This window comes from Raphanus sativus, chromosome 5 (assembly GCF_000801105.2).
Source record: "Raphanus sativus cultivar WK10039 chromosome 5, ASM80110v3, whole genome shotgun sequence".
Taxonomy (NCBI): Eukaryota; Viridiplantae; Streptophyta; class Magnoliopsida; order Brassicales; family Brassicaceae; genus Raphanus; species Raphanus sativus.
The window spans coordinates 17,311,092-17,383,180 of NC_079515.1; the positions used below are offsets into that span (position 1 = coordinate 17,311,092).

General features: G+C 33.8%; 7 protein-coding genes across 8 annotated transcripts in view; 4 read left to right on the plus strand and 3 right to left on the minus strand.

Moving 5' to 3' along the window:
• LOC108858386 (putative F-box protein At1g64540) overlaps nucleotides 1–1,221 on the plus strand; it is a 1,419-nt gene extending 198 nt beyond the window's left edge. Inside the window, exons 1-2 of the mRNA XM_018632320.2 lie at nucleotides 1–736; nucleotides 823–1,221. The exon at nucleotides 1–736 is cut by the window's left edge and continues 198 nt beyond it. Of these exons, the coding sequence (XP_018487822.1) occupies nucleotides 86–736; nucleotides 823–1,143 (972 nt within the window). The 5' untranslated portion in view covers nucleotides 1–85 and the 3' untranslated portion in view covers nucleotides 1,144–1,221. The remainder of the gene's footprint in view (nucleotides 737–822) is intronic.
• Nucleotides 1,222–3,604: 2,383 nt separating this feature from the next.
• LOC108805245 (glycine--tRNA ligase, mitochondrial 1) lies at nucleotides 3,605–6,938 on the minus strand. Its single transcript, XM_018577240.2, has 9 exons — nucleotides 6,393–6,938; nucleotides 5,670–6,052; nucleotides 5,462–5,579; nucleotides 5,151–5,345; nucleotides 4,838–5,062; nucleotides 4,696–4,755; nucleotides 4,535–4,615; nucleotides 4,047–4,452; nucleotides 3,605–3,962 (listed from the first exon to the last, which is right to left on the minus strand). The coding sequence occupies exons 1-9, from the start codon at nucleotides 6,876–6,878 to the stop codon at nucleotides 3,724–3,726; spliced, it is 2,193 nt and encodes a 730-aa protein (XP_018432742.1). The 5' UTR covers nucleotides 6,879–6,938; the 3' UTR covers nucleotides 3,605–3,723.
• A 12,051-nt stretch (nucleotides 6,939–18,989) lies between these two features.
• LOC108857616 (chlorophyll a-b binding protein 2, chloroplastic-like) lies at nucleotides 18,990–20,022 on the minus strand. The gene has a single exon (XM_018631616.2). The coding sequence runs from the start codon at nucleotides 19,949–19,951 to the stop codon at nucleotides 19,160–19,162; it is 792 nt and encodes a 263-aa protein (XP_018487118.1). The 5' UTR covers nucleotides 19,952–20,022; the 3' UTR covers nucleotides 18,990–19,159.
• Nucleotides 20,023–22,236: 2,214 nt separating this feature from the next.
• LOC108856872 (chlorophyll a-b binding protein 2, chloroplastic) lies at nucleotides 22,237–23,229 on the plus strand. Its single transcript, XM_018630770.2, has one exon. It carries the CDS (start codon nucleotides 22,312–22,314, stop codon nucleotides 23,113–23,115), a length of 804 nt encoding a protein of 267 aa, XP_018486272.1. The 5' UTR covers nucleotides 22,237–22,311; the 3' UTR covers nucleotides 23,116–23,229.
• Nucleotides 23,230–23,495: 266 nt separating this feature from the next.
• Nucleotides 23,496–30,248, minus strand: LOC108858388 (DNA-directed RNA polymerase I subunit 2). Its single transcript, XM_018632323.2, has 27 exons — nucleotides 29,922–30,248; nucleotides 29,727–29,812; nucleotides 29,506–29,643; nucleotides 29,229–29,305; nucleotides 29,052–29,115; nucleotides 28,854–28,924; nucleotides 28,665–28,742; nucleotides 28,541–28,586; nucleotides 28,257–28,437; nucleotides 28,125–28,177; nucleotides 27,868–27,941; nucleotides 27,657–27,774; nucleotides 27,450–27,537; nucleotides 27,168–27,283; nucleotides 26,944–27,071; nucleotides 26,780–26,859; nucleotides 26,330–26,571; nucleotides 26,093–26,248; nucleotides 25,853–26,017; nucleotides 25,700–25,774; nucleotides 25,516–25,619; nucleotides 25,375–25,450; nucleotides 25,082–25,207; nucleotides 24,871–25,002; nucleotides 24,574–24,786; nucleotides 24,238–24,492; nucleotides 23,496–24,145 (listed from the first exon to the last, which is right to left on the minus strand). The coding sequence occupies exons 1-27, from the start codon at nucleotides 30,097–30,099 to the stop codon at nucleotides 23,708–23,710; spliced, it is 3,558 nt and encodes a 1,185-aa protein (XP_018487825.2). The 5' UTR covers nucleotides 30,100–30,248; the 3' UTR covers nucleotides 23,496–23,707.
• A 9,093-nt stretch (nucleotides 30,249–39,341) lies between these two features.
• LOC108858389 (uncharacterized) lies at nucleotides 39,342–40,445 on the plus strand. Its single transcript, XM_018632324.1, has one exon. The coding sequence runs from the start codon at nucleotides 39,342–39,344 to the stop codon at nucleotides 40,443–40,445; it is 1,104 nt and encodes a 367-aa protein (XP_018487826.1).
• Nucleotides 40,446–57,260: 16,815 nt separating this feature from the next.
• Nucleotides 57,261–59,787, plus strand: LOC108860118 (transcription factor bHLH144). Of its 2 annotated transcripts, XM_057010418.1 has the most exons (5): nucleotides 57,261–57,471; nucleotides 57,599–57,649; nucleotides 58,025–58,188; nucleotides 58,349–58,519; nucleotides 58,627–59,787. In XM_057010418.1, exon 5 carries the CDS (start codon nucleotides 58,821–58,823, stop codon nucleotides 59,547–59,549), a length of 729 nt encoding a protein of 242 aa, XP_056866398.1. In that variant the 5' UTR covers nucleotides 57,261–57,471; nucleotides 57,599–57,649; nucleotides 58,025–58,188; nucleotides 58,349–58,519; nucleotides 58,627–58,820; the 3' UTR covers nucleotides 59,550–59,787. The 2 variants fall into 2 exon arrangements, with proteins under 2 accessions (XP_056866398.1, XP_056866397.1); XM_057010417.1 differs by lacking the exon at nucleotides 57,599–57,649.
• Nucleotides 59,788–72,089: the final 12,302 nt, after the last annotated feature.

Genomic DNA, 72,089 nt, shown 5'->3' on the forward strand with positions numbered 1-72,089 from the left:
AGTTTTTGTTCCAAAGCAAGACACTGACTAAGCTTACGCTATATCCCATGGATGTGTTGTTGATTTTGTTCCTGAGAGGATTAAGATGTTTACGAAAGATGATGGTCCTGCGATTTTCCCTGCACTCAAATCGCTTTTTATAGGCGACATTGTGATTAGTACCACCAATTATGTTAACCTCATCACTATGTGCCCTGTGCTGGAAGAATTGTTCATCCGTAACGACGGAGATAACCCGCCAAGTTGGATTAGATTTTTGGATAGTTATTCGTTGAAGCGACTTGTGATTCATTACCATGTTCCTAAATATAGAGAGGTTTATGAAGATAAAGTTATGGTCATTGCAACTAATCTTACTTACTTCGAATATTCTGGTTATGTCTCCAGATATTATATTTTGTCGAAGATGCCCTCGCTTGTGGAAGCTAAACTAGATCTTCGACTGTGGGAGTCAACCATCTGTTATGATGATGATTATGAGGATGGATACCTTTCAGTGAATGGTTTTAATGTTATCTTTGGTAATACTACCTTTCTCCTTGATGATATAAGCCGCAACGTTAAGACCCTTCACTTGTCTCCTCATTCTCTTGAGGCTATTCTTTTCTGTTGTGAGTACATCCGTGTTTTCGAAAATCTCCTTACTTTATCATTCGAAAGTGACAAGGATAAAGGCTGGCATTTTGTTCCTCGTCTGCTCAAGAGGGCCCCTAATCTACAAACTTTAGTCATCAAGGTATCATCAGTTTCCCTTTTATTATTATTTTCTTGTGCTGCCGCCACCACACATATAGAATTTGATTTTTATATGTATGTTTTCAGGGTCTTATTCATCGAGTTACAGGTAGATGTGGAGACGTGTGCCCATGCCTCTTCCGTACAAAAAAGCACAATAATAAGGTGAAGGAGAGTGTGTCAAAAAAGTCTTGTTTACCGACACTTGGAGTGAAGGTGCTAGAGATCTCTGGTTATGGAGGAACTCGTAGAGAGATTCAACAAATGAGGCATTTCCTTGGGAACTTGAAATGTCTTGAACTTGTGAAAATTGGTGTTGTTCAGCATGTGGCAGACAATAAGTACTTGAGAAGGAACCTATTGTCTCTTCCCAGACTTTCATCCAAGTGCAACATCCAGTTCTTCTGAAGAAAAAAATTGAGAATCATCTCTACTCTGTATGTTGTTATTTAATTACTTTAATAAATGTTTTGCTAACGATTTGAACGGTATTTAAGTTTCTCATAATCTACTGTTTTTCTTTCTCTTCTTCATGAATGTGCTTGTTTAAGGACTTTTTTGACCAAAATGTTTTTGTGGTATTGGATTTTGTTTGAGAATGTGAAAGTTTGCCATATTTCTTGGCAAGATGTTTCTTTTTGGCTGCAAGTGGTTACCAACATAAGGTCTAACGGAAAGCATCAGACTCTGTAACCAGATATTTCAAAGATCCACAAGATAAAAGTTGGAAGTTTTTAACAGTGGAATCCAATAAAGTAATGAATCATTTGTTCCAAGGATTATTGCTTAGAACTAAAAATCTTAAAGTTCGATCTAAGCAAAATAACTACACAAATTGTCCAAGCTAAATATGTGTTAGTGTTATGTGAACTTATGAATTGTCTTATTACTCTAGATGTTGTCTTATGTTTTATGGGTTGAATTTATGTTGGATTTATGGATTTTTAGTCAGTGTGAAACTTATGAGTTGTATTATTGTTTTGGATATTGTTTTATGTGATAAACTATGTTGAAATTGTAGGTCTTATTCTTTTGTATCACTTTGGAGTTTTCCAGTCATGTAGACTTATATATTAGTTTACTTTTATAGAAGACTTGTACAAAAGTCAACTCGACAAAAAAACAGACTTCTTTAGTAGTCTTATGTATAAGAAGAATAACACTTAAGTCTGTACGATGCCTTGAAATTGTTATTTTTGTTGAATTCTCTAAAAGAAAACTAATACTGAAAAAAACTGATACAAAGGATGATTTTCTGATAGATAATCGAGCAGCAGATTTCTGAAAAGTCTTTTGTAAAAGAAAACTAATACTTAAATCAGCTGCAAGCAAATTAAATAAGTTTGTTACAGCCAAAAATCTAGTACAAAATCCTACTAAATCAGTCTAATACATTAATCTACTACTCACAACACAATAAAATATATCCGACGAATAAAGTCACCAAAAAAAGTTCATACTTCCTAGAATAGTATCTAAAAAGTGGATTGCAAACCTTACCCATAGACATCAAGATGCTTGTAAACAAGTTTTTATGTGTCGTTTATGTTGGTCGTGTCGAATATCTATGCCCATAGCTTCGTCATGATTTCTTTGATCTTCTTATCACAGAATCATGAGATGGAAATGTCATGTGAAATGTATTACATTCTATATACTTCAAGCAAAAACAGTACTCCACAATTACCACTTTGCTTGTTTTGTGGTACCCCATATTTTGAGACCCGCTCATGTGTAAAATTAACTGTTTCCAACTCCTTCTACACACCACGAGATAACATATGCATCATATACGGCAGCATGTGCACAATATGCTTCCCAGCCTTAGCAATTTCTTCATTCTTAGCAAAACCATCATCAATGTCCCAAATCATTATGTGTCTCCTCAGAATTGATGTCGAGCAAGCCACCCAATGATTGTTCTTAACAAATAATGGCGCATATATATCATCATCTTTCCAGTACCTATGTCTTATTTGATCTGCAATACGCTGGCTCTTTGCATGTGTACCTAGAATTCAAAGTCCGGCTCCGGCCTTTATAGGGATTTTCGGGGTTTTTGAGTTTTTCGAAAAATAATTTGTATTGTCATTTCTAGTGTTTTAATACATATGAATTTAAAAAAAAAACAGTTTCAACTTTTAATTTTAAATGTAAAGTGAATTTAAACTTTTCTTCTTTATCAAAATATTTTACTTTTTCGTATGCTTTAAAAATATATTATAAACTAACCAAATTTAATAAAATTTAAATAATCAAATATAAATTTAAACTAAACGTATAAGAGAACAAAATTTATGAAAAACATGATCAAACGTTTCAGTCTTTGTATGTTGAAAAAAACTATGTTATAAAGTAAGAGTTTTTTTTCTTTTCATTGAACACATTTTAAGTTATATTTATAAAAAAAAATATAACATTTGTTATGATTAAACAATAAAGCACATTAACAGCTTTTATATTTTATTAGAATCTGGATTAAAAATATAAAATATAAAAATAATATGTCAATAATAATAAAGATTATGATTGCAAAAATGATAATATCTAAAATAAAATACAAAATTTCGAGTTTTTATACCAATCCTAATTCAAACAAGTTTAAGACCAAAATATCCGATGCTCAAATAGACTAATTCCAAAAAACTCAAATTTTTGGACTTATAAAACTAAAACCAATCTCAATGACTTTTAAGACCAAACGACATGTCTAGATTTACTCCACAAGCTAAGAACATTATATTTATGTTGCTCTCTTTCCTCAGGAAAAGTCAAAGACTTCCTCCGAGACGGTATTCTCTCCTCATGCACCTCAGAGAGAATCGTCAACGTTTTTTTCCGCGGAAACCACAGAGGCAAAAAGGGAAAGTTCGAGGAGAAAACAGACATTATAAAAACATAGAAATGAGCAGGTCCAGTAAACGATTTTCACAAAACATAGGTTTAAAATTGTACTTTTAATTTTTCCATGATAAGTAGAGGAGCTAATCACTCCTGCTCGTCTGCAGCAGCAGAAGAGTGGTGAGGGAAGCTTGCCCACACGTCTTGCCATGTCATCTTCCCCTCCGCGACTGAGCTCACCACAGAGGCTGCCTCTTTCAAGCTAACTCGGACTTGGTCTTTGCTGTCTCTTTCTCTGATTGTCACCGATGCATCCGAGTCCACTGTTATTGCAAATGGCACTCCTAGCTCATCCGTTCTCGCATACCTTTTCCCTATCGATGTACCTGTTTTCATTCACACACACACACGCTCGGTTTTGCTCCATTTCAAGATTCTAAATAACTTCAAAACTGTTTTTTAACACGTACCAGTGATGTCAATCTTATGCGAGATGCCAACAGAAGTGAGTTCCTTGGAAATGACTTTGGTTGCTTCCTCGAATTGTTGGTTCTGAACCAGCGGGAAAACCGTGCACTTGATGGGAGCCACAAGAGGAGGGAACCGGAACACGTTCAGCTGTTCATCCCCTGCTTTGCTTGGTCTTGTGCTGAAACAGTGCTCGTACAGACAATATATGATCCGACCAATCCCGAAAGATGGTTCGATCACTGACGGTGTGAAAACACGCTGGTGCTCTTTCTTCTTCTCCTTTGAGATTGACACCATGTTCTTCTTGATGCTCACGTTTTTCCCGAGGGTACACACGTAGAACTCCACTTCCCCCTTGGATTCCAGGGTTGCCTTCATCTCCATAGCTTCTTTCTCGTTCATCGCCTAACAAAACAATACACAGAGCATGTTCTAGTTATATAAAACTCATACCATGAGACAAAGAAGCTTTATAGTAAAACAATACCTCCAAAGATTCAACAACATTCTTCTGATTTCCCTTGAATGCAAGGCCCAGTTCTTTCTTCACAGGATTGATCACAAGTTTCTGAACGCAAACAGAAACATATTAACAACAAAGTTATAAAGACAGTAACGAAAATGTTAAAACTCAGAATAAATAGATACCTCTACTTCTTTAGGCTCTGCATATTTCTCTTCAGCTACAAGAGCAACGCCACTTTTATCCTGAAATACAACAATGTATCCACAATCTGCATTAGCAAGTTTGAATAGCTGCCAAACGAAAACTAAAAGGTAAGTTCCATACCGAGTGAGCACGTAGGTCGTAAGCAGACCTATCTGCAATGCCAACACACTCAATCCATCCGTATGAACTCTCAATTTCAGCATCCCAACAATCTGCTGCATAGTGGGCCATTTCATTTGCAAGATGCTGGCGGAAACGCAGCCGTTCCTTGTCTATGCCAAGGCGGGTAAGGAAAAGATAAACTCTTCCAATGAAGTACCCTAGAGTTTCATTGTTCACAGTTCCCTATATTTTTAATTTGCAGACATCAATATAACAGATGATAAACATAAAGTTCTGTGTGCGAATGCATAGTAGGATTATAAATACAGACCTTGGCAACAGCTTCGCCAAGGCAAAGTTTTTTAGCAGCTTGGCCAGACATTTGTTCTTCTCTTGGAAACATGAGGAACTCCAACTTTGATACATCAGAGAATTTAGGATGGGACTTGTTCTCAGGATCAACAAAGTGCTCAATCTCTGCCAGAGTGAATTCACGAACTCTAAGAAGCCCTTGACGAGGAGATATCTGCGAGCAAGACACTACTTATTGGAAGCCAGACACAATTGAAAACAAAAAAGATTGACATAAACACATCCAATGTATCAAACAAGGTAGCTGAAACTCTTAATAATAATAATCACCTCATTTCTAAAGGCTTGACCAATTTGAGCAGCGGCAAAGGGAAGTTTTCTTCCATTGTAATAATACAAGTCCTTAAAATTCACAAATATGCCTTGCGCAGTCTCCGGACGCATGTAACTGAGACACGAAGAAGAGAACTGATTAAACAAGAAACAACTCCGGCAAGGAAAGAAGCTCAGGAAACGTTACAAAACAAAGAGCACTCACCCAGGAATCAAACCAGATGGACCAATGGATGTTTGAAACATCAAGTTAAAGGGATAAGGATCAGAAAGAGGGTTCTTAGTATCTGGAGCAGTGATCCCATACTCCTTGATCTTAGCACCAAGCTCTTCAGGGGAATAATCTTCCATAACAGCAAGAACATCCTTAAACTCAGCAGCTTTCTCAGCAGAGATGGTAAGATCTTTCTCCAGCTTCTCGGTGCAGTAGTCTTTCAGCAAGTGATCCGCACGGTAACACGTCCCTGTTTTCTCATCCTTGACCATAAGATCAGTGAACTTATCAACATGCCCAGACGCCTTGAGAACAACCTCCGGTGTCACACATGGACAATCAACTTCAAGCATGTTCTCCTCAAGAATGAAATGCTGTAAACAGATCAAAATCAACATCATAATAAAACCAAAATCAATTTCAATATTATTTATATTAATACTCTAAAAACTCAAAATTACAAATTATAAATTTGAATATATTAGTTGTTTTCTGGATATTTCGGATATGTTTGTTACATTCGTTATCATACGTTCGGATACAAACTAGAATTGGTTTTTAAGCAAATATCCAAACCGGTTAAACCCAAACCGATCCTAAATTAGAAAATACCGATCGATACCAAAATCTCTAACCGAATCGGATCCGATCAATCAATGCCTAGCCTAAGCGAAATCAATTTCTACTCTAACGAAACGTGAATCGAATCCTCACTTGACGCCAGAAGCTAAGAACATTGGACTTGACAGCGCAGCCAGGAGGACCGTAATCGAAGAGCCCAGACACACCGCGGTAGATCTTGAACGAAGGGATGTAGAACAAACGCCGCTCCAGAGTATTGACGACGGCTTGCCGGAACGCCTCGCGGTTAAGCGAACCGTTTCCGGAGCTGCTCATGGTTGACTGGAGCTGCTTCTCCACGGCGGATTTCTCGAGCTTGAGTTTGTTGAGGAGGTCGATGGCGGCGTCGATCTCGGGCTTCGCTGCGCGGGAGGCCTTGAGAGCGCGTACGGCGTTGCCCTGGGACTCGACGGAGGAGGATTTCTCCGAGAGAGATTGGCGGAGAGATTGTTCGGTAGCGTCCATCGTGGTGTGGAACGAGGAGGTAGATTCGCGACGGATCGAGTTGGCTTGAAATTGAGGGAGAAGATAGAAGAAGATTTGTCTGCGTGTTGAGCCAAGTGGAGAGAGAAAGCGCATTCGAATAAGCGTTGCTGGTGGTTCCACTCAACAGTAGCCTAGGGTTTAAGATAATGTGTAACCTTCGAGATGAGACAGTGGGTTTGGGCTCCACCGATTTTCATCATCATTAAAACGACGAAGTTGTACATACTTACTGAAGTAACCCCACAAAATCTCTCCACTACTGGTGTAACCGCAGCGGTTATGGTTGCGGTTTCGGAAGTTTGCGGGTGTGGAAGTAGTTACGGTTTTAAGAATTTTCTAGAGATTTGTACGACTGGTATGTTGGATAAGCTTCAAAGATGGCTTAGGAAACAAGTTATTCATAAAAGGAAGTTTGAATAACTAAAAAGGAAAAACTTGATTTAGATTTATGTTAAGTTTCTAGATCACATTGTAATAGGTTAAGCTAAGACCCTATATATAGAGATCTATATTGTAAGATGATCTCAAGAAGTTAAGAGTTTAATAAAACGAAGAAATTGTTTTATTAACAAACTTTGCATATCACACATTCGATCCTTAGGCGACTTTATTTGGTATCAGAGCTTAGGTTTTTGTGTGATTGTGAAATCGAGAAGCTGTATCCATGGCTGATACAAAAGCTTTAACAGAGATGAAGCCACTAGGAAGAAGAGAAGACTTTCCAAGTGCTGTAATCTGTCTGATGCTCAATACGATGAACTACACTGTTTGGACAAAGAGGATGAAGATTCTGTTAAAGGTTCACAAAGTTTGGGGTGCAGTAGATCCAGGCACTGACGACGAAAAAAGAAACGACCTCGCAACGGGACTTCTGTTCGGTTCAATACCTGAAGCAATGGTTTTACAAGCCGGAGAAGATGACTCCCCTAAAGTTATATGAGAAGCCATTAAAACTAGAAACCTTGGTGTTGAACGCGTTAAAGAAGCTCGTCTACTAACGCTGATGAATGAATTCGATCGATTAAGTATGGAAGACTCAGACAGTATAGATAACTTCACGAGCAAGTTAACAGAGCTTGCATCAAAAGCGTCCTCGTTGGGACAAAGCATTGATCAACCAAAGCTCGTGAAGAAACTTCTCAACAGTCTACCAATGAAATTCATTCACATGATGGCATCAATAGAGCAGATGCTTGATCTAAACAAAACCTCGTTTGAAGATATTATTGGAAGACTCAAAGCATATGAAGAACGAGTCAAAGGCAAAACTGCATATGATCAACAAAACAATATGTTGTTCTCAAGCACTGAAACATCAAGCGATCAGAACTCGAGAGGCAGAGGAAGAGGATCATATCGTGGTCGTGGTCAAGGAAACAGAGGTAGAGGACGAGGAAGAAGCAACACTGGCGAGGGGAACAAAGAGAAGAAAGACTACTCCCAGATCACATGCTTCAATTGTAAGAAGAAGGGACACTTTTTTTTTGTCACAGATGAAGAAGGGACACTTCAAATCCGTGTGTCCTGAGAAGAAAGAAGAGAAACAAGAGCTCAACAAGACAAAGACGGAGGTAGCAGAAGCTGCGTTATACATGCATCAAGTTGTGTATCTCAACGAAGAGAAAGTCTTACCGAATTCACTAGAGCCAAGCAAGAAAGAAGATGGTATATGGTATCTAGACAACGGTGCGAGCAATCACATGACTGGTGAAAAATATCAATCACATGACTGGTGAAAAATCTTAATTCTCAGAGCTCAACGAGAACATCAAAGGAAAAGTCAAGTTCGGAGATGGCTCGTATGTAGATATAAACGGCAAAGGATCTATTCTCTTTGAAGCCAAAACAGGGGAACAGAAGCTCCTAACCGACATATATTACATACCGAACTTGAAAAGTAACATACTAAGTCTGGGTCAAGCAACTGAACAAGGCTGTGACATAAGGATGAAAGAGGATTACCTCACCTTGAGAGATCCAAGCGGTAGACTTTTGGTGAAAGTTCAGAGAGCTTCTAATCGTCTATATAAGATATCACTCAAAGTCGGTAAACCTACTTGTCTACTCGCAAAGATCAAAGAGGAACCATGGAGATGGCACGCACGCCTTGGTCATATAAGCTTCAAGACAATAAGGGCCATGGCAACACATGATATGGTTCGTGGCTTACCTGAAATACATGAAGAGAAGCAGTTGTGTAACTCTTGTTTGGTCGGGAAGCAGACGCGTCACAGTTTTCCTGCAGCAACTGCATACAGATCTTCGGTTGCTCTCGAGCTGTTACACGCAGATTTGTGTGGTCCCATATCGCCGGCAACACAAGGTCACAACAACTATATCTTCGTCATAGTTGATGATTGTACGAGATATATGTGGTCTATTTTGTTGAGAGAAAAGAGTGAAGCCTTTGATAGATTCAAGAGTTTTAAAGCCCTTGTTGAGAGGGAAGCAAACAAGACAATCGGAACACTCCGTACGGACAGAGGAGGAGAGTTCACGTCAAAGGATTTCCAAGACTTCTGCAACAAACATGGCATCAAACGCCATTTAACAGCACTATATACTCCACAACAGAATGGAGTTGTGGAGAGAAGGAATCGTACTTTAATGGAGATGACTCGAAGCATGATGAAAGCTATGAAGGTACCGAACTACATGTGGGGAGAAGCCGTGCGACACGCAACATATGTGATCAATCGTGTTCCTACTAGAGCATTGAAGAATAAAACTCCATACGAAAGCTTGAAGGGAGGAAAGCCTAACGTAGGTCACATAAGAGTTTTTGGATGTGTTGCTCACGCGAAAGTAGATTCAGTTCATCTAAGGAAACTTGATGATCGTTCTCAAGCTCTTGTTCATCTCGGAATCGAACCCGGCACGAAAGCTTATCGACTTTATAATCCTACTTTCAGAAGGATAGTCGTAAGTCGGGACGTAATTTTTGACGAGAAAACTTGTTGGAATTGGAAGGGAGCTACTAAGGAAGGACAAGACGACTCTGGTATGTTTCGTATGACGTGGGGATTGACTGTAAACGAAGGGAATGGTCCGTTTATAGCCAGTACACAACAAGAAGAAACCGCGGATGCAGAAACAGAGCAGCAAGAAGACGAAACAGGTGTTACACACGCAGAATCAGATGTAACACGCAACGAAGAAGAAGAAGTTGATCAAAGCTCGACACAGGAAGTAAGGCGCTCAACTCGTCAAACAAGTAAACCTAGTTACCTAGATGACTACATTTTACTTGCTGAGATAGAATGTGAGCTGCTGCTTCATGTTATCAATGATGAGCCAAAGAATTTCCAAGAAGCAAAGGGAGATAAAAGATGGACGAAGGCATGTGAAGACGAGATCCATTCGATCAACATAAACAAGACATGGACGCTAACAGACAAGCCAGCTGGAGCAAAGATCATCGGTCTCAAGTGGATCTTCAAGATCAAAAGAAACGCTGATGGATCTATCAACAAGTTCAAAGCGAGACTCGTAGCTAAAGGTTACGTACAAGAACATGGTATCGATTTTGATGAAGTGTTTGCACCAGTGGCTCGATTAGAGACCATAAGACTCCTGATTGGGTTAGCTGCTGCGAATAAGTGGGAGATTCACCATATAGACGTCAAGACAGCATTCTTACATGGTGAGTTACACGAAGAAGTTTATGTGTCACAGCCTGAAGGGTTTGAAAAGAAGGGAGAAGAGCATAAGGTTTTCAAACTCTCCAAGGCCTTGTATGGATTGAAACAAGCTCCACGAGCTTGGAACATAAAGCTTGATCGAACTTTGAAGCAACTCAGCTTCAAGAGGTGTTTTCTAAAGAAAATTCGGTCTATCGAAAGGATGATAAAGAAAAGCTTCTTATCGTGGCTATCTACGTTGACGACTTGTTCATTACCGGAGACTCTGCAAAAAAAATCTCAGAGTTTAAGAAGAACATGTCAAAGAACTTTGAGATGTCTGATTTGGGTCTTCTAACATACTACCTCGGATTGGAAGTAAGACAAAGCTCAAAGTACATCATGATCAATCAAGAAGCGTATGCGAGGAGAGTATTGGAGGAAGCTGCAATGGACGACTGCAACTCGACATGTATACCCATGGAGTTCGGTCTGCAACTCTCAAAAGGCCTCGACGAACCCGAGATAGATGCTACACTTTATCGAAGAAGAATTGGCTGTCTCAGATATCTTATGCACTCAAGACCAGACATGTGTTACGCAGTGGGCATCTTGAGTAGATATATGCACTCACCAAGAATGTCTCACGGCAACGCACTGAAGCAAGTCCTAAGGTACTTAAAGGGAACAGTCGGGTACGGATTATCTTACGAGCAAGGTGGATCAATGAATCTCGTAGGATATAGTGACAGTAGTCACAACACGGATCCGGACGATGGAAGAAGTACGACAGGTCACTTGTTTTGTCTAGGAGAAACGCCAATCACTTGGTGCTCACAGAAGCAAGACACGGTGTCTTTAAGCTCGTGTGAAGCAGAGTATATGGCAGCAACGGAAGCAGCAAAGCAGGCGGTCTGGATACAAGATTTGATAAGTGAGATTACAGGAAAAGAGATGAAGAAGACGATGATATGAGTGGACAACAAGTCAGCTATCTCATTAGCCAAGAATCCCGTGTTTCACCGTAGGAGCAAGCACATTCACAAGAGGTTCCATTTCATTCGCGAATGAGTAGAGCAAGACGAGATTGATGTGGAACATGTTCCTGGAGAAAAACAGAAAGCGGACATCCTAACTAAAGCTTTAGCAAGAATCAAGTTCAAAGAGATGAGGGAGCTGGTTCAAGTTCAAGACTTAAGCAAAGATGGCTTGAAGCTTAGAAGAGAGAATGTTGGATAAGCTTCAAAGATAGCTTAGGAAACAAGTTATTCATAAAAAGAAGTTTGAATAACTAAAAAGGAAAAACTTGATTTAGATTTATGTTAAGTTTCTAGATCACATTGTAATAGGTTAAGCTAAGACCCTATATATAGAGATCTATATTGTAAGATGATCTCAAGAAGTTAAGAGTTTAATAAAACGAAGAAACTGTTTTATTAACAAGCTTTGCATATCACACATTCGATCCTTAGGCGACTTTATGGTACAGTTGTTAGAAATTATTGCGTTTGCGGGACTCTTATGACTGGTAAACTACCAAACGCAACATCGGTTAAATAATAATTTAACAATATTTACATTTTATGTAATTATAAAAATATTAAAAATTATAGTAATATGATAAATATAAAATTTATATTTATAAAATCATATTATAAATTTTTAAAAATTTATAGAAAACATTTTGGTTTTAAAATTTTATAATATAAATTGAAATATAATATGAATACATTTTACAATTTCTATTATTTCAATTTAAAATTTTATTGGATATTTTTAATATTATTTTTATTTATTATGTTGTTAAAGAAAAAAATTTACGCTCCCGCAACCGCCCGCAACCGCAAACGCTAGCTGGAACCAGCTTTTGATTTTAAGAGGTTCGGAACGGTTTGAAACGATTTGTAACGTTTTCTGTGATTGTCGAAATGCCAACAACTGTTATGAACCGCAAAAAGATGTGTTTGCAGGTCGTAGCGGGAAAACCAGTCAGTCCCTAAAAGCCCATTATAGCTAAAAGCACTAATTGTCGTCATCTATGGTTTAACCTTCGTTTCACATTCTTATTTGACAAAAAATGATATAAAAACTAGTCCACAAATGTTTGAACACTGATGTCAATTGTCAACTACTAATAATTTAAACCGTATTAATTTGAGTTCTAGTTGGTTCGTAGTTACGACCAACCTCTCCCTCACCTACTTGTAAGCAGTAAGGTCCACTGCTTTCGTTATGCGTATGCTTTCAGTGTTATTTTTTTAATTACTTTTGGTCTATATAGATTCTTAATATTGTTATACATCGCTTCATTTCATACGAAAGTAAATGTCTTTGGTTGATTACCGTTGGTGGTATGAATACATCTACAAGTTGGACATCTAGCCGATAAGGTTACATACAAACAGAGCCGGACCCACTTTATGTGTTGTGGGGTCAGCTGACACCACAACAATATGATAATAACCTCTTTTTGTATATAACATATTATGAAGTTCGATAGCGCAGTTGGTAAAATGCACTGTCTGAACCCGCAAATATCTGGGTTCGAAACCCACCAGTGACCATTTTATATTTTTGACCCCAGTCAAATATATTCCTGGGTTCGCCCCTGCATACAAACAAATATCGCCCCTACACATCATGGATTCCAATAACGTCAGTATCAACACCGCTCTCCTTCTCTTTTGCAACTTCTTTTTTCTTCACTTTTCATATTTCATAGATCTTGAGATGATGTCCAGGAAAAAAAAAAAGAGATGATGTCCAAGGGCAGATCCAGAAAAGAATTTAATATGAGGCACAATATATAATTTTTTGTATTAAATATAATATAACTATAGGTTTTACAAGATATTAGTCATTAATTTTCTTGGAATGAGTAAAATTTAGAAGAAACAAAATTTACAATTTTACATATTAATTTTCAATAATATCATAAATTATACATGCACATAGTAATTTCCTTATAAAACATATTACTTTTAGTTTTTGCATTTTTCTTATAAAATAAACTTAATAAAATAATTGTTAAAGTTAAATTTTAATAAATTATGGGTCTTTTGTTTTGAGAACAAAAATATTAAAAAGTTATTGAAATACAACAAGCTGACTATCATTTAAAAAAAAAACTTTCAAAAAAAAATAGCTTAACGTTTAAATTTATGGACTATTGTCTAGAGATTAAAATTAAGGAATGAAATTAGGTGTATTAATTTTTATAAATGATTAAAGAAAGTTAATTTAGTTATTTTATCACAAAATTATGATATCTATGAAAATAATCATCTTTATTAAAAAAATATTACAGTTACAAAAAAGAATAGTTTTAGGTAGTAAATCAAAATAAAATATTTTCTTACAAGAAAACAAAAAAAAATATTTTACAAAAAAAAGCCCAACACATGGGTTCGAAGTTAGGCTCGATGGGGCACAATTTAACCTCTGATACTAATTAGCTACACGATTTTTTTTTCCAACTATTGTAATATTATTAAGGTCGAGGCCCAACCTATAGAACCCAGCCTAAGCAAAACAAAACAGAAGAGCCATCAGGCCCGATTACAACAAGAGAGACCCGACATGAAGGGTAAAAACCTTGGGCCTAGCCCAAAACGAAAGGAAAAAAACGGTGACTCAGCAACGCGTGAGAAGTCTTCCCGTGACCATCCACGTGTCCACTCCATCCACCGCTCGAGACACGCGTCTCCTTTTCACCAGATCGAGGTCCAATCGCCGGAGAAAAGCTTCCGGCCGCCGACCTCCCGTATCGAACTCATCCAAATCGGAGAAACTTCATCTCCGTCCTCTTTGCCGACGAAACCCACCTCCAACGACTGTATTGGAGGTATAAGGTTGCATCGGTGCCTGACACCGAATGAAGACCGCCGCAAAAACGAAACGACGCCTCATCGGTCCACTACCCCAGCATGCGTCTGCAACGCATCCGTCTTCGTCTTCACCACCCTTTACATCGGAGAACATCATTCGATAGCAATCGAGACAGACAGCCTCCATCGAACAACACCTAAAGCCGGCCGTCATCACCATAAGAGAAGCGACGACGCCAGAGTCAAATACATTTTCACAAGAAATATATAGAAATCAGCCTGGGGCACGTGCCACATACCGTGCATATGTGGGTCCGCCTCTGTTAATGTCCATTCCGGATTTATGCCATCTGGCTACATCCGTTTCCACACTTTTTTGCGACATGATTCTCAATCTTTATTCCTTTTGGTAGCTTTTTGTTCCACTGGGGTGAGCACAGCTTTTTGTACAATGTTTTACTGTCATGATCTTGCTGGTGGCTCAAGTAAGATAAGTCTCAAGATCTACATCTATCAGTTTTAATAATTTTAGTTTTGTTATATTCTCCATAATTTAGGTTACGTATTTATTTGTCATGTTATCAATTTTAATTTGTGGTTTTATTTAATTTTTCATATTTTAAATAATTTTAGGTGTTAATTTTAGTTTTGCCTACTTTCTCCATAATTTTAGTTTTTTGTTTATTTGTCATATTTTATTATTTTTATAAACTTATTTTTTCATATTACATAATTTAAGTTGAGTCATTAGTTTCAATAAATAACTTTTCAAATTGTTAGTTTTCAAACATTTTAGTGATTATTCAATGAATATTTTCATTATATTCAAGGATAATTATTAATACAAGAACTATCAAATTTTAGCAATAATTTATAGTTTTTTCATCTTACGATTACATTACATTAAATTAATATTAAATTATTTTACTTTTTTATTTATTGATTAAAAATGAAGAAGTTTGCTTTTCTTTTATGTCACCGGATTATCTTACCAATCAAAAACTATGACTAAAAATAATACAATCTCTCACCGGTAAAAAATAAAAATATGAGTCCAGATTTTACTAGACATATATAATTTATACTTTTGTTTATAATTTTTTTTGGTTAAATTGAATTATGTTTTTAATTATTGTAGATTTTATCAATATGTGTCATTATGTAAATTTTATTGAAGAGGAAATTTATATAAAATGCAATTAATACTTTGATGAAAAGGGGTTTGATTTCATAAGCTTCACTGATAATTGATACTTATGGTTTATTTTGTAGATTTATAATTTATGTTATTTTAAAGTATTTATAATTTTATTAGGTTAGTATGATGATGATACATTTTACATGTGATATTGGGTAATAGAATAAAGAAAAGATTTTACAAGTACCAAACCATTATATATGTTGTGTTGTAATAAAAAGGTAAAATCTATCTTCTGAGTAATTTAATATTCTAAACTAATTAAATAATATATATTGAAATTAAAAATTATATTAAAATTTGAATTATTTGGATAATTAATCCGCACAAATGTGCAGACCGTCATCTAGTGTGATAGTAATTTTCATTTTTTAAAACAATTTTAAAAATTAATATTTGAATTTTTTTATTTAAAAGTATTTTTTAAAAAATGTGACATGTGTAAAAATATGATATAGTTCTCTCTCTCTCTCTCTCTCTAGGATTTATAAAAGATTTAGAAAACAAAAGTTTTCATTACAAAAATAATCTTTTACGGTTCTTTTTAAGATTTTGGAAAAGGAAAATTACTAATACATAATATTCTTACAATCATATATTTTTAAAAATATTTCATTACAATTTTCAGTTTTAAAAAATTATAAAATAACTATAATAATCTTTTTGAAATTTAATTTTTCTTTTTTACAAAAAAAAATATTTTGCTTTTAAAGATACTAAAGAAAGAGAATTATAGAAGATAAATATTAACTTTTAAAAACATATACCAAACAAAAACTTATTATAAAAACCTACAAGTACAATAAATTATTTATTAAAATTCATGAAGAAAAACTAACTATAAAATAAATAATATTCTTTATTTAAAAGATTAAACAAAATAAAATTGTAAAAGTACTCTTATTATTTTCTTATAAATAAATAACTTTCATTTTTCAATAGATAATTGTATGATACAAAATTATAACCAAAAATATCTACAAATATTTCATATATATTAAACTTATCTTATATTTAATAATTTTCTTAATCCATTATTTAATGATATAGTTCCATAATAACATTTTAATTAAAATTGAATTAGGAAAATACGATATAGTAAAAAAATTGTAATAATATGACGATGAAGTCTGAATTGGTATTGACCAATCATATATAAGATCACTTACACAGACAGTAATGATAATCTATCTTTATGAGCAAACACAAATATGTCAAATATTTTTAACAAAGTTGTTATACACTGATTTAAGATAAATAAAATTTCCTTATAAACAAAGTAATTACAAGATTAGATTTTTCTTATAAATATTTAAGTGATTTTCCTTATAAATATACAATTAGTAGATAGTTATTTTCCTTTTTAAAAAATCATAAACTTAAGAGATTTATATAATTTAATCTTATTATATAAAATTTGGTTCTTCAAAGTTGCTAATTAAAAAGATCTTGACACATGACAATAAATGTAATGTAATGACATGTCTTACGAAATTCATAAATATGTAATTATTTAATATTTGCTAGTAGTTTTCCTTTTTTGAATCCTAAAATATTATAAATCTATATGAAACTAATTTTCCTTTTTAATAAATTCTAATTTACCTTTTTAAAATCCTGAACAAAAAAGAATTATAAAAGAAAAACAGTAGTTTAAAAATCTTTTTTTTTTTTGTCATCCTAAGAATTTATAATCTTTAAAAAATTATAAAATCCTAATTTTTGAATGCTTACAAATATTATGAAATCCAAATTTTTAGATACATTTATAATATGTGAATGTTGTATTCCCCTTATTTTCTATTATTTTGATATCAATATATGTCTCTCTTTTTCATTCCCTTAATATAATGCCAAATTTTTTTGACACTACTATTCTTTGTATTATATTTTTTGGTAGCATTTTACTCTTATCTTATTCTCCGTGAATAGTCATAAGAAAATTAGGATGTTTTCATGTTTGGGTTTATATGTATTTATTCATACGGAAATCATATACATATTTGATATTTTTTCAGAGTTTGGTCACTAAATTTATTATTATTATTATTATTATTAACGCCCTAATTGATCTTTATATGTGTTAGGTATCAAATTTTATGCATTATTTTATTACATTTTCTGCTTTACTATGTTGTATTTTTCTTATAGTTCATTTTAGTTAAGGTGTTATAGTGGGAAGGTAGCATCAAGACACAATGAACACAAAAAATTAACTAAACTGAATTAGTTTAATAAAAAGTCTTTGTTGTTATTATAAAGTGAGAAGTAAATTATTTGAAAAAACAAGTTAATAAAAATACTAAATTAAGAGCATAAGAATGTGTATGATGTTCTCTTCGACTTGATTGACTCGATTCAACTTTCTAATTCACTTTATTTCACTCTAGTTCATATTATTGAAGTTGGGTTTGATTTAAATTTTTGGCTCTATATTTTTTTATCTAACCTTAAATACAAAGTTTCTAATAATTGCTTATGCACTATAGTTATAGAAACTTATATACCAACCAAAATTTACATGGAAACAACTTTTTATTCTTTAAATAAGTTTTACACAATATATATAAAAGTGCTCCATTTATGATAGAAAGTTTTCTAATTTTTATGTTTATCTTGAAATTGAAATATCAATCAAAACCCGTGCAACGCATGGATCCATACCTAGTTGTATATACAAAAGTTTAAGACATGTCAGTTTTTACATGTATTATATAATATGTGAATGTTAAATCGCGATGTCATCATATTATATTTTTAGCATAAATATTTTCTATTAATGAAAATAAAAATTATAAATTTATCAGTTTAGTATAATTTTTTATATTTAGTTCAATATAATAATTTTATTTTTTACATGAATTAGTATTATTATAAAATAGATAAAAATAAGATAAAATTTATTTTCATTTTATAAACGATAACTAAATATATATTATTATATAATAATAGTTCATTTTTAATTATGAAATTAGTTAGACTATTTACATAACATTTTTGAAAATTAGGATATTGTTAAAATATTTCTCAACAGATTTGTAAGAATTTTTTATATATTTTTTTTTAATATTTATTTTAAAATGAAAAGATATCACGATTAAAATAGTTACAAATTTTTATATTATTATCTTTAATGAAATACATGTTAATTTTTATATAAATACTTATGAAAATAAAATATGTGAATTTAACAATTTAATATAATTTTTATTAGCTCAATATAATAATTTTCTCTAATATGTGATTATGATTATATAATAGATAAAAATATGATATAAATTACCTTTTCATTTTATAAAATAAATTAATGTATAATAATATTTCAAAACTAATTATGTATATATATTTTTATTTAGAATGAAAGATATCAAAATATATTATGACTAAAGTAATTCAAAGATTCTATATATTAATAGTCTTATAAAATGTATTTAATAAAATTTATAAAGGATGGTCCAAATTAAAAAAAAAATCATAACATAAAAAAAGTCATAACTTCTATTTTAATAGATAAGATTAAAATAACCAAATTATATATTTAAGCTGATACAAATATAACTTGAGAGAAAAAATGAGTTATTTGATTAATGATAAAATCATACAGTCTTAACAAATTTTAAGTCTTAACCATCCATCACAAACACAAACCTTAACTCGTTCTCCTCTTACTCACTCTCACTCGAACTCAATGTACTGAATCAAATAACAAACAGATAGAAGAACTTTGGCTCATTTTCCAGGGACGAAGTTGGTGGCGAAGGCCCATGCGTTGTTGTTAACTGGATCAGCCAAATGGTCAGCAAGATTCTCCAAAGGTCCCTTACCAGTGACGATAGCTTGAACAAAGAATCCAAACATAGAGAACATAGCCAATCTTCCGTTCTTGATCTCCTTCACCTTCAACTCCGCGAAGGCCTCTGGGTCGGTAGATAAGCCCAATGGATCGAAGCTGCCACCTGGGTAGAGCAAGTCCTCGGCCTCTCCCAACGGCCCATCACCTGCGACTCTGTAACCTTCAACGGCTCCCATCAAGATCACCTGAGTGGCCCAAATAGCCAAAATGCTCTGAGCGTGAACCAAGCTTGGGTTTCCCAAGTAGTCGAGGCCTCCGTCGCTGAAGATCTGTGAACCGGCTTTGAACCAAACCGCCTCTCCGAACTTGACTCCGTTCCTGGCCAACAACTCCGGGAAGACACAACCTAGGGCACCGAGCATGGCCCACCTGCAGTGGATAACTTCTAGCTCACGGTTTCTTGCGAATGTCTCGGGATCGGCTGAGAGACCGGCGGTGTCCCATCCGTAGTCTCCTGGAAACTCTCCGGTAAGGTAGCTCGGTGGTTCGCCGGAGAATGGACCCAAGTACTTGACTCTCTCTCCGTACCATGGGCTGCCTGATGGACCCTTTGGCTTGGCGACAGTCTTCCTCATTGTCACACGGCCGCTTCCGAGGACTTCTGGAGAAAGGTTCACGGCCTTTCCGGCGAAGGCAGCGGAGGAGAGAGCCATTGTTGAGGCTGCCATTGATAATTCTTGTTTTTTTTTTTTGGTTTTTTTGGTGACTAACTTGTGAATGAGAGTGATTGAAAATGTTAGGATATGTTTCGATTAAATAGAATAATTGTGAGTAACGTTTGTTATCTGTGGAGTAATCTTTATATCTTTTCTCATTGGCTTTTGAGATTCTGGTTTTATCGTTTTGCTGGTCCTATGTGGCAGTATCTAGTCCACTAGCTTTTGCCTTGATTCTTTCATTGCTGCCAAAACATTTTGAAACCACAGATTGTGTGCGTCGTCGTATTCGTTAACGGTAACACCATCTTGTGACTAGCTTTTCAAAAGAACATTATGTAAAAGTAGAAGTAGAAGATGACATTCACCCACATCATGTTTTTCATGTTTCGATCAATATTTTCAGTAATGACTCCATCGATACCAGTTTACACAACCTACTCAGCCACTTTTAGTTTTATGGATAAGCCTTGATCAATCATTATATAATGTAATTTACGTGTTTCATGTATCAGTTTTACATTTACAGAGCTGTAAATGACACACACATGCACACACACACACAAACAGAATTAAAATCACTATCAATTAGGCCATGCATGCTGCAGACGTGAATTCACATACTTTTTAACGAGAGCGCACTTCTAAGCTTTAAGCCGACATACCAAAACTATATATGTTATATTGTACTATTTTCTCAGTCTACTGGGACCTCACACCGACAGACAGACATTCATTCATGCCCCAATGTCCCATATATACTAACGGAGATTTTAAATGAGAAAGCTTTTGTATTCATTTGATCTTGACTTCATTTTCTTCTTTCATAACTATGACAAAAAGAAACATGTTTTCGTTCTTTGCTAAACCAATAATACTCCAAGAACTCCAAACGTAATCTCAAGTTTCTTTGTTTTTGTTTCTTACCTACGTATGCATGATTATGTATTGTTAATTCATCTTAATTCAGTCGAGTTTCGGTTCCAGTAACTATCGTGGAGTTCATGCTTCAACAATGATGATCTGTATGCATGATTATAACTCCACATTGTTCAGATAAAATTTTCCAAAGAGAAAAAAAAAGAAGAAAAATATTCAAGTTACTATTGAACTAAGATGAGGATGTTTTCAAAAAGAGATGCGCTGTGGTTTATTCAATAAGTTACACCCACAAGCAAATGATGCAAAACTTACTACAAACTCCACGATTATCCACAAGATGAGAAAGTGTGTTTATGGGATAATTTAGCCCACTTTAGCTGTAAAAACCTAAAGGAGAATCTTCAACGATCAAACGCGCCAGCTTGTAATTGGCATTACTGTCCATTATGTAAAAGTTTGGGTCTACTTTCCGGAAGAACTTTTGAGCGGTTGATAAGCCTTTAGGCTTGGAAATAAGATCCACATAAGCAAGCTATGAGCCAGTAAATAACATTTTATTCCTCTCCTCCACCACTCAAAAGTCTACCAAAAACTCGACAATTTATATTTCTAAACAGGCATCCCAAAAGTTGGATATATTCATGCCAAAGCCACAAATGACGTAAGTGAATGCTGAATAGAGATATCAAATCATTGAACAACTGAACAAATCAAAATAGCTTCAGGTTTTGGTCAAAAAGTGTTCTCACATCCTAATCTGGCCCTTGGCTCTTAACATTAGAAACGATTGAGAAAATCTTATTCAGTTCATTCTTTCCACCTCTTCCACATACGGTAAGTACATTTTCACTTCTGGATTAGTATCCTGTTGAGATGAGTTATGGTTCAGTATTAATTTGGTTTAGATGGTTTTAGGTGTATTTACGATTTTGATGGAATTGGAATTGGCTTGTACCTTTGGAAGAGTCTGAAGGAGGAGCCGACTGCTCTGCTGGCATATGACCATGACTATAACCGGGCTTTAACCATTATCAGGACTCCAAATGTTATGTTGACTGATACATCAACATTATAGAAAGCTGCCAACAAAAGATATTGCAATGAAAATGTAATATATGCAATTATCCGCAAATTGTTTTTGGTTTTTCATTGATTCTCATATGGATTTCAAAAGGATATAGAGATCAAGTCTAGTACGTGGCACTTTATGAGTGGATGCTTCATCATTTCCTGACACACTACAAGATATATATACATCTTAAACACACAAATCAACTACGACCTACTAAGTAGAATCCATAATCACCACGTCAGCACCAAAAATATATGTCAACAGCCAATAGAAACACTAGAGATTGATATTCTAAGATAAGACAAGATGACGACTCTATATTATAAATAGGGAAAAGGCTCATCAGATCCAAACCACCCATTTCTTGGCTCACAACAACAAATAATAAACGTTTTACTTTACGCTGCACTCAACTACAATGGCCGCCTCAACAATGGCTCTCTCCTCCCCTTCATTCGCCGGAAAGGCCGTGAACCTTTCTCCAGCGGCATCAGATGTCCTTGGAAGCGGCCGTGTGACAATGAGGAAGACCGTCGCCAAGCCAAAGGGTCCATCAGGCAGCCCATGGTACGGAGCCGAGAGAGTCAAGTACTTGGGTCCATTCTCTGGCGAGCCACCGAGCTACCTTACCGGAGAGTTCCCAGGAGACTACGGATGGGACACTGCTGGTCTCTCAGCCGATCCCGAGACATTCGCAAGGAACCGTGAGCTAGAAGTTATCCACTGCAGGTGGGCCATGCTTGGTGCCCTAGGCTGTGTCTTCCCGGAGTTGTTGGCCAGGAACGGAGTCAAGTTCGGAGAGGCGGTTTGGTTCAAAGCCGGTTCACAGATCTTCAGCGACGGAGGACTAGACTACTTGGGAAACCCAAGCTTGGTTCACGCTCAGAGCATTTTGGCTATTTGGGCCACTCAGGTGATCTTGATGGGAGCCGTTGAAGGTTACAGAGTCGCAGGTGATGGGCCGTTGGGAGAGGCCGAGGACTTGCTCTACCCAGGTGGCAGCTTCGACCCATTGGGCTTGGCTACAGACCCAGAGGCCTTCGCGGAATTGAAGGTGAAGGAGATCAAGAACGGAAGATTGGCTATGTTCTCTATGTTTGGATTCTTTGTTCAAGCCATTGTCACTGGTAAGGGACCTTTGGAGAATCTTGCTGACCATTTGGCTGATCCAGTTAACAACAACGCATGGGCCTTCGCCACCAACTTCGTTCCCGGAAAGTGAGCCAAGTTTTATCTGTAATTTGTTTCGTAATAAGAGAAAGAGAGGTTGTTTAGATGTAAGACTTGCATGTCTTTGTATGATTTACTATTTAATCAAATAACTCTTTTTCCCCAACTCAGTATCTTAAAACTAAATGGAAATGGATTGTTAATTTTGTTTCTTTTACATGGTTACATCAATGGATATGTTCTTGGGAGGATCACTCAATTGCAAATGTTAAAAACATGGAAATATTAAGTACAAAAATTTCTACCACAACAACCAAACGAAAATAAATAATTCTATTAATCTGAATTTTTGTTTTGACGCAAGAGCGATATATCCTTGCCCAATCCACTCCTACTGGAATTGACTAAGCGGGTACTTTTACACCTTCATCATTCATAAGAGCATTTCTAATAATATTAAGTGCTATTTATGCTTTCGCATATAGATTTGAATAATCAAATCCATTGTTTTATCCAAACAAATCTTTAAGACAGGCATTCTAACACAAGAGAAGGAACAAGAGTCAATGTAATAGAAATAACATATTTTGCTAAGCCCTCAAAATTTTAAGACAATATTCATACAGAGCATATGCCCCATGAATTTAGACTCCATCGCTGTCGCTTTCTTCACTGTTGCTTAACCGAAGAGTCATCTTAATATTCATTGACGCCAATTCTGCAGCTAAGTACCTGAACACATACGGCATTGAAACAGTTTCCATCCCTTTGCTTGTCTTGCAAGAATGGCATGTTACCTTCTTTGGACTCCTACCAGGAGGCAACTTTAACTTTCCAATCTCTCGAATCAGCTTCTTCTGCGGAACGATCAAAACCGAAGAAGTCAGCAAGCTTCCGCACAGAGAACACACATCCGCAATGTGGTGATCTGATGAGGTGTGAAGCCTGTCGTGTAATGTATAGGAAGCTCCATGAGCAAGCAATGAGTCTCTTTCCATTTCACCAAATCGAATCCCTCCACCTCGTTTCCTTCCTTTGATTGGCTGACGAGTTAGCTGATCAACGTGTCCTGTGGATCTGACCTGCAAGCCAGAATATATATGACTTAGACAAAAAAGCAAGTTGGAGAATTCATGTCAGGATGATAAATAAAAAATAAAAAAAAAAAACAAACCTGGAACTTGTCTGAGACCATGTGACGCAGTCTTTGGTAGTAAACAGGTCCCATAAAAATCTCACACTTGAGCTCTACTCCTAAGTAGCCGCTGTACAATGTCTCAGTCCCATAGTGATTGAAACCTTTTTGCTTCAACATGGAGCCAAGATCATCAACAAGTAAACTTGATTCGCTCTCCTCTTGTCCGTTTGTTTTCTTTACTGCATCACGAAACGGTGTTGCATCTACAAACTCCCCACGCAGACTACCTCCCTGTAATATATAATAAACATAAGAATAGCATCAGTGTGTGACTAAGCAACCTAAGAATGAGAGACAGATATGTAGAGATACCTTAGCAGCAATAGATTCCAAAAGCATAGCGATTGTCATTCTAGATGGGAAAGCGTGAGGGTTAATGATGAGATCAGGACGCATTCCAGTGACTCCATTAAAGGGCATATCAATATCAGGCCAGAGTTGCGAGCAAACACCCTTTTGACCGTGTCTACTACTGAATTTGTCACCGATTATGGGATTCCTGGCATGCCTAAATCGAATGTTTGCCTGCCATCATGATCCTTGAAAATATTAGATTTAAAAAAAACAAAAAACAAAAAACAAAAAGGACTCCTAGTTAGTTAACCTCACCTTCTTCTTGCTTTTCATGTCAAGAGAGACAAAGTCAACGATGACAGGGTCTGTTCCTTTTCGCTTCATTTGCTTTGTCTCGTCAGCTACACTATCATAGATAGAACAATACGCCTCATTCGGTAAAATTTTCTGCACATTAGATGCAAAAAAGAGATTAGTGAGTTCCTCCTGCGAAACAGAGAGGATCGAAAGCAATGAATGATTTTACCTGTCCAACATATGGTAATCCATCGGCATCAATACAAGATTGAGCGGATTTGTCAGCATTGCTCCTCCTAAAACTTTTATTACTACCCGTTCGGCTTTTCTCATCTACCAAATCAATTGCTTCTGTCTGCACGATCACGAGGCCAAAGAGTAAGTAATCCACATAAGAGAAATGCTGAGTGATACGTTACAGTTCCAGATCAAAAGGTAACTCATGCAACTGACTTAAGCACCATACCTAGATATTTCTTATGAACGTTCTATTAGAAAAGTAATGAGAATGGGAACTCGAACCTGGTATATTTGCCCATGACACATCCCCCGCTCCACAGATGATTTGTTTAGAATCATAGCATCTTCCATATCAAATCTGTAGAAATAAGCATAAGAGAAAAGTAATGATGAAATTAACAACACGTGAAAGCAGTATCTTACCCAGTATGAGCCAGGACAGCAACTATTGCATTAGTCCCTGTTGGATTCTCATCAATATTGTATGTGGTGTATGTTTTCGTGCGCACCACAGGGGATTGAGGAGTCTGTTGTGGAATACAAAATAAAAATTTCAGAAGAAATGGGACAGAAAACGAGAAAAATTCCTTGGTAAATTATAACTGACCTGCAAGTGGTAAATCTTCTGGTCAGCACGGAATCGGAGTGCTTGAGTAGAGTAAGCCATGGTTTGTTTCGCCATCTGTAGTATATTACATTAATTCCTTAAACAACAGCTTCGACTAGCTTAACAACATCCATTGAATATAATAGTAATTACCTGACACTGATACATGTTACGTGGACTTTGGTTATGATCTGACCAGGGTGTAAGATTAGCAACCACACTTATCATCCCAGTTGGATCAATTTCCTCATGAGTTGCAAGGGAAGAGTTATTCCTTCCTCCATTTCCACCATCAGGACAGCTTATTTCCATAAAAACCTGATTTTGGAGATACAATATTTTACTTTTGGCTGTATTCGAGAAAAGCAGATTAAATCCACAAGATTTGCTTACCTGCTCAAATGGTCCAATCAGTTCAATATTGTTGGATGGAATAGATGTATTTTTAACAGGCCTAATAAATCTTGCGGGACATGATGCCAAATACAATCCAGGATAAGATCCACCCATGCTTGTTGGTACATATCCGATTTCAAGGTCTTCAGGAATCTGTAGTTGAAACATTCACATAAGAAGTCTCTTCTAATTAAAAATTCTACAGTCAGCAAATATTGTGTAAGGAAGACTTACTACTGAAGGAGCCTCCACTTTGAGTCTCCGCAAATAAGCGACAACCTTGGTGACTAAGTTAGAAGATAGAGATCCAACAACTTGGCCATCTAAAAGAACAGTAATCACTTTTGGTGGTCCAGCTCGAACAAGTTTTGGCAATGAAGGTACCATCCCAACCCCAACAAGAACATCAACAACTGACTTTCTAATCTTCAGAAAGTCTCTGATGTTTCCATTTGAATCGAATTGAGAAGAGATTCCTGAAAACAACCACAACATAATAAGCAAAGTTGTTAATGCAAAGAAGTGGCGTATTGCATCGTATAACAATATGCACAATCATATAGTGGTACGAATTGTCCAGACTTACTATATGCATATATAATAATCTAATGTACACAACTGGAAACTCCAGTCTATGATAAAGTGACAAAATGAAAAGTGAAAAAGAGAGCAAGAGAAACTCACGGCAAGTACGTGTCATATGATTCAGTAATCCACAGGGCTCCCCATCAGGAGTGTGAACAGGGCATAGAAAACCCCAAGATCTACAAGATCACAGTCCAGCAGGAAAAAATGTAAAGACAAAATATTTTGGGAGTTCCGTACGTGAAAAAAGTGCCAGAACTTACTCAGGAAGCAGCTTCCTCACAGTTGTTGTCCGAAGTCCAGCAAAAGAAGCACCTCGATGAACCGCCCGGAAAAATGAGAGGAAACGGAGAAAGTTCAACCTCTCCGCCTGAACAGTGTAACCTACTTTCTGGTAAAGACATGAGAAAGTTAGATATTAGTATTTTTTTTTTCTAGCAAACTACATCATACTTAATTGAGCGCAACCAATAAACCAAGTGCTTACCTGCTGTAAATCCAAACTAGACCTTGTAGTCATACATCCTGATTTCAACAAAGACTCAATTGACGTGCCAATACTCCTGGGAAGAGCTTTGCTCATAAGCTTCTTGATATCAGCATCTGCAGGCAATTAAGGAATCGTCACCGAGTGCATGATATTAGTTAACAAGAGACATGAAAAAAATGCATGCGCAATCAATGTGAATATAGAAAAAGAAATTGAGTTTCATATAGTTGCAACGAATGCAGGAGACATGAACAAGGAAACAAAACGAAAGCAACTTACGATTTTCAAAGTCAAATTTGCTCTTAGTATTACGCATCTCCTCTTCAATAGTACTTTTGCATTTCCGCAGCCACTCTTCAAGTTTTTCCTATAAAACCAATGGAGGTGATGTCAAGTAACTCTATTTGATGAACAAACTCTAGTAAACACAACACAACCAAGTCACATGCTAGATGTTTCTAGCACATGGGTAAAATAGTTATGTACCTTGAGGTAAATTGTTATAAGGTGACCCGGGACTAAAATTTCCTGATTTTGCATAGAATCCGGATTGTCAGGTAAAGAAGTCTGATCCACCAGAGAGAAGAGCTTTTGAATTATGAAGCTGCGAAATCATGGGAAAAAGGTTGACCATATTAACACTTTAGAGAAAAAAAATCAGCAAGACAACATAAATGAGGCAAAAACTAGAAATTACATGAGCAAATTGAACTTGTCGTCATCGTTGTCAAGGTGAACAAAAATATAATTATGCAGCACAGCTTCAGCAACCTGAATACATAGCGATGAAAGAGACAAAAAATTTAGAACAAATCACAGAAAAAAAGAACCCAGTAACGACTTCCTATGAAGTCCAAAGCGGTTCTTCAAAAAGTTGGCTACTCTTTCTGAAAACAGCAACAAGTTTTGCTGTAATGAAACCAAACTGCGAAGTTGATGATTGAGTGAACTTACAGCAGGATAGCTTGCATTTTCTTGCCCATCAAGATCAGATTTAAAATGCTCTCCTGTTAGTTTAAAAAGTAATACATTAGCTTATAAGTCTTTAAAGATATGTGAATATAGACACTGAGACAGGTAAATCACCTAAATACTTGCGGCACTGGTCCCGGGTGAAAAGACCCAAGTCTCTCACTTCATCAAGAATGATTTTGGCTCGCTCACGTACGAGTTGGGTTCCAACAGATCCATCTCCTCTTCCGTAATGCTCATTGTAACAACAGTTCAAGCTTTCGTATATTTCCTCATCGTTGGTTTCAGTGAGAGCCTAGGAACATTAAAAAAATGTCGTTTGTGAGCATAAACTAAACACTTCTTCACCTCAAAGAAAGCTTGTTCTTACGGATACTTTAAGTTCACTAAGACTATACCTTGAGAACAAGGCCGACAGGAAGCAAAAATTCCCTTCCCCCTATCCTGTGTCCATAAGAGATAAGTTGAAAGTGAGCTCAAAATTTTAGATAATGTCTACACCATATTTCAAACATAACTCACCAGAATCCAACTCGGGCACTTCCATTGCGATTGTAATACACTTTAATAGTGACAGCCGACTGGTCGTCTCTAACACACCTAAAATTTATGAATATAAAGGACTCGTTAAGATATATTGTTACTTACTTCAAGTGAAGATTAGCATACTATTAAATCCAACATCATGGGGAAGAGATGAGCTTCACATACCTAATAGCAACTGCCTTGTCACTGTATCCTTCTCGTTTTCCAGTGAATGAGTTCCGGATCATTCCCGTTGGCTACATAAAGATTCTTACTCAGTTAAATTATGAGAGAAATACATATGATACAAGGAAACTACATTTTATCCATAAACTATATAAGCAACGGTCGAAAGTTAAAAAAAAAAAAACAGAGGTAGCTTACGTGGTTCCGCTTTGGTGCAATAACACATCGGAAAACTCTCTCAATCCCATTCAGAATAAAGTACCTATTTGAAAGAAAGCCAAAAAATTATTACCATGATCATACTTATATAACACCGTACCTCCTCGGCCTCCAAAGTGGCTATGTCATAAAGATAAGAGGTGTAAGAACAGTTACCCTCCCATTTCAGAAGTTGACTCTTTATACTTTAGAAGCTTCCTGCAATCAGCACCCTGTAAGTGGCAACGATTTGACTGCACAAAGCAACGAAGGAGATCAGTTTCCAAGACTTGGCATAGTAAGAAAAGCAAATAAGAGAGCTATGCGAATTAAAGAGAAATAACGGAGCTGAGATTTACAAATCAAAGCATCCAGCCAGAGAGAAGTAACTCTTGGCACCAAAGCAAAGCAGAGTCATAACATCTTTAACCAAAGAAGAGAAGAGAAGAGTTACCATGAGCATAATAGGTAATTCACCAAACTCAAACTTCTCTCTGACAACGGTTCCAAATCCAGCTCCGAGTCCATTCCCGTACTGAAAGCAAACATCTGCCATAAGCGCTCCCGTGTACGATATCTTCGCCTGCCGACACTGTTATCAGAAAAAAAACAAACAGTCACTCCACCAAAAAAAAAACAAATCTCTATTTAAAAGAAAAAGAAAGGAAGATTGACCTCAAAGGGATACAAAGACTCTTTCCTCGAATTAGAACTCAAACTCTCCTTCTGAGGAGAGAATACTTTCGGATTTTCTAATCTAAGTATATCATTCTTCGTTAAGGAAAAATCAGACACAACATAACTTATAATAGTATTATTATGTGTATGAATTGATAATAATAATTAAAAAAGAAAAAAAGAAAAGGATATTTCTCCACTTGCTGTCGGAGGATGGGTCGTTAACGGTGACGGGGTTGATTCGAGAGAACATAACCTCGAGCCCTTTCTCTGTCATGTAATCGAAAGACTCTATGTGGTGCTTGACGAGATTCCGAAGCTCCTTGAAGTCTTCCGTGTTCGGAACCGTGTCTTTCCTTTTCAGAACCATGATTTTTAGGGTTTTCTCTCTAACCAGCCGTGACTGACTGCGGAAATTAGGGTTCTTGAAGAAGCTTTGATTAACAAGACAGACAGAGGAGGAGGAGGGAGCTTGAGTCGGAAGAGAGGCGGCTAGAAAGGTGAAGGAGGGTTTAGGAGTTTATTGTGAGTTGTTGGGTTTTAACTTGTAACTACTTTTTAGTTTATTGCACATATAACACTCGTCTTTTTTAATATTAAAATATTAAACCCTAACTTGTTTTTCTTAATTATTTGATACCATTTTAGGTGTTGATAATTTAGCATCTTAACTTTTGTAGTTGAACCTAATAAAAAAACTCGATTTCGTATCAATACTATATAGTGAACTACTGTAAACAAAATTTTTGGGTTACGAATATAATCATTTTTTCATCGGACCTCAAATTTTATATATTAAAATAGAAGTCATGACTATCTTTTAATTTTTATGAAATGTATTTTATATATTAGAATAGAAGTCATGACTATCTTTTAATTTTTATGAAATGTATTTCATTAATACTAATAATATATAGAATCTTTTAACTATTTTAATCATAATATCTTTTGCAATCTTTTCTTTTTAAATAAATATATATATTTAAAAAATTACCAAATCTTTTTAAAAGATTTTAACAAGATCTTAATTTTCAAACATTATATGTAAATATTTTCACTAATTTCAAAATTAGTTATGAAATAACATTACTATATTTTATAAAATTAAAAATATAAATTTAATCATATTTTATCTATTGTATAATCATAATCATATCAATCATTGTAACAGAAAATTATTATATCGAGCTAAATATAATAAATTATATTAAACTGTTCAATTTTTTATATTTTTTTTAAGTATTTATGTTCAAAATATAATATGTTGGTAAAATATGTTAACATTAGCAAACTATATAGTATATGTATAAAAATTAACATGTATTTAATTATATCTAATAATATGATATTTAAATCATGATATCTTTTCATTTTCATATAGATATTTATTTTAACAAATCTGTTGACGATTTCCAAAAAAATATATGTAAATATTTCAACTAATTTCGTAATTAGCAATGACCTATTATTATACATTAATAATATTCAGTATCACATTCAATACAAGTAAATATATATTATGCTTTTTGTTAAACTAAGTATAACAATGATTAGTAGTCTTAAATTCTTTTCTTAATTAAAATTACGAAATTACCTAATATGATTAACGTATATAGAACAATCTATCTTATTAAAACAAAAGTACACATATAGAATACCTTTTAGTCTTCACTGTTATTTACAATTGTATGCCACTGAGAATTAACGTATATAGAACAATCTATACTATTAAAACTGAAGTACACATATAGAATACCTTTTAGTCTTCACTGTTATTTACAATTGTATGCCACTGAGAATTAAATTGAATTTCCTATTTTAATGCTTGTCTTTTTCAGTTATATTAATGTGTTTTTTTTTCTTTCCTATTTTAATGGTTGTCTTTTTCAGTTAGATTAATGTGTTTTTTTTCTTTCATATTTTAATGTTTGTATTTTTAGTTAGATTAATGTATTTTATTTTTTATTCTTCAACAATTAATGATATTTTAAAGTTGTTATTTTTTGTCAACTTAAAGTTGTCTAAACTATTTGAAAATATAAAAATAGTCAAAACTAAACATATAAAGTAGATAAACAATAATCAAACACCAAAAATATTCAAAATATATATTTATTCTTCATCCAAAATATTGAAGTTCAACCTGTTTTTTATTTTTAATTTAGATATTTTGGCTTACATTACTCAAATTTATATGTTTTGAGAAATTTAAAGTATATATAAATTTTGAAAAATTTTAAAATAATTCAAATGGATTATCGGTATTCGAACCGAACCCGCAAATATCCGAATCAAACCGAAACCAAAATTTATAAATATTTGAATGTTGCTGAAATCTTTAAACTCGGGAATCTCAAACCCAAATAGATTTTAACCGAATCAGTGGGTATCCAAATACACATTCCTAATGTAGTCAATGTAAAACGATCAAGTACTACAAATACATCATTTAGTATAAATAAATAAAAACTAAAACAGAAAATTAATACCCGTGCGGTCGCACGGGTCAAGATCTAGTTAATGATTATAAATCATACATATTTGATTACAATTTTTGTATCTTCTTTCTTGTTTGATTAATTTTATATTATTAAAAGAAATTAAACAATCACATTAAGCATATAATAAAAAAATAGATTTTACCTTATATGTTATATTTTGAATTTTTTTAAACGCCTATAAATTACTTAAAGGCTAAAAGTTTCACATTGATAATTTGTGATCAATGGTTTATTCTTTTTAAACAATATACAAATAATCATAAATCGTATGAATATGAAATCTCATTAATTGCTATTCATATATATATATATATATATTATATATATATATATATATAAATTAAATTATCTAATATATAAAAAATATAAAAATGTTAATTTAAAATTTTTCATTGAAAATTATTGAGATATTAATATTATATATATGTATATTAATATAAGTTTAAAACTCTGTACAACATAAAAATACATAAATATGTTAACCCTCTTTTTTTTCCTAACCTTTACCCTCTTTGTATTCGTTACCGACATAGAATAATGTCAATTGATAATTTGAAATGGTAACGTTATCTTTAATTTAACCCATTATTTTTCTTAAATGGACCTATAACTATTTTTAATGATTAACTAAATAGGCCACCTATAGAAGAATGTGTTTTGGTATAAAAATGGTTGCATTACCAAAATCAATATGCCATAATCACTTTTGTTTAAATTTTGTTAACAATAAAAAAATATAGTCTTGGGAAAAATCCAATAAAAAACAAACCAAATCTAATTCGTAAAAATATTACATAACTTTAATCAAAATTGGTTAGATATCCGAACGGGTTCAAAATTTGGTATCTAGAGAACCAGAACGGAACCCGATCCGAAACGAAATATTTCGGGTATCCGAATATATTCAAACCAAATTTAATGATTTTCAATTTAATCTATACAAGAATATAAAAAATATATAAATGTTTTTAAGTTGTCCAAAATACTTGTAAATATATACAAATAGTTAAAAGTACATGTTTAAAATAGTTAAACGATACTTAAAATACAATATATAAAATATTTACTGATTTCTATCCAAATATTTAAGCTATGTTAAGTTTAAGTATTTTAGCTTACATTATACATATTTATATGTTATATGTAATTTTATTTTTATATTTTAAGAAATTTAAAATATATATGAAATTTTATTTTATTTTTACAAAATTAAATGTGATAATTGAATCCAAACCCAAACCCTAGATCCAAACCGGATCGAATCCGTAAAAATTAGAACATAATCGAACCAAAACAAACTGAATCGAACAAATGGTACCTGAATGTCCACTCCTAATCAAATCTAAAAATAGTTATTGATAACAAAATAGCTACTTTTTATTATATTTAAATACAATATAGTTTTAAAATTCACTCTGCAAAGTACGAGTTATCATCTAGTTTAATGGTATTTGAAAGTGGATTTTATAACTCTCAACTCGTAAGAGGGAGTGGTGATTAGTGATTACAAAGTATCCATCAATAACACCTTGTTCAATTGGTAACTAATATAGTGTTGGCATTAAGTGATAATATTGAAAGTTACCTTCAATGAATAGTAACTCGGTGAATAGTAACTCCGTGAACAGTAATTTCGATTATTTTGGTTGCTCTAAAAAAATAAACCTATTTATAATTTTGTAGCCACCATTGTAAAAATTACGGGAATCATTTTTTCTCATTCTCTTTTTTTCTCTATTGAAATTTTTCATCATCTCTTTATACTGTTCTTGCAAGTTTTTCACGTTTTTCATGTTTTTCATTTAAGCTCTCATAATTCTATCAAAATTCACAATTAGAGACAGTTTTCTCCTTTCACTATGCATTGCGACAACCAGACAGCAATTCACATAGCATCTAATATTGTATTCCATAAAACGATCAAACACATTGAGGTAAATTGTCATAAAATCAGGTAAGCAGTAGAGCAGGAAATCGTTCTTCCTAGTTATACAAGAAGCGAAGATCAGTTGGCTGATATCTTCACCAAACCAGCAAACACTAAAGTGTGTGAGTTCATTCACCCAAAGCTTGGACTCATAGATCTACCATCACTCTGATCCTATTCATCATTAATTGTTCTCTACTTGTTTTCCGTCGTATTGTTTTTATCTTAAATAGTTTTTTCAAACTAAGGTTTAATGAAGAAATGTTTCATGGTTTCCAAACATGACTACTTCATATGGTTAAGTTTTAGGGAGAATGTTGACATGAAGTGATAATAATGAAAATTACCTCGCTTAACAGTAACTCGGTGAATAGTAACTCCATGAACAGTAATTTCGATTATTTTGGTTGTCCAAAAAAAGATAAACCTAATTATAATTTTGTGGCCACCATTATAAAATTTAAGGGATCATTTTTCCTCACTCTTTTTCTCTCTATTGAAATTTTTTTTTCTGCATATTGTTCTTGTAAGTTTTTCATGTTCTTCATTTAAACTCTCATAATTCTATCAAAATCCACAACTAGATGGTGATTATATAATTTATTATTATATTTAAAAGTTGATTTATCTTTCCACTTATGTATGACGGGATAATGCTTCAGCTTGGAAGGTAACAAGTGGAATCATCTTCTCCAACTTAAGATGTATATTTTGAAATATGAACACCATATGGTAAAAATAACGTTATTCGCTAATATTTGCATCTTTTGGAAACGAAGTGTGAAATAATATAATAGTTTTCTGATGTTAAAGAAAAACGAAGTGCGATCAGGTTTTTCAATTTGAGTTTGGCTAAGATCTCGGACTTGGAATTTTAATTACTATAAATTAATACTCGATAAACTAATAAATATAATAAATTAATAGTTTTTCTGGTTTTAAATTGGGCTGGTATAAAATATAACATAATTCGATAAAACAATAAGATAAAAACATTTAAAAAAATCCTAGTTAAATATATGGTCCCACTGAAATTATAAATTAATAATTATGATATATATAAATTTTATATATACATAAATAAAGCATCTTATTGATTTTTAAAAAAAATTGTTTCCAATTTTATTTTATTATTTCTATATTTGGTGTTAATTTGTCAAATTACATTTAAAACTCATTTGTATACTTCCATATGTATTCAACATACATAATTGTATCAATAATGTCGTAAAATAGATGAAATTCAAATCTATACAGATTTAGTTAATATATAATATTATGGAATAAAATATTCTTTTCTTCTTTTAAATATATATTTTTAATATAAGTTTAAAATAAAAAAAAATCTTTAAATAAATAGCTCTATAAATTAATAAATTATTATAACTTCAATACTGTTAATTTATAGAGTTTAACTGTATACCCATTCCTAATTTATACTATGGTAAAAATAAACAGGTTTCTCTGATAACAAATAGAAAGTTAGTGACTTTGAATTGTGGTAACTTGAAACCAAATGAATTTTAATCAACAACTATTATAAACTATGTTTTGATATTGTATCAGTCAACATTTTTAACTGTTCAACTCAAAACCTATTTACTTCGATCTTGACTAGATGAAAAATTATAAGTTAGGAGTATGTCTACCCTATTCTATTTTCTCTATATAATAGATAATTTCTAAGACAAATATAAATTTTATTTAATGTGTTTCTATAATGGATGAATGCCATAATTTTTTTTCCATCTAGTAATATATTATTAATGGGTCTAAAGCCCAGTAAACCAAAAACATACAAGCCCAAAAGAGGGCAAACTGATAGAAAAAACGATGGGCCTGAAGCCCGATCTCCAAATCTAAGTGACACCACACGAACCACGTGTCACAACCAGACTCATCATCTAGGCACGCGTCTCCCGGTCACTACTCGGTGACCCACAACCCTAAACATCGCCGGAGGAGACGAAAACCACCAGTAGTTTCGCCGGAGCTCCCCGGAGTCATCGATTACCCATCCTTTTTCCGGCTGGACTCTTTTAAGGGAGAGCATCTTCAGGTCCGTCCCAAGATCTCATCCCTATCCACCGGTAAAAACACACGGACGCCTTCAATCTCAGACGCGACTTGCCTCCTTCACCACCTCGACAGATTTTGTTTCAAAAGCCGGCGACGCAAAGCTTCGTGAGCCTTTACCCCCCGGGATCATAAGCCGGCGACAACTGATTGTAGAAACCACGTCATCCCGGAGTCAAAAACAACACTTAAACAACGGGAGAAGAAACCCGATAGCCTCTCCTCCTCCCGATCGAAACAGAGAAAAACAACAAAAAAAACACAAACTAAAGATTAATCTAAAGCTAAAGCCGGACCGACGGTGGCTGTGGAAATCCACCCGTCGGCCATAATTTATTTTATTATAGAAAATATTATTTTTTCTCTAAATCGCATTTCTAGGACCATTTTCAATATACTTCTCTATTCTTTTTTCCTTTCTAATAAAGAAACTCTATAATAGAGATGATTTTATCTCTAATATATTTTTTATTCTTACTTTAAAAAGGAATATACATAATATATTACTTTTAAAATTTACAAATAGTGCCTCTTATTTGTGAAAGTTATAAACTAACCCAATTTTATTTGAACTTTTCATCATATTATGATATAATTTGAACTAAATATTCCTTTAAAAACTATTATGTAATAAAATATATAATCATATTTATATAAAAAGTGCAATTCACCAAAAAGGTATTTATTTTTGGTTATAATTGTTACATTAAAAAGTTAAAAGAAATGTAAATAAAAAGTATGTTTCTATTATAAAAGAAATGTAAATAAAAAGTAATGTCTCTATTATAGAGAAATGTTATTTTATTTTCTTAGATACAGAGGTGAGATAGTAATCTTTATTTTAGAGTAAGAAATAGAGGTGAGTTAGAATGGTTTTATCCCCTATTATAGCATTTAAAATAAAAAATAACTATAGATTGGACATGCTCTTATAACATAACTTATATCATTTATTTACTATTAAAAATACTTTGCTTTGCACTAGGGATGGACACATAGTAGATATCCGGAGTCTTAAGGATATCCATGATCTGATCCGTTCTCTACGAGTATTTGATTTTTTGATTCGATCCGATCTGTAACTCTTCGAATATCCGGTGTTCCAGATATCTGCAAATATCCAAAATTTTGTCGGATATCCGATTCGATCCGTAAAAAATAATAATAAAATTTAAAAATAAATAAAAATAATAGAAAAAGAAGAAAATCTGAAATAAAATAATAATATTTCCATAACATTTTTTGAAAAATACATACTTTCAAAATTTTTAATAACTAAATAATTAATTTAGCGAATAAAAACATTATTAAACTTATATAGAGATATAAAAGTATATATATTATATAATTTTATAAACATGTATACATATATATGTATATAACGGATCGGATCGGATATCCGTTTCTAAAATATTAGTATTTGTGATTTGCTTCGTCTTTGACGGATATTGGATTTTAGTATTTGTTTCGATTCCTTAAGTTACGGATATTCGGATTTTTGGATCGAATTGAAACGAATAACGGATCGAATCATAATTTCCGGATGTTTTGCCCACCCGTATTCAGCACTAAAGGGTTTTTATCAGCACTTAAAGAACCTCCGTCGACACGAAAATATCTCATCTGCTAAAGAATTTAAGTGAGTTTATAAACCAAACAACGGGAAAACGACCATTTCATACCCAACCTATCGCGATATGTTCAATTCATACCCGATTTATATGGTTGTGTCAAAACATACATGAATTTATATGGTCATGCTAAACATACCCAACTTATAGTTTTTGGCAAAATCATACACCAGTCGCCACATTAGCTACCATGTCATCTATTTTTGTTCGTGTAGATGCAACGTCAGCTAATTTTGCTGATGAATATGCTATGTGTATAATATTTTTTAGAAAAATATTTAACTTTGTTATAAAAATAAAATTTTAGAAAATATAAAATTTATATATTTTTAGTAAAAGTAACAAATTAATTAATTACTTAATTAAATTCTAACTTATATAAGAGATATGTTCGTAAATATTTCAATCATATCAAAAACCGTCATTACAAGAGTTATATATGTATTTAATGATTCAAATCTAATGCTAGTGTTGCAGACGTATTATTCTTGATTAATCATGGTTGTGTTAATCTAAATTCTAAATGTAAATAATATACTCATGATTAATAAAGCGTAAAAATGAATCATGTTACACTTTATTAATCATGATTATATTATTTACATTAAATCTAATTGTTTTAAATTTAAATAACATACCCTTGATTAGTAAAGCGTAAAAATAAATTATGTTACGCTTTATAAATCATGTTACGTTTTATTAATCATGAGTATGTTGTTTACATTTAAAAAGTTTAGATTAACACAACCATGATTAAATCAAGAGTAACACGTCTCCAACACTAGTATTGGATTTGAATCATTACAATACATATATAACTCTTATAAGGACGGTTTTTGATTGGATCGAAACATTTACGAATATATCTATTATATAAGATTAAAATTTAATTAAATAACTTTTGTTAATTTGACTAAATAATAAAAAATATAAAATCTTACATTTTCTATAAAAAAATATTTTTATAACAAAATTATTTAGTTTAAAAAAATTATACACATAGCATCTTCGTCAGCAAAATTAGCTGACGTTGCATCCACGTGAACAAAAGTAGATGACATGGCAGCTGATTTGGCGACTGGTATATGATTTTGCCAAAATATTATAAGTTGGGTATGTTTTGGCACGATCATATAAGTTTAGGTATGTTTTTGCACGGCCATATAAATCGTGTATGAATTGAACATATTGCGATATACTGGGTATGAAATGGCTGTTTTCCCACCAAACAACATTAAAGAATTTAAGAGCCTTTTTCAACACCAGAATCATTTGTCACTAAAATTACATATGCCAATATTAAAGATTAATCGGACATTTGTAAATAAAAAGACAACAGGTCATTGGCTTCTCCCGAAAGTTCCTGAAAAAGGCGACAAGGATTTTACTGTTCGCTCTGTGCGATTTCAATCCGATTCCTTCGGTAAATCTTCTTCTTTTACCATAAAAATTCACTATCACAACTTATCCAAGCAAGATGGACAGAGATCTCTGGAAAGCAATGCAAAATTTAAACATTGGGTCAAATCTTCAACCTCTTCGTCTCTCGCGAGATACCCAGCGAAGAAACGCAACAGCGAATCGACTCAGTCTGGTGGTTAGAGGACTAAACCCGGCGCATCAAAACCTCACTGGAATGCGCAACACACTTCCGAAAGCTTGGAGACTTCATGATCGTGTACGAGGCCAAATAAACGATGACGGTACAATCCAGTTCTTCTTTACAGAGGAGCACAATCTCTTATCTGTAATAGATAGAGGTCCTTGGTCCTTTAAAGACTGGATGGTTATTATGGATCCTTGGTATAGAAGAGGAAACCCAAACTTCCTTACCACAATATCTTTCTGGGTTCAAATCTACAACATTCCAAATGAATATCGAAACCAAGAAGTAGTTGAAGAAATAGGAAGAGAGTTGGGACATCTGGAAGGTCTTAGAATAGTGGAGCCTACAAGGGATAACTTATCAGAAGTTTGGGTTAGAATAAGATTCGATGCTTACCAGCCGCTTACCTTCACTAGATACATCCACTTTGAAGAAGGAAGGGATCAAGTACTGCTCCGTTTTGAATACGAAAGGTTAAAGAAGTTCTGCGTGACTTGTGGACGACTAACACATGAAAGAATGGAATGTGGTCATGTTCTGCCTCAGCCTCAACAACTCATTGAGCAGAATGAAGAAGAACAATTAGGCCAGCAAATAAATCCGCAACAACAGGATCAAGAGCAAGCCTTAGCTGAAGGTGAGCAACTAATGGTTGAAAAAGAGGAGGCAGAAAGCCCAATAGAACAAGTTGATCATGACGAAGAGGAAAACTTGGATCAAATCCATATAGCTGAGTATATGCAGGATGTTACCCAACTTCTTCTCAACCAAGGAACTCCAGTATCTATCCCAGGCATCTCTTGCCCTACCACAACCTTCGAGATAGGCTCAACCTCCGGTGCAGACAGAGGATCAAAAAGAAAGTTCGAAGACATCATCTATGAAGATTCTTACCCAGCTAGAAGACAAAGAATTGAAGAGACTAACGATGAGGATGGCTTGGTGGTCGCCATAAGACCACCACCGGAGCCATGAGAGTAATACATTGGAATTGTCAAGGCTTAAAGAGGAACCCCTTGACAATTCCATACCTAAAAGACATCCGGAAGTCTTCTAAACCTGATGTCTTGTTCCTCACTGAAACTAAAAATGGAATAAAGTATGTAAAAAGTATCGGAACAGAGCTAGGCTATGCTCATAGCTATGTTTTACCCTCTGAAGGCCTTAGAGGAGGGTTAGCTATTTTTTGGGAAGATCATATCAGTTTGAGTTTTATGAAGAAGCCTTCACTTCATCAAACTGATATATGCATCTCGGAAGCAGGAACTCCTACCTTCTACATAACCTACATCTATGGCAATCCGGATCAGAGACTGAGAAACCTGCACTGGAAGAAGCTGATCCGTATGGCAGAAGCTGGAATCTTCATCAACAAACCTAGAGTGGTCCTTGGAGATCTCAATGATATAAAAAGCAATGAAGAGAAAAACGGAGGTCCGAGAAGAGCTGAGTACACCTTCAATACGTTTAGGAGAATGCTCAATACTTTGGGTCTCTATGACTTAAAGACTGTGGGAGGTCAGTACACATGGATGGGACACAGGAAACACTACACTATACAATCTAAAATAGATAGAGTGGTGGCCACAGCTGAGTGGCAAGACATGTTTCCAAGAGCATATGTTAAGCTACTTGACTGGATAGGTTCTGACCATAAACCACTTCTCCTTAATACAGGTGACAGAAAATGGAAAGGAACAAAGCTCTTCAGATACGATAATAGATGAAGGTTCAACAAAGAAGTCAAGAAGGAGATTCAGCTCACATGGGAGACAAAGTGTCAGAGTTTACCTGGCAGTCGCTTCCATATAGCACTCAAAAGATGTCGATCAAGTCTTGCCAGATGGAAGTCAAAATCTGCAGCAAACTCAGCAAAGAAGATTGAAAAGCTGAAGAATCTCCTAAAACAAGCGTATAACTCTGATCCCTTGGATTTTGCATATATAAATACTATAAAAACTAAACTAGCTAAAGAATATAAACTTGAAGAAGAATACTGGAGAACAAAAAGTAGAGTATTATGGTTAAGAGTGGGCGATAAAAATACAAGATTTTTCCACTTAAAAACTAAACAAAGAAGATCTTTTAATCGCATCACTGCAATATGCGATGATACTGGGAAAATCTGTACATCTGAAGAGGAAATCCAGAAAATCTTTATAAACTACTTCACTGATCTCTACTCTCTTAACACGGACAGGTCAACTGAAGAGATCATGAAGCATATAAAACCTAAGGTTACAGAAGAAATGAACAAGGACCTCACCAAACCTGTCTCAGAAGAAGAACTCTTCCAGGCTCTGCGACAAATGGATAGAGAGAAAGCTCCAGGCCCAGATGGATTAAATCCAGGCTTCTTCAAGGATCATTGGGAGACAATAAAAACAGGTGCATTAAATTTTGCTAAAGCTTTCTTTGATCATGAAAATCTAGACAATGAAATGAACCAAACCCACATTTGCCTCATACCTAAAATAGATTCTCCTACAAGCCCTAAAGACTTTAGACCAATCAGTTTATGCAATGTTGCATATAAGTTGATATCTAAAGTATTAGCAGACCGACTAAAACCCTGGCTTCATCTAATAATATCAGAAAATCAAACAGCTTTTATTCCAAACAGACTCATTACTGACAATATACTCATTGCTCATGAACTTCTTCATTCACTGAGCACAAAAAGACTAAAACATCCTTTTTTGGCTTTAAAACTAGATATAAGTAAAGCTTTTGACAAAGTAAAATGGAACTACATAGACGATATAATGAAGGGCCTAGGCTTTAATGAGAAATGGTGTAGATGGGTAATGAAATGTATCAGCTCTGCCTCATATTCAATACTAATAAACGGTAACCCTGTTGGAAAAATAATACCGAGCAGAGGAATAAGGCAAGGCGACCCCATTTCTCCTTACCTTTATTTATTATGTACTGAAGGATTATCCTCTATTATTCAAAATAGTATCCAACTCGGAAAACTTCATGGTTTTAAGGCAAGTAGGTCTGGCCCTGCAATCTCTCATTTACTTTTTGCAGATGATTCACTACTATTTTGTAAAGCTGAGGAAGGAGAATGCAGAGAGCTAAAACAAATCCTGCAAAACTATGAAGAAGCTTCAGGTCAGGCTGTAAACTTTAATAAATCAGCTATTATGTTTGGTAAAGGCTTAAGCAGGGAAGAAAAAAAGAACTTGAGCGAATATACAGGAATCCACAGAACAGCTGGGTTTGGTAGATACCTAGGTCTCCCTGAATTCATAGGCAGAAATAAGTGCAATGCCTTTGATTTTATTACTCAAAAGCTTGAGAGAAAAATAAGCAGTTGGTATACTCGTTTCTTATCCCCTGCAGGAAAAGAAGTTCTCTTGAAAGCCGTAGCTACAGCTATCCCAGCGTATAGTATGTCATGCTTCCTTCTGCCAAAAAGAGTACTTAATCAGATGACAAAAGCCATGAGAAAATTCTGGTGGTCAAACGCCAAGGACAGACAAGGCATACCATGGATAGCTTGGAGTACAATTGTAGACTCCAAAAGTCTGGGTGGACTAGGAATAAGAGACCTGAAGGATTTTAACCTAGCTCTTGTTGCAAAACAGAGTTGGAGAATTCTTCAGAATCCAAACTCGTTGCTCAGCAGAGTCTACAAGTCAAAGTATTTCCAAAAGACTGGACTCTTACAAGCCAAGATAAAATCTAATGCCAGTCATGCATGGAAGAGCATATTGCAAGGTAATGAACTTCTAAAATCAGGAATAAGAAAGATTATAGGAGGAGGAGAACAAACTTATATGTGGCTGGATAATTGGCTACCTACAAACCCTCCTAGACCACCAAAAAGCTTAACCAACTGTATAGACCTGAAGTCAAAAGTTAGTGAATTTCTCAATGCTGAAACCATGTGGTGGGATACTAATAAACTAAGTTCTTTTGTAGACCCGGAGGATATAGAGATTATCAAGAACATAAGGCTATCCATTACAGGCGCTGGCGACTCTAATATCTGGATCTTTACAAAAGATGGTCAATACTCTGCCAAATCAGGTTACAAACTCTTACACAATCTCAATCAACATCAAAATAGCCCAAATACAGAGAATTTGGACAGAAACCTTCTAACTGAGGCCTGTAGTAGAATCTGGAAACTTAATGCTCCGCCAAAGATTAAACTTTTTTTGGTGGAAAGTAGCTCACAATTCAATCTCTACTGCAGAGAACTTATGGAAGAGAAAAATGATAGCAGACTGTACATGTCAACTGTGTGGTGAGCATCAGGAGACTACTAACCATCTTCTCTTCCAATGCAGAGTCAGCAAAGAAATATGGAATTTGACGCCACCTATCCAAATATCAGGTGACAATTTAATAAGTAACTCATTGATAGAAAATGTAAGCATGATGCTTACCCTCGGTAACAACCAAGTAAAGGATGCAAGTATTTTCCCTTTCATAGGTTGGAGGATTTGGAAAATGAGAAACGATTTAATTTTCAATGGAAAGAGAAAATCTATACCTGATGTAATTAACCAAGCATTGGTTGACTATAATGTTTGGAGGAAAAGATCAGAGGAAAATGAGTTACAAGTTGAATCACCTGAGATCAATGCTACTAATGCTGCATCTGGAAGACACAGCACCATTGAGGATATAATTAGTAAAACTAATGCTTTGTGCTGTTTTGTAGATGGTTCTTGGACGTCGCCGAGAGACAAGGCTGGAATTGGATGGGCTCTTTTTAATACTGAAGGAAAAGCTATATTGGAAGGAAAAGCAGCAATATACCCAGTCAATTCACCACTAGAAGCCGAAGCTGAAGCACTGAGGATGGCGATCGTTCAAATGAGGATGCTTGGATATCACACAGTTACTTTTTGTGGAGACTCTTCCGACCTCTACGATACCCTCTCAAAAAGGTCCTATCGAACTCCTTATAACAACACAACAAGATCTCATTGCCCAACTTATTGCCCAACTCATGTGAAAGACATTGCCTATCTGGCAGAAGGGAACGAATACAATTTTTGTTTTCAAAAAATCAAAAGATCTTGTAATGTTATTGCAGATAACTTAGCTAAAGAAGGTAGGATTACAAACTCAAGTTATGTTGTAAAATGGAAAAACGTTGTATAATATTTTCTAATGTATAATAAAAAGTTTGCCGACAAAAAAGAAAAAAATCGGACATTTGTAAATACTCATTTTCTTACAGTTCGGTCCATCCCAAATGAAATAGTAGTTTCACCGAAATGTATAATATTAGATATTTTTGTTTTGTTTGATGTATTATTATTGATAATAATAATATACCCATCTTTTTTCAAAAAAAATAATAATAATATACCCATCTTTCTGTTGTTAAAATGGTCGGTTCTGTTGATTAAAGCTCAAAACAATGTGGCATGTCGTTACCTTGAAGTCTTTTTTTAATCAAACCTTGAAGTCTGAATACTCCAAATAATGATCTGAGCTAAAACCACACGACTCATATGTGTACACGGTCGTTATTACTTTTGTATCTTTTTTTTTGTGTTTAATCAGGGGGTGATCCAAAAGCTTTCTAGGCCCAAGACTAATCCTCCTGAAGCCGACGACAATCCACATATTCTTGCGATTTAACGCTAGCCCTGGTGGCCAAGTGGAATCGAACCCAGAACGGAAGCTCCAGCCGGAGCCCTTTTATCACTAGGCCAAGACAACTTGGTTTACTTTTGTATCATATATTAAATTGTTACTTTTCTACCAAATCTCAGTTACTGTCTGCGTGATTAGTAGCAAACAAACTTGTACCAAAGTAAATGTTTACTTTTCTACCAAATCTCACAGTGTTTGCGTGATTAGTAGCAAAACAAACAGAGATTTAAAACACAACAGTGTAATTTTTTGTCGCTACCAATCAAATCAAATTAGTGGAGGGGGGAAAACACAAACCCGCATGCCAACATTTGCGTCAGACACTCGATCTCTATGTTGTTTTCAAGCTGACTATTGCAGCTCAAATGTACAGAGGGAAATCATGAGGTTTGCTTTGAACTAAGCATACGTTACTTGGAAGTATGGGTTGGAGCAAGAGCCCAAAGAGATCATGAGTATCTCGCGTCGTCGATTATTACGTACAACTACAATTTATCATCATTATATTATTTTAAGTACATACCCAAAAAAATTGTGAAGTTTGAGTGGGGGGACCCAGAAAGCTTTTCACGCGTGCTATCGCAATCCTACGGTCACCATCATGCCCGCATTGAACATGAACCACTCAGATTGCTTCATCTAACGGCTCACACTCCCCGTGTTTGACTCTCTTCTGTCCATCCTCTCACGCGTGCTCCCCTTCGCTCTCCTATTGTTTCCACACTGTTTATTTGATTTTAACCAAAACATCTCTTAACATATTAATTATTGTTATTTTATAAACTTTTCGTTTATAATTCTTAATTGAAAAATATATATCCACAAAAAAAAGAAAAAGGAAAAATATATATCCACATAATGAATTAGTGAAATACATGCATTTCTGTAAACTTTATTTTTGAGAATAGTATGATAAACGTCTATATAAGTAGTATATTTTTTGGTCAACGTTTGTATAAGCTGTATAAATTCTACACTTAGGGTCTGACTGGTTTAAGCGCAGCAGTTGCGTTTGCAGTTGCGGGAGTTTACGGGTACGGATGGTTGCGGTTTCAAACGTTTTTTAGAAATTTGTACAAATGGTACATCGGTTAGTAATTGTTGTATTTACGGGATCCTTATAACTGGTAAACTACCAAACGTAACATCTGTTAAATAATAAATTAAAAATATTTACATTTTATATAATTCTAAAAATTTAAAATTATAAAAATATAATAAATAAAAAATTTATATTTATAAATTCATATTATTAAATTTTAAAAATTTATAGAAAATATTTTGGTTTGAAATTTTATAATATAAACTAAAATGTAATATGTATACATTTTACAATTTCTATTGTTTCAATTTAAAAAATTTATTGGATATTTTTAGTATTATTTTTATTTATTTTGTTTTTAAAGAAAAAAAATTATCCTCCCGCAACCGCAAACGCTAGCTGAAACCAGCTTTTGATTTTAAGAGGTTCGGAGCGGTTTGAAGCGATTTATAGCGTTTTTATGATCGTTTCGAAACGCTAACAACCGCTGCGAACCGTAAAAGCTGCGTTTGCGGGTGGTAAGAGAGAAATCTGTCATGCCCTTAATAGTTAATAGTATACTAATTAGCAGATGATGCGAGACATAACATACTAGTTTGATTTTATATAAGTTATTTGGATGCATTATGTTTATTGCATGTCATTATCGGTTTCTAGTTTTCGCAGATTACAGATGTGGAGACGGTTTTCGGGGATCATTGATCGTCTCTATGTCAAACATTTAATCGTGTTCAATTTTTGGCACTGTAAAAATTTGCGTAGTCTGTTGCAGTTGAGTGCTATGACTTTCTTTACAGGTTATGGAATACACTCTGAATCGTTTGTGGTGGTGAAATCAACCAGTTTTTCTGCATGGTTCATAACGGCTTGACAGTATGTATAGCTCGGTTAATCTGAGATCTTCTTAGTAAAGGTGTCTTCTTCTTATGTCCGTTTAGCACTTAATCGACAATAATGATTATAAGTTCCAACGAGTTTATCGAAAGCTAAGTATTCCGAAGACGACTTGAAATTTTCGACATCCAAGACAACAAAGAGAACCTCATATTTATGAGGTATTGTTGATTGTTGAGAATGGTAATTAATAGAGTAAATGATAGTAACCGATAGGGACATGATCAATTGTTTAGTCTGAGAATGCCCAAAAGAACCTATGAACTTGAATCCGTTGAGTTCAACCAATGAACTAGCCGTAATCAAGGGATTAAAACAAAAACCAATGTTTTATAAATCAATAATCATAATGTGTTCTACAAAGCCAAGAGATCATCATATATATAGCTATCGTAAAAGTCCTAGGTCTTTAGGGTTTAACCATAAGCCTTATTAAAGAAAAGGAAAACTAACAATTATTAAAAATCATAAATGGAAAATAAAGTAAAATCAAAATAGGAAAGTATGAATCACGCTGCATCAGGTCACCCGGGGTAGAGAAAGATCCGACCTCGGATCTTCAGTGTTGTCTTGCTCTATAAACGGAATGAGGTGTTTGACGTTGAAAACATCAGAAAACTGAGCAGTAGGCGGCAACAATAGACGATAGGCATTAGCATTTATCTTCTCAATCACTTCCAAAGGACCTATCTTCCGAGACTTCAGTTTATTATACTCACGAGCTGCAAAACGTTCACGAGTAAGGACTGCCCAAACACGATCTCCAACCTTGAATCGTTTGTGTCGATCAACACTTGCTTTATACTTTGCAGAAGAGAGTTGTAAGTTGTCGTGGACTTGAGTATGTATTTGTGAAACGTTAGCCACAAAATCCATTGCTTGACCATGATCCCTTAACGCGTCTGGAGCCACACCCAAATCAAGAGGACCACGCGGAATGATGCCGTATACCACACGAAATGGACTAAAACGAGTGATCTTGTTAACCGCATGGTTATGAGCAAACTCCACTTGGCACAGAACATTATCCCAAGATTTGATGTTATCGATGACCAGACAGCGAAGTATATCTCCTAGTGTACGGTTAGTGACCTCTGTTTGTTCATCTGTCTGAGGATGATAAGCTGAACTCATATCAAGACTTGTTCACAGAAGATGCCACAGGGAACGCCAAAAGTGACTGAGAAAACGAGAATCTCTATCCGAAACAATAGATAAAGGCAAGCCGTGAAGGCGATAGATCTCCCGGAAGAAGAGTCCAACCACTTGTACTGCGTCTGTAGTTTTCTTGCAAGGAATAAAATGCGCCATCTTTGAAAAACGATCAACCACGACAAATATGGAATCGTGTCCTCGTTGTGTACGGGGAAGACCCAAAACGAAGTCCATACTTACATCAGACCATGGTTACGGTGGAATGGGAAGAGGTAAGTAAAGACCAGAGTTTGATGCATGGCCCTTTGAACGTTGACACACCACGCACCGCTCAACAAAACGATAAACATCTCTTCGTAGAGTTGGCCAGAAATATGAATCAGTGACGAGCTGTAAAGTTCGATCCCTGCCAACGTGCCCTTCCTCATGTAACTCCTCAATAATCTTAAGGCGCAAACTACCTTCCGGAACACATAGACGAGTGCCTCGAAAGATAAAGTCATCCTGTAAGACAAACTCATCGTGGAAACCTTCGTGGAGAGAAGACCAAATTGGTCCAAAATACGGATCAAAGGCATAGAGGTCTGGTAAGATAGCGAAGCCAGGAACAGAAACCTGCAACGTCGCTAACAATGAATGCCTTCGGCTCAATGCATCGGCAACTTTATTGAACTTGCCAGACATGTGTTTTATCACAAACGTAAACTGCTGAAGGAAAGCTATCCAAGAGGCATGACGCGAAGAGATCTTATCTTGACTTCCTAAGTGCTTCAAAGCATCATGATCAGTGTAGAAAATGAATTCTTGATGGAAAAGATAATGCCTCCAATGTTTAATAGCCTGCACAATCGCATAAAATTCCACATCGTACGTAGTATAACGAGCACGAGAACCAGCTATCTTCTCGCTGAAGAACGCAATAGGATGCCCCAACTGACTAAGCACTGCTCCGATCCCGAACTTACAAGCATCACAGTGTAGTTCAAACACTTGAGTAAAATCTGGTAGCACCAATATTTTAGCAGACACAAGGCATTCTTTGAGATCTTCAAAGGCTGTATTTGCTTCTGTAGTCCAGATAAACGAGGAGCCTTTCATACAATCCGTAAGAGATGCTGCAATATTGCTAAAGTGGTGGACGAATCTCCGATAAAAAGATACCAGTCCATGAAAGCTTCGTACTTCACTGATAAAACGCGGAACTGGCCATGACTTAATAGCTTCGACTTTGCTTGGATCAACCTGTAATCCTTTGCTGGAGACGATGTAACCCAGAAAAAGGACATGATTCACTCCAAAGACACACTTGTGACTAGCAGCAAAAAGCTTCTCATGCCGCAAAACTTCAAGAACGTTCCTCAAGTGTGTTAAGTGGCTAGGCAAGTCATCACTAAAAATTAGGATATCGTCAAAATAGACGACGACGTATTTGCCAATAAAAGGTCGGAGAGCTTGGTTCATGACTCTCAAAAAAGTACTAGGAGCATTTGAGAGACCAAACGGCATGACCGTCCACTCAAAAAGACATTCACGCGTTTTGAAAGCGGTCTTCCATTCATCTCCAAGACGTATGCAAATCTGGTGATAACCACTTTTTAAATCAAGCTTGGTGAAAACCGTTGCTTTGCCGATCTGATCAAGGAGATCATCTAAGCGCGAAATAGGAAATCTGTAAAGAACTGTGATCTTGTTGATCGCACGGCTATCAACACACATTCGCCAGGAGCCGTCTTTCTTTGGGATGAGCAAGGCAGGTACGGCAGCAGGGCTCAGGGCTTTCGCGAATGTGACCCTTGTGAAGAAGCTCCTCAACTTGGCGGCGAAGCTCGTCATGCTCTTGCGGGCTCATTCGATAATGCGGCCTGTTGGGAAGTACAGCATTCGGAACCAAATCAATATGGTGTTGTATGTCCCGTAACGGAGGCAAATCACCTAGAAGTTCAGTAGGGAAAACGTCACTGAATTCTTGCAGTAACGGGTCGAATGCCGAAGATGTTTCACTAGTTAATGTCGTTGATGCTGGTGTAGCGACAAGAGCCCAAAGGACGTCGACGTCATGTAATTGCTTCTCAAAGTCGTTCTTGGGAAGTGTCAAGAGTGATTTAGCCGACGGCGCAAGATCCTTTGACGAAGCCCCACTCGCGGGAATACTCTGTTCTGATTGTTCCTTAAAAGGAATCAATGTAACAGTGCGATTGTCAAACAAAAAAATGTAAGTATTTGCCTTGCCACGATGAATGGCATCTCGATCAAACTGCCAAGGTCTACCGAGGAGCAAGTGACAGGCGTCCATAGGAATTACATCACACATTACAGAGTCTTTGTAATTACCGATGGAGAAAGAGACGAGAACTTGCTTTGACACATTGATTTCCGTACCATTATTAAGCCAAGCAAGTGGGTAAGGTGATGGATGTGGAGTGACAGTAAGACCAAGTTTCTGAGCTGCATCCTGAGACATGACATTAGTACAACTACCAGAATCAATAATGAGCTTGCAGACTCTACTGTTAATGGTGCAGGTTGAACGAAACAAGTTGGTGCGGAGCCACGATTCTTGAGATGCTTTCGGAAGGAGGCAATTACGGCGGAGGACTAAGTTGAGACCAACATCACCCTGTATCATCTCAGTATCATCATCATCATCATCGTCAAAATCGTCGTAATATGGTTCGCTATCTTCTTGTTCATGAGCAAGGAGCCCGCGCTTCGGGTTTTTAGGACAAGCGGTTTGAATGTGTCCTTGTTCCCCGCAAGAATAACAACGTAATGCATTGGTGCGAGCAGATCGAGAGTTGGCTATTGTTTCTGATGTGGAAGCAGCTGCCGTCTTGGTAGTATCCGAAGGCTGCAACTCTGTATTTTGTTGATTGTTGCTCTCGTTGGACTAAGGAAAACGTGCGCGGCTTGTTGATGACCAAGACGAGCGAAGCTGGAGCTCTATTGAAACAGCTCGCTGATGTGCCTCAGAGACAGAAGAATGGTTAAATTGTGCCAGCGCTACCTGTAACTGGGATCGCAAGCCACCAACAAAACAAGCAATGAGTTGTTGTTGATTCTCTCCCGAAGTCATCCTAGCAGGCATGTAGAAAAACTCCGTAGCATAGTCATAAACGTGTTCCTTGACGAAGATTTGTAACTTGTTGTACAAGGTACGTTCATAGTTGAACGGAAGAAAACTCCTACGTATGTGTTTAGTTAGATGCGCCCATGAATTAATACGAGGTTTGTTCTCTTTACGCGTTGTTTCTTTGAGTTGTTGCCACCACGCCATGGCTCGTCCTTTGAATCGATTTGCGACGAGTGGAACTCGAACATCATCGGGTACTTGACGAAACTCAAGAATCTCTTCAACAATATTCAACCAATCGATAAAGTCTTCAGGGTTTTATGTTCCAGCAAACTCTGGAATATTGGTCTGAAAGCTAGACTCCCATCGATTCGGAGGGTGTGGTCGTGGATCATGTTCCTCGCGACGGTCCTCCTGTTGATCAGCATGGTTGCGATGCACGCGTTGATCCTGGTGTTGATCAGCAAATAAATTTTCAACTATATCTTCTTCGTCAGATTCTTCAAACCGGATGTTGTATGGCCTAGCTTGTTGCTGGTTTCTCGGAGCAGCACGTTGATCACATTGCGCTTGGAGAACGGTAGTCAAGGCGGTTTCCACCGAGGTTTGGAACGCCGCTTGTAGTCCGACAGTGAACATCTCAAGCATCTGTCGAATTTCTTTGAGTTGATCGTCCGTCAACTTCCTTGGTGCCATCGAATCGTGTTTTAGATAAGGATCTAAAACACCTGTCTTCTGATACCAACTGATAGAGTAAAGGATAGTAACCGATAGGGATATGATCAATTGTTTAGTCTGAGAATGCCCAAAAGAACCTATGAACTTGAATCCGTTGAGTTCAACCAATGAACTAGCCGTAATCAAGGGTTTAAAACAAAAACCAATGTTTTATAAATCAATAATCATAATGTGTCCTAAAAAGCCAAGAGATCATCATATATATAGCTATCGTAAAAGTCCTAGGTCTTTAGGGTTTAACCATAAGCCTTATTAAAGAAAAGGAAAACTAACAATTATCTTAAGTAAAAATCATAAATGGAAAATAAAGTAAAATCAAAATAGGAAAGTATGAATCACGCTGCATTAGTAATCAATTCTTAAGAATGGCAAAAATTGATTAGAAGAATATGATGGTTTAGTTGCGCGAATGTAATAAATTGAATTAGCAAATTTTACACAAATTAAACTTGTAACTGTATCTGAATTCTCGTTCTCCGACTGAATAAAATTTGAATTAGAAAAGTTTGACATTAGAATCATGCAAATTCATGTAAATTTGTGTTACGGTTTTGATATATGTAATAATAGAAGTTTTACTTAGACAACTAATGTATTTATTTAAAAATAAAAATATAATAAAAATATAAAAACATAAATGGTAAAATTTTACTGAGAAACAAAAAACTAACAAAAACTAAATAAATCATAGTATGTATTTAATTTACATGTGTGCAAAATTTAAAACATCACTTATTTAGATCTAAAAGAACTACTGTACTATTTATAAACTCATATATTTTATTTAAATTTTTTATATTTCTTCTATAACTCGAAAGAAGACATTTTTTTTTTCATCTAAAGATATTATTAAAGGGACTAAAGCCCACATACACATCATACAAAGCCTAGAGATTAGGCAACCAAACAAACATCACAACTAAACTAAAAACAAAGGAGCCCAACAAAGACCTAAACTATACACACCCAACAGAGCAAGTCGCAAGCCCAAAACTATGTGATCTAAACCTATCACCTCCATCACCACGTGTTGCGCAGAGAGCCGCAAGAGATAAACGTGGCAAAGGATTGGAATCGGCGTCATCACAAACGGCTTAGCAACGCCGCCGGAACCGATACACGTCGCTTCACCGGAATCGACCGGACACATGGAATTTCCGAGACACGAGCCTCCACCGTTTGGACCAATATTCAGTCATCACGGTAATAAAACCAACACACTTGACCACCGGACACTACCGGGATTTGAACACCACCACGATAACACCGAACCCACCTCCAACAATTGTGTTAGAGGAATAAGGGATCAGCATCTTACACTCACACGCCTAGGCTTTGGGGAGCGTCAATCAAGTATACTCGAGATCTCACCCAACCAAAGGCCACCAACCACAAATCGAAACCTTCACACCGCTCGAACGCTCTTATGGAATCCATGATAGCCGGCGACCACCGCCAAAGAAGAACGGCACGGCCTCAGAGTCTAAAGCCAGTCATCCATCCGTCGATGGATGCGATACTGGAAGAGAAAACGGACATGCAGCTCCGATGAACTAACAATGCCGATGTAACAGACATGCAAAGAAAGCCGAAGAAAAAAAAGTAAAAAGCAGGGGTGGTAACCGGCGGCAGAGGCCACCGGCCACCGAGCGGTGAATCTCTATTTCTAGTCAGAAGTTAGAGCTTTTTCTCTCTAGTCACGATCTATTCTTTAATTATTAACTCGAAAGAAGACGTAGTTTGTCGAAGATTTGATCTGGGATGAATCAATATTAAAAGGAGTGCAAAAAGTTGATAATTCTGAAAATTCCACAAAAGTTAACCTCTTTTTGCTTGTTTTGGGTCGGATTAGTAATGGCTATACCTTCAAAATTATTGCTGTAACAAAAAATATGTAGACTTTTTGTTGTAGCTTTAGATTTTATTGATTAGAATTTTATGGAAATAACTAAAAATTTGCTTTGGACATTTGGCTCTGCAGAGCACTTATACAGCTGTACTGCTGTATGTTATTTTAAGAACTGTGGTTTTTAAAAATAAATTAAAGTTTGATTGTTCTCATTTTGGTGCTTTAGAAATAATAGGATTGTGGAGAATACCCACATCAACTACCAATCACACCCCATTTTCTGGTTTTATTATCTTTTTGCCGGCTTCTGGTTTTTATTAAAATTTGTTTTACAAAAAAAAAAACCTTTAAACATCCACATATCCTCTATATATTAAAATAGAAGCATTATAACATTTGGTGTAGTCATGTGTCATCACCACAATGCTTCTTAGAACCCTTAGAGATATAGATTGGTCCATATAAATATATAATAAGCTTTTTATTAAACTAACAATAAATTAATTATTAATGCTCTTCAATATTTCCTTAAATAAAATTACGGAATTTCCTAATGTATCTAAAGTATATATATGACAATTAATGATTCTGAATAATAAAAATTTGATAAAAATAGAATAGAGTATCCTTTATCATTTAAAAAAAATAATTTATTAAAATAAATTAATAATAAAAATTTAGATTTTTTCGTATGTGTTATATTTTAAAATTTTTAAAATGACTATAAATTACTAAAACTATTAAAAATCTCACATTGAAATTTTTGTGACTATGGTTTAAAGTTTTGTTACGACAAGATACAAATAATTACAAAATCATATAAGTAGGAAATCTTATTTAATAAATATTAAGATTAATATATATATAATTAAACTATATACCATACAAATACATAAATATTTATGCAAAAGGTATTAAACTGACATGTGTTCAGCCTCATCATAAATTCAAAATAGGAAAATAAATAAAACCTTTATGATATGATATGATGATATGATATCTCTATTATTAAAATAGAAGTACACTTTTAAAATGCATCTTAGTTTTCAGTGTTATTTACACTTCCATGCCACTGATATTAAATAATACTTCTTATTTTAATGCTTTGTATTTTTCACTTTGATTAATGCGTTTTCAAAATTAAATTTGAATTAAATACACGATTAAATAATACTTCATATTTTAATGTTTTGTCTTTTCCACTTACATTAATGTGTTTTCTAAAATTAAATTTGAATTAAATACACTTCGTTAACTTCTTAATTAAATCAATGACAAATTCAAAAAATACATTTTTATTGGACAAACAATTCATGGAAATTATAATACCAACTCTTCATTTAACAAATCTGAACGAAAAAATATATTACCAAATTTGAACCGAAACTAGATAATATCCAAACGGATTTACCATTTTGGTATCTAGAGAACCATAACCAAACCTTATCCGAACGAAAAAATTTCGGATATTCGAATGTATTTAAATCATATTTATATACTTCAATATGTTAAGCTATTTTCGAGTTAATATCCAAGATATAAGATATTTTAAGTTGTTTAAAATATTCGAAATATAAAAAATAGTCAAAAGTAAACATCTAAAGTAGATAAACAATAATCAAAACACCAAAAATACTTAAAATATATATTTTTATTCTTCATCCAAATAATTAAGTTAAACCTATTTTAATTTTTAATTTATGTACTTTGGCTTACATTACTCAATTACATGTTATATTTTTTTAGATTTAGGGATATTTAAAGTTATATATATATTTAAAAATTTAAAAATAATTTAAACGGGTTATAAAACCCGTAAAGATCAGAATCAAACCGGAACCAAAGTTTATAAATACCCGAATAGAGCTAGAATCTTTAAACTCAAAAATCTCAAACCCGAATAGATTTTAACCGAATTCGAATGGATACCTAAATACCCATCCCTAGCTTAGTTAATATAAAACGATAAATGTTACAAATATACTATTTAGTATTTTTTTGTCAGCAATATACTATATAGTATAAATAAAAAAAAACTAAAACTGAAAATTAATACCCGTGCGATCGCACGGGTCAAGATCTAGTGATATCTACGTTAGAAGCATTTATGATTGTTCCGTTAGATATAATTAATATTTCCTTTTCTTTCCTTAAATAAAACCTACGGAATTACCATAAATGACTAATATATATATGACAACTAATGATTTAATAATAAAGATTTTATAACAATTTATATCTCCTACATCATTTTTTGTTTAATTTTATATTATTAAAATAAATTAAACAATTAAATTAGCTATAAATTAAAATTTAGATTTTTTGTATATGTTATATTTTAAATTTAGAAAAATGAAAATAAATGACTAAAACTATTAGAATTATTATGTTAAAATTAATGATCAAGGGTTTAACATTTTTATTATAAAAAGATACACATGATTTTAAAACCATATGAGTGAAAACTATTATTTAATAATAAAACAAATATATATAGATTAAACTAAATACCATATAAGATTACATAAATATTTTCATTTCAAAACTTTCAATGAATTTTCAAGAACATTTATAAATTATAAACTTATTAAATTTTTCATATTGAAACCGATTAAACTGAAACATGTAATATGTATATATTTATAACGACGCATGAATATCTAATTGTTATATGAGTTGAACTATAATTTTAATTTGTAAATCACTTGAACTATAATTAAGTAACAATTTACTGCAACTGAGACTTCTTATTTTCTTAGTCTTTTTCTGTTTTATTTTAACATTAACTAAATTGAAGTAAAAATTATAAATTTGATGGACAACAATTAGTTGAAATTTTTTACAACTTTTTTATCTTTAAATAAACAGAATTGTATTCAATCAAAGACATATTAATTTGATGAACACTAAATATGAAAGAATAGAAAAAAGTTTCTTTCATGCTTCTGTTTTTTTTTTCCAAAATTTAGAGCTTTGATATTAATTCTAGATTTAATTATTTTATTAGATAATAGAAGCATTTTTCCGTTTTTTATTCTTTTATTTAAATTTATAATATTTTAGTTAAATGATTTTTTGACAACATGACTTTAAAATTCGTATAACATATAATATGATCTCAAACTAAATAATTATGTTTTTGGTATAAAACCGAATAAACTGAAAACAACGATATATAAACCAAATCAAACCGAAGTAAATATGGATTTAGAATAGTAGTTATATTTTACTAACCGAAATACCGAAAAAACCGAACCTAACCAAAACCAATCTGATATCCGGATTAAACACCCATAATCCAAATGAAATCGAACTATTGTTTCATTCTCCAAAACATATTAAAAATAACAACTTCATTCCGTGCAAGGCCCGGATCTTATCCTAGTATATATATGTAAGAGTGTGATTAAATGGGAGTGGAGAAACAAAACAAAAACAAACAAACCGCACCAGACTCTGTCACTATTACTCCTATTGTCGCGAGCTCCTCCTTCTCTCTTTCTAGATCTTCTTACCCCCTGCAACTTCTTTCGATCAGCCTTTCAGCTTGAGTTCTACGCAGAAAAGATCCATTTTCATTCTTCTTCTTCTTCTTCTATATTCCAAAGGTTTTTGATTTCTACAGGTATATGATCATTTTGCTTCTTCCTACCGCCGCAAATTTTGACTTATTTAAGGTTTTTTTTTTCTTATATGTTTTTAATCTGATGATCTGATTGCTTTGCTATCTATGCTATGGTCTATTTACTCAGATGATTGTTTGTATCTCTCCCTCGAGTAAATTGCGATACTTCTTTTTTCAGGTTAAATGTTCTGTGTTTATGTTCTGTTTCTTTTTCTTTGTACTTCCGAATAAACTATTCATGATCGCTTGAAGATTATGTTCTGTTTTGGTGATCAGTATGTCGTTTTAGTGAGAAAGATAAAACATTTATCCTTGATCCAGTTGTTATTGTCTTTGGTTCATGGTTGCTCTCTTCATCGTACGCAGATGCATAAAGTTGTATGCTTTTGTTTCGTGAATCAGACATCCTCTGTGTTTTGGTTTCTCTGCTTATTTTTTCAGTATTAGATATTTTTTTTTTTGGGATTTTGCCTTGGTTTCAGTGCCTTTCAACTTTGTACCTGTGATTATTTTAATTAATAGCATTTGGTCCTAATTTTGTTTGTTTATGCAGTTTTTGTAAGAGAAGAGGAACGAGGGTTGTAGAGACACAACTCAAAACTAATAGTGGGAAGAATCAAAGATGCCGTGGACATCCTTCTTCATGTTTTTCAACAGGACTTGCACTCGTCTCGTTGTCTTTTTCCTCGTTATTCTGTAAATTTCCTTCCTTTTCAGGTGAGTTAGTATCTTTTTTTTATTACCTTTGGGTTGAGCATTTTGGCCTTCATCTTTGTTGTGTTTAATTAAAACAATAAATAGTATGTTGGTTTCTACTGTAGGACTTTCTTCTTTTGTTTAAAAAACTATTGAATCTTCCTCTCCTATCCTTTTGCAGGCCTTGTTTTTTTTTCCGGGAATAGCTAGCTCTCTGTTGTTGTGACTATTTTAGTGTTTGAGAATGTGCATTGTTGGTAACAAGAAGGGAAACAGATCATTGAAGGAAATAGGAACTTTTATGATGACTGCATGTTTCATTGCTAATTACCAATCCGTTCAAGTTTGTCAGGTACATAACATTTACTGTACTTCATTTCCACTTCAAAACATTTTCATATGCTACAGAAGGTTACAGCTACTTAGATGTTGAACCATTCCTTTTTTAAATTTTTGCAGGCAGAATATTTCAGACAGTTACTTAAGCCTGTAACGTAGTCTGGTTCTAGAGATTCCGGAAATTGGGTGGAAAAGAGTTATTTTGTATTCTGAAGACGTCTGAATTAAGCAGCTCGCAGTTTTCTTGAAGGGTGTAGGACTTGTTTTTTTTTTCTTTTTCACATTTTACCTCTTAGCACGGCGGGCATTCTCTAATGCAGAACAATCAGTATCCCTACTTCTCCGACGAAATGGGAGACGGAAACATGAACAATGTCCCGTCGTATGCAACAGCGTCATCCTATGATGCTTTGTTCCCACCATGTGCCAAGTTACCATTCCATGGTGTTGAACTTCAACCCTCTTCGGTCTGTCCTAAGAACTTTGTCGTTTTCCACCAGACGTATGACCACCGCAGCAGCCAAGTGATGTACCATCCTGAGCTGACACCTAGGCTCGTGAATTCCGGGTTAGCTTCCATGTTTCAGAACGAGTACGTTGCGGGAGGTTACGGTAACTATGACCAACAAGAAGAAGAAGTATCATCCTCTTCTCACCAAGAAGATCCTAATGAGATTGATGCCCTCTTGAGCACAGATGAAGATGATGATTATGAAAATGAGGATGGAGAAGAGGTCAGCAGCACTGCTCGTAACTCTTTCAGGGAGTATGGGAATACATCAGCTGAATCGTGTTGCTCCAGCTATGGCTATAATAATAGCTCAAGAAGGAAGCATAGTTTATCTGGGAGTGCTAGTAGTTGTAACAATGAAGGGAAAGGAAGGAGAAAGATGAAGAAGATGATGGGAGTGCTGAGGAGAATAGTCCCGGGAGGAGAAGAGATGAATACAGCTTCTGTGCTTGATGAAGCTGTTCAGTACCTCAAGTCACTTAAACTCGAAGCTCAGAAACTTGGCGTTGGACATTTCTCAAACCAGTCTTGAATGCTTTTCGATATTCCTTGGAAGTAACGCCGTCCAGCGCTATCTGGACTGGACCACACACTCTCTCTCTTTGTATGGTTGTATGGCAGGGATGGGATCTTATAATATAGTATGTTGGATCTCTCTCTATATATGCTATTAAGTTGTACCTGTGGATTTGGTTTGAGTTTTGGTAAATTTCACCGTAATCATATCTGTAGCCAAGAATTGTTATGGATTGTGATTTGCTTTGTAACTTGGTTACGTAAAGTGTTTTGCTTCTTATTCGAAAAAAAAATTTGGCCTTCTCGTACTTTACAAGTTCATCATTGAAAAAACATAGGAAGGGCCATCACTTTTTCCTGTCGGCTCAAGGACCGAATCCATCACTAATTCACGTGTTTGTGCTGAAAAAACGAGCCGAAATTTGGTCAATTCGGTTTGATTTCAGTTTCTCACTTAAAACCGATCGGTAATATACTTATTTTAATTTGATACTTGGTTAGCTACGAACTGGTCGGTTTAAATTTAGCCCTAATTAATTTCAAAGGCAAGGCGTCTCCATTGATCGGTTCATCATGCACCGCACATCCTTAACCGGGCTTATAACCAACGAAACCGCAGTCTCCCGTCTCTTGTAAACCGGTTTTGAGAATTTGACTCGATTTTTTGTTAACCGGTCTTTTTAGTGGAATCAAAAGTGCTAGTTGCATTTTATTTGGCAGTCAAACTGATTTTAATTTTGGTATCAAATAATGTATAGGTTTGGCGGTTTCAAGATTTTGGACCGACCACAAATTAAGAAATCCGGGTTGTATAGGAGTTGGCATGGTTGATCCTTTGGTAGATAACGGAGGCAGGTTGTTAGTGTGGTAATCTGGTTGTTAAACCAAGTGTTAGCAATATAATGGCGAGGTTGAAAGAGGGAAATACCATATGTGATTACTATAGAATAGTGTTGATGATTTGCTGGTGTTTGATACCTCTTATCTAAGTCTACTGGATATTACAAGTAAATGATTCCTTTTTGATTAGATGCCGATGAAGTAATTGTCAAGATTTTAGCATATAATTAAAGAACTAGATTTTGACCCGCACGCCCGTGCGGGTGTATATTTCAAAAATATATTGTTATTTATTTTTCACGTCAATATCAAAGTTGGATAAAAAATTCAAATCTGAAGAACCGAACCGATTACGATCCCAAAGAGTAATACCAAACCCAAATCAAAATTGATTAAATATCCAAATTATTCAAAATTTTGATATTTAGACAACCGAAACCATAACCAATTCGAACCAAAGTATTTTAGATATCAAAATGTATCCAAAAAGGATTTATATACTTATATATATATTAATTATTTTTAGTTTTAATGTATATAAAAACATCTAGGATATATATGATACTTTTAGATTGGATTAAATACTTGAAAATATATAAAAATAGTCAAATATAAATATCTAACATAGTGAAGGTACACTCAAAACACCAAAAATATTTAAATAATTATTGATTTTTGATCCAAAATTAAAACTAAACCAATTTATATATTAAGTTTAGGTATTGTGACATATGTTATTCAGATTTATATACAATATATTATTTTATTTATAGATTTTAAGAAATTTAAAATATATGATGAATTTTAAAAAATAATTTAAATGGGTTATCTGAACCCGAACTGAACCCGCAAAGATCTGAATATAATTGGACTGAAATCTAGAAATATCCGAATGGGGCTGAAATTTTTGACTCCGGAAACCCAAAACCCAAACAGATCCGAAACGAACCCGAATGGATACCTGAACACCCAGCCCTAATCATAATTCGAACTGAAATTTAGAAATATATGAATGAGGCTGAAATCTTTGACTCCGGAAACCCGAAATCCAAACAGATCCAAAACGAACCGGAATGAATACCTGAATGCCCAACCCTAGTCACTATTATATATCATATATATGTCATCATAAAATTAAATGTATTGGTCCATCATATAAATAATCATATAATTAATAGTATTTTATATGTACCATCTTATAAATAATCATATATATATTATATTCTTAAAGTTTAATGTGAAATATAAAAACCGTAATTTAAGTTGTGTCATATGGAATTAATCTTTTTGTTGTATTTTTCTTATATATATTGAAAACATTTTTAAATAATGGTTATTGGAAAATATTTTAGTAAAAATAAAATTTTGAATATATGCATATTTTAAATCAATTTTTGATATAAATCAACTTTAAAGTATTATTTTGATTTGAAATATGTTAACAAAATTTAAATTTTATTTTATGATTATTTTAGACAAAACAATGTTTTTAGGTAGGAAAAATGATCGCTGGCTACCTGAAGTATTAGCCATCACATGGCTAACCATGCAAACTAAACAAATGTAAACCTAGCTACACGAAGTATATGTTATGCATGACAACATCCCTCAACTTAATGATATTATGTAATTAACATCACGAGTTTATTTTCATTCATCCAAAAACTAGTGTAGGTGACAGAGACCGTTTAAATATCTCGTTTCATCAATTAAAATATTATCATCCTCACCGTAATTTATGTAAAATTATATTTTAAACCGCGTTTTAAGAATTTTTTTAACAAAATTTAATTTACAAAATAAATATTTTAATATTATTTGATAAGTAATATTTTAGAATTTTTATTTTAGTGTATTTGAAAAGTATATAATTATATTATTTATATTTATATAAATTTGAAAGTCATATAAAATATTATATATTTATTTTTAATTATAAAACTTATTTAACGTCAATCTGACATTTTATTTGTTTAAAACTTATTTGATGTCAACTTAAACCAAATATTATCTTGTATATATATTTATTAATAATATACTTTTAAGAATAAATGTAATCTAATAATACAAATCTAATATTACAGTTTTACTAAGTTTAAGTGAATGAATTTTTTGTTTATGAAAATATAAATAAAATAATTCATTAATTTAATTAATTTTGTATTAAAAATAAAATTTTAGAGTCAATATATAAATAGACATCAAATAAGTTTTATAATAAAAAAATTATCAGATAAGTATATATCACATAATTAATCAAATGAATTACAGAACTATATTAAATTTTAATAATAAACAGATTAAAATAATTTTAAAAATAATCTTATATAACTTTCAAATTTAATAGGAAAAAAGTAATATAATTATATAGTTTTCAAATTCACTAAAACAAAAAGGTAAAGCACTACTAATCAAAAAATATTAAGACATATTGATTTTGTAAATTAAATTTTGTTAAAAATATTCTTACGCTTTTAAAATGTGGTTTTAAATCTAATTTTAGATAAATTACGGTCATATTGGTTATATTTTAATTGATAAGCAATGATATTTAAATGGTCTTTGTCATCCACATCAGTTTTGGGATGAATGAAATTAAACTCGTGATGTTAACTACATAACATCATTAAGTTGAGGGATGTTGTCATGCATAACATATACTTTGTGTAGTTAGGTATACATTAGTTTAGTTTGCATGGTTAGCCATGTGATGGCCAATACTTCATGTAGCCAACAATCATTTTTCCATTTTAGGTAATTAGATTAGTCAATTTTGTATATTTTAAAGCTGATATAATGGATTTCCAATTTTTATTGATAACATAAGCCATTACTTTTTTCTTCTTGAAACTTTTATCCATGTTTTAAAATTTTATTTTTTGCATTAATTTTCTATGAATTATTATTAATTTATGATATTTATTTTTATATAATATACTATTTATATTTCAGTTTTTGTTTTTATTTTCACCATAAAGAATTGTAAATAAAAAAATTGTAAATATAGTGACAGAATTGTAAATAAAAAAATATAGAAAGAAAGTTGTTTAATTTATTGTAAAATTAATGGCTAAATTTTTAAATAAAAGAAGTATTAAATAAGTTATTTATGTTTCTAAACAATCCTCATTTGTTATTAGTTTATTGAAAATACAATGGCTAAATGTGTAAATAAAAGAAAGTACACATCTCTACTATCCATGTTTCCAAACATATTTCATTTATTCTACTATCTTTATTTCCAAACAATTCAATTGTGTACTTCAACTTTAATAATATAATCATCTGCGTTTCTTTCCTGTTAGCTTATACCTCAGATTCTGAAATGTGTTTCTACAGATTACAAAAAAAAAAGACTCAGAATGTGCTTTTTTCTTGAAGACGAAATTGAATTTTTAAAGATGAAAAATTGTACTAGTAACTAAACGTAAGAAAAGGCCTTTTTTGGAGAAATTTAGCTTTTCATAGAGTGGACAAGAGCTGTAATATGCTTTGCCAGCTACTAAATTTTTGTTACCTGAAATTAGCCAAATATGTAATATATATATATATATATATAATATTATTAATTAGATTTAAATATTTTGATAAGTTATTTTAGTTTTTTTTTGGAATAAAAGTAGATGTTGAAACAAATATATATTTATATTTTATACTATATGTGTCTAAAATAATTATTTTAAAACAAGATGATTATAGTCTTACATAGTAACAAGCTTGTCAAGTGCTTGTCTAAATAGAAAATAATTTTTTTTTTTGAAATTTTAAATTGATTATCAACAAAGAAAAAAATACAGGCCACTAAGGTTTATGGTTTGAGAGATGATCATGTAAAAGAACAAAAATCAGAACTGAGACTTATGATGGAGTTGGCCTTGAGAGCCATCTCTGCATCATTTACCATAGAACTTTTTAATAAGCATAAAAAATCAATAATTTGTCTAAATGCTTGTTTGGAAGGCTATAAAAATATAATATTAAACAATAATTTACAACATTTTTATTTAAGTTTTTTATTTTTATTCTTTCAATATCTATTTAAACTATTCATTCAACCGCTATTCAATTGATAATTGATAACGGTTGAATATCTAGCCACTTAAAATTATAAATTCGATTAAATGACTTTTTCTTTCTAGTATGGCTAGTTGGAATTTTAACAAAAACATCTTTGGAACTTTACTTAATGTGTATTTCTGTAATTGTTCACATGTTTTTGGCATAAATCATGCAGTAGTGGATCTATCTCCTAACATATCTGATTGCACAAATGTTGTTCACATTCCTTTTGTCATTCTAACTTGCAACAATTGTGTTTAAATTCAAATTCTAAGTTGCAACATAGATTAAGTTATATCACAATTGTTCGCATTGTTTTTCAATTTTGTCAATCTTAAACCTGTAAATATCATGCAGTGTAATGGTTAGGTGTTGTTCACGTGACTGATCATTGATAGGAATAATTAGCTATTCCTCACATGACTGTTATAAACCATGAGTTAATCTAGAGAGTGATGGTTATTCTCTAATAGAGATATATTATGATTAATCTGATGTTTCTTTTACCGAAATAATTTTATATATGCTTGTTAGTAATGTGGTGGCGAGCTAGTTCATGGTCATATGGTTTTCTGTGAACTTTCTTTGTTAATATATGACTGCTCAAAAGTGTGTTAGATTTGCTTCAACGGATGAGGAAGTGATTGATGGATTTTTGATTCTTAAACTGGCCGATGATCTCGAAACATTAGAAGGTTCATTGATTGTTGACTTTGATCTGTAGGAGGTTGATCAGAATCTTTTTCAATAAGGGGATTCAACCTCTCTTCCTACATGACAATTACTATATTTTTTGTGACATATATTCCACTCAATCCCAATTTCCTTAAATCAAACAGAGTTATTTACAATCCAATACTCATAGAAAAATGGAAGAATATGAAAAAGCTTAAATGATAACTCATAGAAACACATAATTTGGATAAGATGATGAAAATGACGGTGTTAATTTCTAAAAGGGAAGCTATAAATAATTAGATACGTCTTCATTAAAATAATAATAACTAGAATTTGATCTGCACTTCTGCGTGTGTGTTTGATTTAACTTATACTAGATTTTGACCCGCGCTTTCAAAGCGCGGGTTTATGTTTGGTGAAAATTTTATATAATCACATTTATATAATCCGTCTTGTATATGCATTTATATAACCCGTCTCATATATGTGTTTTATATCCGGGTTTATGTTCGGTTAAAACTATATTGTACATGTATTTTTAGGTTTTTAATTTTGAATTAGATATTTTAAATATAAATCAATATAACAGTTTTATAGTTTTGATCGGTGTTTTGAAACCCGACTCGGACCTGCGGTTGAACGAATTACCGGTTTGTAACCCGGTATTTTTAATATTGTGATTTTTTCTAATGATAAGACAAATTCGGTGATCATAAGTTGGAAATTTGTTTAAAATATATTTATATTTTTCAAAATCGTTCTAAATGGTAATGATTGTTGTCAAAATTAATAATTTTAGAATTAGAAAACCGGTGGTTAATAATAGTGTCAAACATGGAAATAATCGATGCAGTATCAAACAAAGAAATAATCGCAGGCCGAAATTAAATTAGGAAACCAGTGATTAATGACAAACCAAAAAATAATTAAGAAGAAACTGGCGCAGAATGTCCAGAATACCCTTAATGAATACAAAAAAATGTTCTGCGGTAAGGGTAAAAAGAGTAAAAATCCAAAACATGCTTGTACTTTAATAGTATAGATTTAACGTAAACTCATAAACCGCTGGTTTTATAAAAAAAAATCCCATGTATATTATTATATTTTGTAATTTATATGTAGAGTAAAATATATTATTTTATAATAGATGTTTGATAATACCATTTTTTTATTTTTACATAATATTATATTAAAATTTTATAATTTGATGCAATTGGATGTAATTGAACTATTTATATATTAAATTTTGTTTTTTTGTTAATTTATAGAACTAGATTTTGATGCGCGGGTGTTTGTTTTCAGTTTTATATAAATATTTATTTATTTTATATTTTTAGTGGTATACTTTTTTAACATTAGTCATATATTTAATTTTTTATATAAATATTTCAAATATAATAAATTTATAACTTATATGTTATAATTAATCAATTGGTTAAAAGTATCACATGTATTTGTCGATTCTTCTTATATATTTATCTTATTGTATTTGCATTTGTTTATAGAATAAATTAATATATGCATTAAAGAACATATTCATAATTATTATATATCAAATATATGCTCATTTTGACCCGCTGACCTTCAAAACTGAATTTTCTATTAGAATTTTTTTTTTACATTTACTCATTTTAGATAATATGTTATTATATATATACAAAAGTCTAAGATATATCATTTTATATATATGTATTATATAGTTTGTGAATGTTAAGTCATTATGTCAATATATAATATTTTATCATAAATATTTATATCTATGAAAATAAAATTTATAAATTTATCAACTTAATATAACTTTATGATATTTAGTTCAATATAATAATTTATTTTAACATGAATTATTATTATAAAATAGACAAAATAAGATAAATTTTTATTTTTCATTTTATAAATAGTAACTGAATATATATTAATGTATAATAACAGTTCATTTCTAATTACAAAATTATTTGAAATATTTACATAAACATTTTGAAAATTAAGATATTGTTAAAATATTTATCCACAGATTTGTTAAAATAAATATTCATATTTAAAATGAAAAAGATATCATGATTAAAATAAATATCTTATATTATTAGATTTTATGAAAGACATGTTAATTTTATACATGTATTATGTATTTTGCTAATGTTAACCCGTTTTACCAACGTATTATATTTTGAACATAAATACTTAAGAAAATAAAATTTAAAAATTTAAAAATTTAGTATAATTTATCATATTTAGCTCGATATAATAATTTTTTCTTACAATTATTGATTATGATTATACAATAGATAAAATAAGATTATTTTTTTATAAAATATATTAATGTATAATAATATTTCATCACTAACTTAGTAATTATTGAAATAGTTACATATTTGAAAATTAAGATCTTGTTAGAATCTTTTCAAAAGATTTGTTAGAATTTTTAAAATATATATATTTATATTTAAAATGAAAAGATATCAAAAGATATTATGATTAAAGTAGTTAAAAGATTCTATATGTTATTAATCTTAATAAATTACATTTAAAAATTAAATGACGGTCCAAATTAAAAAATTACACATGAAATAAGTCATAACTTCTGTTTTAATATATAAGATGTTTAAAAAAGAAAAAAAAATAGTTCTTAAAACTATATCAATACTACTATACTAAAAGGCTAATATAATCAAAGGAGAGCATGTCCACGTAGGCAGATTAATTCAGGCCAATAAGAGAGGAGCTTTCGTCCACGTCGGATCCGTCATTTAGCTCTGATGGGCTTCAATCGCATTTCGTGTCTGGGCTTCGACATATGGTAGTTTCAGCAAGCCCGTTAATCCATGTCACTGCTCTGATTACTTTTCCCTTTCCGCGATGAACAAACCCTAATCGCCGTAGGCGATTGTCGATTTGGGATCCTTTTTATCTTCCTCTTTCTTCCGTTTGCGAATCTATCGTGCGGGAAATCAATTCTTTCCCCACGCCTTCACGCTCTTTAATCTCTCATTAATCCCATTAATGGGATCTTTTGGCTTTCTCCTTCAAATCTTCTATAAAACCTCTCCTTCTCGATGTTGGTTTTACATCCAAATTGCTTTTACCCTCTCGATTTTGTATTGCGATGAAGCTTACCGGTGCTCCCGACTCCGTGATCTCGAAATGCGAAGCGGCGGTCCTTTCAGCTCCGGTCAAATCCGGTGTTCAATCCGGTGTTTCTTCCGGCGTTGTCCCCTCAATGAAGCCAGCGGACCCATCGGTTGTCTCATCCGGTTTGGTCAACCCAGTCGTCAACTCCGGTAACTCTGTCGGCTATGTGAATTTGGTGAAGTCTTAAAAGGTGCGGCGGTCTCCTCCGGTCCAGGCAAACCAGTCGTCAAGACCGGTGCTTCTTCCGGTGTCAGAATCTGCGTTAGGAACAAATCCTCTGTCCCCATCGGCGATAAGGGCAAATCCATCGTCTCCGGCGAAGTGGGTGATGTGATTTCCTTCAGAGACGTGACCTTTGGGCCCCATGAAGGCGAAATCCGGTTCCGGTTGATCCACTTCTGGGAGGCTTGGAATATTCAGTCTAAGGTTCTTATTGGTGTCGAGATGCTTCTCATTGATGAAGAGGTATAAACTGGTATCTCTTGCATAGGAAAGTTTGTTATTTGGTCGATTTCTATGTTTTAATAACATAGAAAGAGCATAGGTTGATCAAATATAGTAGATAATTAGTTTTTGTTATCTATACCGTTAGATTTTCTGATGTTGTTCATTACGGGTTAAGTAGATTGGTTATTGCTTGCGGTTTAAGAAACTTAATTTAATTAAAAATCGGTGATTGAAATTAATTATGTTGTTCATAATGGTTAGATATTTTTATTTATTCTTTCGTTTATATAGATTGAGTTATTCTTGCTGTTTAAGTTACTTTCTTAATTTTAAATTGGCTCTCTTTTGGCAACTGATGTTAGGAGTTTTGAGGCTCCTAAGTCAAATGATAGTATAGTGGTAGTAAGTTGTCGAACCAGTTCTGAGGGATTCAAATGCAGAGAGAATGCAAGTATTTGCCTAATCTAAGTGCAATCAGTGAATTGGATGGTTTTTAAACTAATGATTAAAGCTAATGCAAAGCAATAAAAATGATACTTTTAAGCTATTGGAAAGGAGAACTAATGGGTATAGGGATTTAGACCTTGGGTGATCAGGTTTCGAACTAAGGAATGTAAATGATAAATCAAACTATCAACCTTAAGCCTAGACATAATTCTAAGCAAGCTCTATGTCTAGATGAATGCTCATTTGCTAACATATCTCAAACATCAAATGTCTTTGGTTGAATAACATGCAAGCAATCATTACTAACAAGTCTATTAGCTATCTTAGCATCTTTAACAACAAATCTCTTTGGCAAAGTACACTAAAAGCCTAGGAGAGTTGACTCAGGCATTTCATCAAACGCCTGTCGGGTGAGAAATGCCTAGAGATCACCCTTTGAGTGGCCTACTCAAATGATGCATTAAGATCACTCTACTATGCAAGGAACAAGTATGATCTATACCTAAGACATCCTAGAACTAGCCTAATCACCCTTAATCACCCTAATCCATGAATCCAAAAGGTGATTACTCACTAATCTCTATGATTCCTCTTAAACCCATGGTGGATTTCAGATGAATCATATAGAGAACTAGAAAAGAAAATCACAAGAACACAAGAACAATCAAATCAAAAGAGAACTTTCTTCAGAGAGTTTTGTGTTCTTCAATAGATAAAAGATAGATTGCCAAATGGTGGCTACATAGTACTTAAACATTAGGTTTTCCAAGTGCAAAAACGTGCACAACAATTGCAAAAAGGTCCTTGAAAAATAATAAAATCGTGCAGCAGATAACGCGGAGCGACCTCAGAGGATCACTCCGGGAGGTCGCTCTGGGGTTGGGAGCGACCTTGGGGGGTCGCTCTGAGAGGTCGCTCCAGCCTCCATTTTTGTGTCTCCGGGCGATGAAAACGCGAGCGACTTAGGTGGGTCGCTCTGGTTGGTCGCTCTGGTTGGGAGCTACCTTAGGGGGTCGCTCCGGAAGGTCACTCTGCGGTTCTCGACCAGGATGGATATGCCTCTAGTAAATTGATCGTAACTTCTCCATTACATCTCCAAATGACTTGAAACCACTTTCATTAGAAAGCTAACTCAATTTCCTGTGTCTCCACAAAATATTAGCAACAGAAGATTTCTCTAAGGCCTCCATCCATGCTCATCTTTCACCCCCTTTTTGATCACATTGCTTCCAAATGTCTCCAAGAACTCCATGTGGTGTTCCAATACCTGATAGAGACACATGTATGCAAAATGCAACCTAAACATGTCTAAATCCTATTCTATATGATGAAAATGCTTATGAATGAATGGTTAAAACAATGCAAATATGCAAGACATCAACTCCCCCACACTAGTCCTTTACTTGTCCACAAGTAAACTTTCAAGAACTAAGGAGAAAAAGTTTGAAAATGGGGACTCACAACCAAAAGAAACTCTTCTTAGTTCTCAACCTAACAACCTTGCATAATCATACCAAATAGCAAGAGCAAAGATTTTATCCATCTCTAACTTCTCTAAGCCTATCTCAGCTCCTTTGATCTCTACACTCATTAACTATGCATCTACAAACCACAAATCCACATCTCTCTAACATGCATTTATGAAGCAAACTCAATAGACATCTCACAAATGGTCAACTGGTCCAAGTCATTTGGTTTGGTAAGACAAAGGCTTTAATGCAAGTGAAATCAAAGGTTCAAAATGATCTTTTATGGTGGTTTACTCTCAAAACAAAGTAGCTTTGACATTACACATAATATATCTAAGAAAGGGATCAACTCATGCATACAATGCTCAATCTCCATTGTTCTACCCTTTCCCAAACACACAAGATATTCAATTATTCCTCAATGTCAAACACAACCCACATCTCTCACCAAAAGATCCCAAGAACATTTTTCACATCAGACTCTTTCCTTTTGAAATCAATAAGGGATTTTCACAATTTTAAAACAAATCTGAGCTCTTAACAACTTTGCTAGCCCCCTTTTTATTCTCTTTTTTTTTTCTTTTTTTTTTTACTTTCTTTTTTTTTTATTTGGGGGCCAAGACTTTTCACAATAAGAGCTAGATACTTCTCCACTTATCCCAAAAAGACTAATCACTTAAGCACAAAGAGTCAAACCTTTCATATTCCCAAATCACAATCACAACACTCATTCCCTTCCTATAGCTAGACAATAGAGTGACTAATCTAGCAAGAATGGAGACTAAGCATTGTCGTTCCCAATACTCTCAACATTATGCACATGTAAAGCTTTCCAAAGAGGCATCACTCAACAAATAATGATGGTTTAAAAAGGAGGTATGGGTTTTGGGAGTGGAGTACCACTTGAGTTTGTCAAAAAGATTGGTAAAACAGATGGGACAACTCAAGTGTGTATATCCATGACTTAGTACACAAGAGACCATATGCAAGAGACATTAAAACAGGAGCTTGCTTCAAAGAGATAGTATCAACAGTCAAATGAGTTTCAAGAGGAGCATTCAAGGCGCAAAGTTTACAAGCTTTCTAAAGGGTGCTCAAGCTACTTGCCATGACTACAAAGGTCAACAAATTCAATACTTAGCATGAGCTCTTTACAAGGTTGAAATCCCCCTAATGCATGAATGCAACCTATATGCTTCTAGACTCAATCCTAAAAATGCAAATGGTGCAACTAAATGATTCTTTTTGTGTTTTTCAAAATTTTTTTTTATTTTTTTTTATGCAAATAAGAATGTAATATGCAATGCATGAGACTCAAAATCATGAAAACAAACATGATCAAATACTTGGTACCTCCCCCACACTTAAATCACACAGTGTCTGTGTGAGTGAGGTACCCAATGGAAATGTGAAATACAAGGGAAAGTGGGATTGTGTGTTACATACCGTGGAGCGAGGTGTGAACGTCGCTGTGACAGGTCGCTCCCAGC

Coding starts and splice junctions, on each gene's coding strand:
- LOC108805245 (XM_018577240.2), bottom strand. CDS start 6,878: ATGCGCTTTCTCTCTCCACTTGGCTCAACACGCAGACAAATCTTCTTC. Junction 5,580..5,669: donor CCATCTGGTTTGATTCCTGG/GTGAGTGCTCTT, acceptor TTCGTGTCTCAG/TTACATGCGTCCGGAGACTG. Junction 5,346..5,461: donor GTCAAGCCTTTAGAAATGAG/GTGATTATTATT, acceptor TCTTGCTCGCAG/ATATCTCCTCGTCAAGGGCT.
- LOC108857616 (XM_018631616.2), bottom strand. CDS start 19,951: ATGGCAGCCTCAACAATGGCTCTCTCCTCCGCTGCCTTCGCCGGAAAG.
- LOC108856872 (XM_018630770.2), top strand. CDS start 22,312: ATGGCCGCCTCAACAATGGCTCTCTCCTCCCCTTCATTCGCCGGAAAG.
- LOC108858388 (XM_018632323.2), bottom strand. CDS start 30,099: ATGGTTCTGAAAAGGAAAGACACGGTTCCGAACACGGAAGACTTCAAG. Junction 26,572..26,779: donor TCATATGACACGTACTTGCC/GTGAGTTTCTCT, acceptor GGTTGTTTTCAG/GAATCTCTTCTCAATTCGAT. Junction 24,146..24,237: donor TGGTCTCAGACAAGTTCCAG/GTTTGTTTTTTT, acceptor TCTGGCTTGCAG/GTCAGATCCACAGGACACGT.
- LOC108858389 (XM_018632324.1), top strand. CDS start 39,342: ATGGACAGAGATCTCTGGAAAGCAATGCAAAATTTAAACATTGGGTCA.
- LOC108860118 (XM_057010418.1), top strand. CDS start 58,821: ATGCAGAACAATCAGTATCCCTACTTCTCCGACGAAATGGGAGACGGA.